Here is a 60,948-nt window from a genome sequence, read left to right on the forward strand (position 1 = left end):
CACTAATCACTGGGATTACAGGTGTGTGCCACCACACCCAGCTCTTTTTGCCTTTCTGAGAGCACAGGCATAAGCATCCCCCCCCCCTTACACAGGGCGGGGGGGTCCCTAACTGCACCCGCAGCAAGCCTGGGCCTCTAACAAAGCTCTCCCTGGAGACCCACTGCAAAGGGGTGTCAGTCTGGGGCCATCTCCACCTGGCTGGGACCTTCAGGGGCAAGGCCTTATCTGAGTTGCTGCCCAGCTCACAGCAGGAGATCTGCTTGGAGGAGGGGCAGCAGGTGCAGACTACCCAGCCCCAGACCCTGGAAACCCAACCCCAGGGCACATGGCCAGTCAGGATGGAAAATCCCACCCAAGGGCCACTGCACACACACCATGGAAACATTCTATTCAGGACCTAACACTCTGGGAGGCCCACACACAAGGTAGTGACTGGTCCGCACCGGTCTCTAGTCAGTCACTGACCCCCAGAATCCAGACAGACACGGTCCAAAGCCTGTCCCCACTCCCTTCACAGTAAGAGATTTGCCCCCTGCAGTGCAGGTTCCCACATGCAGCTGTTGAGCACCCTGATCAGATTGCATGCCCCCACCCACCCTCAGCCCCACACAAGGGCTTGGGTTCTTGGTCTAAGTTAATCTATAACTTGGTCAGGCCCCAGTGAAGCAGCAACACCAGGCCACGTGAGGGGGGCTAGCCACTACAACTCGCAGGCGGGCGCCAGGCGACACGCACCCTTGGAGGCTGCTCAGGACAAGGGGCGAGAGGGAGACAGAATCTAGGGCAAACAGAACTTGGATCCACAGAAAGGAAGGGGTGCGAGACAGGTGCAGCGGCGGGCGCAGCGGCACTGCGTCCCATCCCAACTCCAGTGGTGACCAGATCCCCATACCAGGTTCCCGCAGTAGGTGGGGGCACCTAGCTCAGAAGACGCTCGCGGGCGCACGCACTCTGGGCGGGGGGGTGGAGGCACCGAAGCGCGGACCCTTACTCCCCTACCCAGCGCACCAGCTCCCCCCCCCAGGCCAGTGCACAACGCCCTCCCGCTCACCTGGCTGCGGCCCGACAGCGAGAAGGTGGCGTGGCTGGCGAAGCGCGCGGAGCCCAGGCGGGGCGCGCGCTCGGGAGCCCCGGCCGCCGGCGGGGGGCTGGGCGTGCCAGGCGCGGACCCCAGCCCGGTGGCCAAGCCCAGCGCCTTCACCTGGCGCGTCAGGCGCTCGAGCTGCGTCTGCAGCCGCTGGTTGTCGCGCTGCAGCTCGGCCACGGTGCGCGCCAGGGGACCCGCCAGGCGCAGCGCCTCGGCCACCCGCCGCTCCACGCCGCGCTGCAGCCCCTGCATGTCCTCGTGCAGCGCGCGCACCGCGCCCTCCAGCGCCGCCTCGTAGCGGCCCAGCGCCTCGCGCACGCCGCGCGCCTCCTCGGCGTCGGGGGCCGGCTCCATGCTGAGCGGGGCGCGGGCCTCGGAGCGTCCGCCGCCCGCCGGGACCCGAGCTCTCGGCGGTCGGGCTGCAGCGCCGGGGCGGGGCGGGGCGGGGCGGGGCGGGGCGGGGCGAGTGAGCTGCGGACCCCGGGGGCGGGGCTCCAGAGTTGGGCCCGCCTCTCCCAGGGAAGACAAGCCTAGGGGGACCCGCCGAGTTCGAGCCCCGGTCGACCCCCGAGGAGCGGCTTTCGGCCTGGGGGAAGGGGCTGCGGACCGACGGGGGGAAAGCCCCGCCCTCGGGTGAAAATAACTCTGAGAACACCGCGGAGTACGCATTCCCTCGGGGCACTCACACGCAGGGTTTGGTTCCCCTGCGGGGTGGGAACTCCCCACTGCTCAGAAGTCCGAAAGCAGCAGCAGGGTCCCAGAACTGACGTCCCTCCAACCCATGTCCAGCGCCACGTGGTTCTCACCGCACACACTTACCTGTGGGACCTTCGCCTGGAGTTCCTTGCACCTGGTATAAGCCCTCCGGGAGGAGCGAGACCCCTCTGCTCTCTCCGCCCTCGTCCTCCAGCGCTGTGCAGCAAGATCCTGGCACCCTTCTCAGCCTGTCCTCAGTACAGGCTCCGTCTCACCAAGGGCCACTGTTACTGGATCCAGGAGACGCTTGAGGGTAGAGAGGGAGAAAAGGGTGTACTTAGGGTGGGATTTCCACATCCTGCCCCGGCAGCTTTGGGACTAATCTCCACCTCCCCACAAAAGCAGCCAGGCACTGGCCTCTACCCACTGGCCAGGGCTCCTGCATCTATTCCCTCCGTCCATTGCTCCTTTCACTCCTGATCCCAGACATCCCCTCTTTCAGCCCTCTCCAAACACACACACACACACACACACACACACACACACACACACACCCCACCACCACCACCACCACCACCACCACCACCAGAAAACGGAAGTGTGGAAACAATTGTCACTTTAGGATGATGTAAAACTGGCTTAAAATAAAAGTGAGAACCTCTCATCCTTTATGCAAAAAGACTTTTCTAATTAGCCTTCTCTTCTCCAGACCTGGCCAGCCTGAAGGAGGCCAGGAGGCTGGGCAGGCACAGCCAGGTGACCCACAGGAAAGAGAGGGCTAAAAGGCTTGTTTCTGTAGGACTGTTCAGTTCCCATGGAAGTTTGGAGCCTGCAGACCCTCCTAGACAGGCATTCTCTGCCCCAAAGGAACTGGATCAGCCTAACAGATGCTAACTGCTGATCCCCCACCCCCACACACAGTGGGGACAGGAAGGAACACTGGGTTACCTAATCCAAGGAGCCTTCCAGCAATTATTTCATGAGAAAGTCAAGTGCCAAAAGACGTACATGATACATGTGTGTGAGAGAGTGTGTGTGCTCCAAGTAGCCAGCTGGACAGGGGGAGCCAAACTGCTCCCCGCATTCTTTCTCCAAGTGGAATCCTTGATAGAGAGCTTGAGAGACGCTGCTACAGCAGCTCTTACTCCAGATAACTCAGAGCCCCTTCAGGCCTGAGCATGGGAGCCAAAGCCCAATCTCTTCCTTTGCAGGACCCCAGGAGGGAGGGGAAGTCCTGGGAGGAAGAGCTGAGACCCGTTAGTCCTTGGGCCAAAGATGCTGTGCACCTGAGTATGTGCCCGGACTGTCAGCACGGGCAAGGGAGCAATGGCTGAGCAGGGCTCCGGCCTTCTCTTCCATCCTCCAGAAGGCCAGCAGAACTCTGGGATGGGAACCCCAATAGGGAGGATGTGCCAGATTGTAAATATCTGCCCAGGATCTAGCAACACTCTCTAGCACCCGGTGAAGTATCCTGGGCCACTGCGAGAATCTGGAGGAGGAGTTAGCTTCTAGGGGCTGAAGTATGGACTCTGTTGCCGGCAGAGGTCAGGCTCAGTGTGAGTCCTGGGAGGGCAGATGGTATAAGATTCAAACAATTCCCCTGGCTCCTTTTCCTCTGCACACAGGCCACTGAGTCAGGAGCTGGAAATGAGCCTAGGAGGGAAGGAGGATGAGGAAAGGGAGCAGGAGTGGGAGGGAGAAAAGGCCACCAGGGATTGTGGGGTGAGAAAGGAGTGGGACCACGGTTCTGCACTGCGCCACCCACCTGCTGGCTCTGAGAGGGATGGGGACCGCTGAGCTCTGCTCTCAGGCCCTGGGACTCCTCTAAGCCCCTCCCTGTGGCCCTCCTTATTCCCCTCCAACTCAGCTCCTGCCCTGTATCCGCTGCGAGGGAGGTAAGGGCTGCTAAACCTGGCTGAACTCCCTCACATTCACCAGCCCTGATGTCAGCAAGCAGAGGCCGACCTCCCACCCGCCCGGTGCTGGAGGCTCTGCCTGCCCCTCCAGCTCCATATCTATCGCTGGCTGGCTCTGACCCCAACCGCTGCCTGTGGCCATGCCCCCGCCCCCACTCCAACCCGCCCCAGCTCTGCTAGGCTTGAAGCAGGGTGTGGACAAGCCTTCCCAAGTCCCCCCGCCAGTCACCCCACAAAATCAAATCTTCATCAGGCCCAAGCCACAAAGTTAGGGGAAGTTGGAGCCACAATCTGACATGAAGAAATGAGGCACTGAGAGGGAGGGCCAAGGCTCAAGGCCACTCAGTAAGGGATGCAAAGCCAGGGTTGGAACCCAGGGCTCTACCTCCAGATCTAAGGCACTTCTTTTTCCTTGGCCCCAGCTCACCACTCAGGGCAACAGTGAGATTTCCCCATTTCAGAGCAGTTTCTCTCTGCACCCCAGGTTGGCTGGAGGCTCAGCTCCCCTGGAGCTGCCCCTCAGAGGGCTCTGCCTGCAAGCCTGATACCACTCCTCCACCATCTGCAATCCCAGGCCCACGGGCACTAGGCACATATTCACACGTGGATGCACACATTGGATTCCATCTGCAGAGAGAGAGAGGCTGTCCACAGCTGTCCCACAGCTGCTGTGCAATTGGCTTAAGTAAGCGTTCTGTAAGCATTGGGCTACTGACTGTCCTTGGAGAGCCAGTGGGACCAACAGGACTGTGGGACAGGTGGACGATGGGGATGAGAGAAGAGAGACAAGAATGCTCCCCAATTCTTCCTTGAGGATACGGGGGTACCATTCACTACATGGAGTCACACTTCAGGAATGGAGGAGCTGTGGGGACTCATGGGCCAGTCTCCACGGTCACATTGGCATTTGCACGGGTTCAGGGCAGTTACTGATATTCAGGGCGTTCCCTCCAAGCCCTGCTGCTGCTGCAGCAGGAAGGGAAGGACTCAGATTGGAAGGTCACAGGCCAGGTTAGACCCACTATCTGTCAGGCCCTGATTGGCCCTGCCATGCCTCCATGAGGCCTCAGCTTGCTGGGGCAGATAGCTGGGGCTGGCAGTCTGGCCCATTATATACCAGAAAGATAAATGCAATCACTCTGTCTGCTCCTCGGCATCTGCAGCTGCTGGTGCCCAAAGGGAGCACACTAATGAGGCCCAGAGGCTTACACTGCAGGGCTGAACCCCCTGCCCCTGGCCGACATACCACTCCCACTCTCTCCCAAACCCTGACCTCCAGCTTCTGCCCCTGGAAACTTGCCTTGTTGTGAGAGCCACGGGGCGGGGACCCCGGGCTTACATTTATCTTTTCCTGCCAGGTTGCTGGGCTCAGGATCCAAGAGGAATGCGATAAGAAAGGAGGTAGATGTGGAGACTGCAGGGGCAGAGGCCCCAGGGTGGCCTCAGCTGAGCCCCCAGGTCTCATCTCTAGCCAGGACTCAGAGCGGTGCCCAGGAGAGGGGCTCGTGGGTCTCCATCCCCTTCCCCACAGCTCTGCCTGCCTAACGTGGAGCCGCAGTGGCTGGTTCTGGAGCCCTCGGGGCCCTGGGAAGTTGAGATGAGACTCCTGTCTCCAACCCTTCCACCAAACTTCTCCTTAAATTCGATCCTCCTTGCCAGTGGACCCTCTGCCAGACACGTACATATTTGTTGTTGTTGTTACTGAGGATTGAACCTGTGGGCATTGTACTGCCGAGCTACACTTCCCAGCCTTTATTTTTTATTTTGAAACAGGTGCTCACTAAATTGCTGAGGCTGGCCTTGAACCTGCAATCCTCCTGTCTCAGCATCCCAAGTACTGAAATTACAGGCGTGTACTACCATGCCTAGCCTGAGGAGGGAATTTTAATGCATGTGTTTATAGCAGTGAATGTGTGTTTATATACACACGTATGTAGGTATGCCTGCAGTACATAGATCAATGTAAACATCAGGCTGTAGCCTATGTGTGATGTATGCATACATATGTTTTCACGTGTACCAGCAAGCAGGAGTTTAGATGTCCATATCTGGCCCCATTTCTGGCTGACTCCAGGTAAACCTAGAAGTGCCTCTAGACAGCACAGATTCTCAGTTCTGTGGAGCCTGCTCTGCAGAGACTCCTGCACATGGGAGGAGGTAACAGAGAGCAGAGCTTCCTGCCCTCCTGGACCAACTTTGTGGGCTTTCTTGACCCTGGTGGAGGAAAACTTTCCCACTGGCCTCTGCTGAGGCCCAGGCTGCCCAGAGAACAGACACCACCCATTCCTGCATGGAGCAGCTGGACATCCTGGTCCTTGCCTCAGAGGCAGGGGCTGCAGAGGGTGTGGGCAGGGAGAGCAGCTTCCAGTGCACATACGGCTGTTGGGTTCACATTGTCCTTTTCCAGGATCCTCTGAAGCCCCGGCCCCCTGGCCTGGCAAGGCCTCTGTACTGACTCGCGCCAGGTCCCCAACCACACCCTCAGAACTGCAGAGCCAGGAGGGGAGACTGAGGCACAGAAAGAGCAAACACTTGTCCAAGCCTCAGGCATGCAAGGATGGGGCCAGCACCCTGCCTTTGTTTGTCCTTGGCTTCTGGGGCTGGGGATAGCTCTAGGAGAGGAGAGGCCCAGCCTGGGAGCCCCACAGCTCACATCAGGACCCTTGAGCCTTCAGAAACCTGCCCAGAGATGGGCAGAAGGAAGATCAGTACTTTTATTTACTTACTTACTTACCTACTTATTGTAGGTATTAGGGATTGAACCTAGGGTCATTTTATCTCTTATTTGAAACAGTGTCACAGTAAGTTGCTGAGATTGGCCTGGAACCTGTGGTAGTCCTAACTCAACCTCCCAAGTCCTGGGATTACAAGCGTGTACCACCACACCCAGCAGTTCCTCTCATATAGTAACAGTTTCTGAACACGTGTGCTTTCTGCCCTGACCAGCCTGGGAGACCCTGAGACCCAAGGGGCAAGCCATCTTTGTTTGAGGGTAGACCTGGGCCTCAAACGCTGGACTCTTCTTCCCTTCTCTGCCTCTTCCCAGCCCCTCCACAGTGCATCACCAAGTCACCCAGAGTCCTGGTCCCTCCAGCCCTGCCTGGGCCTACCTCTCCTCCCCCTCCCAGAGAAGAGCCCAGAGAGGGATTATTTATAGGGCTTTGCTCAGTGGCCTCCAGGACAAGCTGAGCCAGTGCTCCAGGGCTACAGCTCAGCAGGCCTTCCCCAGGGGCCTCAAGGATGACAGTGTCCGCTTTCAGCCCAGCAAAAGGCTGTGTCAGTCAGAGGAGGGGAGGCCAGGCCAGGGCAGGGGCCCTCCGGAGCCCTTTGCAGCCATCGACAAGCTAGACTCTTCAGAAGCATTTTGGAGGCTAATGGGGCCAAGGGGCCTGGAGAGGAGGTCTCAAGGGACACTGGCTTCTTCTTAGGAAGGAGCTAGGTCCCCTCCCCTCACCTACCGGCTTCTCTGTTACCAGGAAAATACCTTGGGATGGGCCGGGCGTGGTGGCTTGTAATCCCAGCATTCTGGAGGCTGAGACCTGAGGATTGCGGTTCGCAGACAGCCTCAGCTACTTAGTGAGGCCCTCTGCAACTCAGTGAGACCCAGTTTCAAAATAAAGAATAAAAAATAGGGCAGGGCATGTAGCTCGGAGGTCGAATGCCCCTAGGTTCCATCCCCAAACCCGCAAAAAAAAGCAAAAAAAAAAAAAAACCTTGGGATACCAATCAAGGCCCTTCCTGGGCGTACCCCTCCACACCCCCAGCTGTCCTGCTTGGGGGCTGACATCCAGCAGGCGCAAAGCTCTGCCACACTTCTGTGAGTGTGCCCACCCTGGTCCTCTCACCTAAGCATCCCTTCCACTTGCCAGGCTGTCTGAGGAATGCCCGCCCCATTCCCCAGGATGCAGAGGGCAGCTTCAGCACCACCTCCCGGGAAAAGAGTTCCCCGTGGAGACAAAGCCCTCCCACCTCTACAAAGCCCACCTCCCTCCTCCAGGACGGGCCTGAGGTCCTGCTCAGGTGTGGTGGTCCCTCCCTTCAGGGCAGGGCTTCTTGGCCCCTTGTCCTCTTCCCATTGCCCAGCTTTCCCCACCCCCACCAGCCAATGCTTTTGGGTGAATGAATGAGGGGAAAGGGCGCTGAATGAATGAATGAATGAATGAATGAATAAATGAACGAACGAACGAACAGTGGGTGAGTGACAGACAGCAAAGGGGCTTAGACCTCCTTCTGTGTCCCCTGGCCCCAAGTAATCGCTTGCTGTCCTAGTGGGTGGGAAGGCAGTAGGGGCAGCCCAGGCCACGTCTCAGTGACACCGCTGGGCCCTGGGCAGCAGCCAGATGGGTCACTCTCATTTTTTCCAGATCAAAGTTCCCCTGGGGAGCAGCGTGGAACCTGACACTGACACCAAAGGGTGGGGCTAGCTGCCCCGTGCAGGGGGAAGGAAGGCAGAGGCTGGACACTTGCTCCCTGCTCCAGGGAGACTACCAGCCCAGGGCAGGGGAGGGAGGGCCGGACACAGATATTCACACTTACTCCAGTCCCCACCCTTTGCTGAAGAGCCACACGGTGGGTGGGGGAGTCCTGGGCTCTAAGCCATTCCTGTACCAGCCTCCGCCAGTGCCCCCACCCCCAGGGGGCCCCCTTGCTTCTGTGCCAGCTCTGACTCGCCTGGCCCCTCTCCCAGAGCCCCACTCTCACCTGCCCTGGTGCCTCGCTCTGCCCCCGTCTGCTTCTGTCCTCACCCCTTTCTCTCAGGGCTGTCTACATTTCTATACTGCTCTGTGTTTTTTCTTGCCCCTGGTCCTTGTGCCTCTCGTGTGTGTGTGTGTGTGTGTGTGTGTGTGTGTGTGTGTGTGTGTCCATCTCTGCATCTCTCTGAGCTTGAAGAATAAGAGTGGAGTGGTGCCAGGCGTGGTGGTGCATGCTTGTAATTCCAGTATTTGGAAGGCTGAGACTGGAGGATCGCAGTTCATGGCCAGCCTCAGCTACTTAGTGAGGCCCTCTGCAGCTAAGTGAGTCAGTCTCTCTCTCTCTCTCTCTCTCTCTCTCTCTCTCTCTCTCTCTCTCTCTCTCTCATACTAGGGATTGAACCCAGAGGCATTCTACCTCCAAGGTATACCCCCAGCCCTTTTTATCTTTTTCTTTGAAACTGTATTCCTAGATTGCTGAAGCTGGTCTTGAATTTGTGATCCTCCTATCTTAGCCTCCCAATCACTGGTATTACTGGCACGTGCCACCATCCTTGGCTGAGACCCTGTTTCAAAATAAAATAAAGCCTGTTTCAAAAATAAAATTGGGGTCGGGTGTGGTGGCTTGTAATCCCAAGCATTTGGGAGGCTGAGACAGGAGGATCGCGGTTCTCAGACAGACTCAGCTACTTAGGCCCTCTGCAACTCAGTGAAAGCCTGTTTCAAAATAAAGAATAAAAAATAGGGCAGGAGGTGTAGCTTGGAGGTTGAATGCCCCTGGGTTCCATCCCCAAACCTAAAAAAATATATATATAATGAAATTGGGGTGGGGGAGTAGTTCAGAGGTAGACTGCCCCTAGGTTCAATCCCCAGCACCAAAAAAAAAAAAGGAAATATGAGAATATTATCTTCTCCAGTTCATGTTTGTAAGTCCCTTAAAAAGTCGGTATGCCTGGCACTAGTGGTTTTATATACACTAGTTTCCTCTTATCCATAGTTTTGCTTTTCAAGGTTTCTGGTACCCACTGTCAACAAGAAGGATAGGGCCCAGCACCATGGCCCAAACCTGCAGTCCCAGTACTTGGGAGGCTCAGACAGGAGGAGCACAGGTTGAAAGGCAGCCTCTGCAGCTTAGTGAGAGCCTTAGCAACTTGGTGAGACCCTGTTTTGAAATTAAAAAAAAAAAAAATAGGGCTGGAGGTATAGCTCAGAAGTAGAATTCCCCTGTCAACTCCTAGTACCACACAAAAAAAAGAAAGAAAGAAAAAGAAAAAAAAAGACCATATTCACATAAATTGTATGATAGTTTATTATAATTCAATTTTATTATTATTGTTCATTTCTCTTTTTTTTTTTTTTTTTTTTTTGCAGTACTGGGAGTGGAACCCAGGGGCTTTCTACCTCCGGGCTATACTCCCAGACCTATTTATATTTTATTTGGAAACAGGGTCTCACTAAGTTGCTGAGAGCCTCACTCAGTAGGTGAGGCTAGCTTTGAACCTGTGGGATCCTCCTGTCTCAGCCTCCTAAGCACGGGGATTACAAGCGTGCGCCACCACGCCCGGCTTATTCTTTCTTTTGAAACAGGGTCTCACTGAGTTGCAAAGAGCCTCACTAAGTACCTGAAGCTGTCCCCGAACCATGATCCTCCTGTCTCCATTGTTCATCTCTTATTGTGTCTAATTTATAAATTAATCTACATTGGCCAGGTATGATAGTTCATGCCTGTAATCCCAGTACTTGAGAGGCTGAGACAGAAAGATCGCAGGTTCGAGGACAGCCTCAGCAACACGATTCACAGCAACATAGTGAGACCCCGTTTCAAAATAAAAAATAAAAAGGGTTGGGGTATAACTTGGAGGTGGAAGTCCTTGGGTTCTATCCCCAGTACCACAAAAGTAAATAAATAAGCTTTTTCATAGATATGTATATAGAGAGAAAGCACAGTATATATAGAGTTCAATAGCATTCATACTTTGGGGCATCACCTGGGCGTCAATGGAACATGTCTCCTCAGATACAGAGGACTACTGTATACATACAGAAATTAGGGCTGGTGCAGCCCAGTGACAGAGACTTGCCTGGCATACATGACTGGGCTGGATATCCAGTAACCTCTCTCCCCACACACAACAGTAAAACAAGAGGTTATTTTTACCTCGATCCTGTCGCCCCAGGCTGGCTGGTCCCTGGTCCCCAACATGTTCAAACAGAACATGATATGAGTCATTGTGATGTAAGCGGAGGGTGACATCAAATTCTGGATATGTGCATGTCCACCTATCTGCCCACGGGAGAGAATTTACGGAGCAGAGGTGATGTCACATGTAGAGAAGTTACTTTGTTTCTGCTTTTGTTTCTGCTAAAAGATATTAGGAACCATCTCTTTCTACTCCAAATACATAGAGATTCTTAAAAATTAACCATCACAGCCATGCATGGTGGCTCACTCCTGCAATCCCAGTACTTGTAAGACTGAGACAGAAGAATTATAAGTTTTCGGACAAGCTCAGAAAATAGTGAGAATCTCATCAACCTAGTAAAGTCCTGTTTCAAAATTAAAAAAAAAAAAAAAATAGGCCTGGGGTGTAGCTTGGAAGTAGAATGCCTTTGGGTTCAATCCCCAGTACTATGCACACAAAAATGAATCATCACACAGCCAGCACGGTGGCACACCTAGTACTTGGGAGGCTGAGACAGAAGGATTGCAGGTTCAAAGCCAGCCTCAGCTTAGTGAGACTCTCAGCAATCTAGTGAGCTTATGTTTCAAACTTTAAAATAGGGCCGGGCGTGGTGGCGCACGCTTGTAATCCCCGCGCTTGGGAGGCGGAGATAGGAGGATCACGCAGGTTCGAAGCCAGCAGTGCTGGCATAAGAGACCCTGTTTCAAAATTAAAATTAAAATAAAAAAAAATAGGTCTGGGAGTGTAGTCCACCAGTACCACCAAAAATAAATAAATAAATAAAATAGGGGTGGTGGCATAGTTCAGAGGTCAATTGCCCCTGCGTTCAACCCCAGCACCACACACACACACACACACACACACACACACACACACATCATCATCATCATCATCATCATCATCATCATCATCACAAAATGCCATCAATAACAAGAGAGGCCAGAGGACAGTGGTGCACACCTGTGATCCCAGCTACTCAGGAAGCTAAGGCAGAAGGATTCCAAGTTCAAGACTAGTCCAGGCAGCTTAGCAAAACCCTGTCTCAAAATAAAAAGTAGGTAAAGTCTGGGAATATAGTTCAGTGGTAGAGCACCCCTGGGTTCAATATCAGTATTGTAAAATAAATAAGCAAAGTTTTAAATAAGATAAAAATAACTTTCTGTGCTGGTGTTTGAAACTAGGAAGATTCTACCTCCAAGCTATACACCCAGCCCTTTTTATTTTTATTTTATTTATTTGCTTATTTGTTGTGGTGCTGGGGATTGAACCCAGGGGCCGTTCTACCTCTGAGCTACATCCTCAACCCTATTTTATTTTTTATTTTGAAACAGTGTCTTGCTAATTTTCTGAGAACCTCACTAAGTGCTGATGTTGGCCTTGAACTTGTGATCATCCTGTCTTTGCCAGTCAAGTATTAGGATTACAGACATGCCCGTCAATTTATTTTTATCTTGAAATAGAATCTCTCTTAGTTGCTGAGGCTGGCCCTGAACCTGAGATCTTCCTGTCTCACCCTCCCAAGTATTGGGATTACAGATGTGCACCACCATTCCTGGCTAAGATAAAAATAATTTAAAAGGCTGAGTATTTAGCTGAATGGTAGAATACCCCCAGGATAAACTTCCAGTACTATAAATGAATAAAGAACAAGAGGGACATTTTTTTGTAGACAAAAAGTAGAGACTTCTTCTTAAAAGAAAGGGGACAGGGGCCATCAGGGAAGAAAAGGTACTGAGAGGCAGTCGGCAAAGCCAGGAAGAGAGCAGGCTGCACTTGCAGGGTGCAGGCCGCGGTGTGGTGGCTAAGCAGGCTGGCCTGTGTCTGGCTGGCACTGAGACCAGTGCTGCCAGCTGATGAATGTTAACCACAGCAGCTAGGTCTACCCTTCAGGGTCACAGCAAAAACCAAACCACATGCCTGTGGTTGAGCCTTCAGCAGAGCCACCAACCACACAGGGGCTGTCCTAGAGATATGTCAATCACATAAAGTGGTAACCGGAGTAGACACTTCTGAGAAAATCCTTGTCTGGATCCCAGTCCAATATGACCAAGCCGATGCCATAGCAGATGGCCTTGAGTTTTATGGAGTCTCCAGATAACCTCAAAACCAAGAATCTTGGAGCACTGAGGAAGATTAGCACCATGAAAGCAAACAAACTCAGCAAACAGAAAAACTCTTATCTGATAAATCAAAGTTTTAGGGCAATTTGGAAAACACGTTAATGACATTTTATATGTAAAGTGATAGCGATCATGAAACAAGAAAAGGAATTAATGAAATAAGAACAGGCCAAATTGTGTTAGAAATCTGGGGAAATAAAGTTACAGTAAAAAGTAAAAGCTCAGTCTGAGATAGGAGGATTGCAGTTCAAAGACAGCCTCAGCTATTTAGTGAAGCCCTTTGTAACTCACTGAGACCCTGTTTCAAAATAAGGAATAAAAAAATAGGGCTGGAGGTATAGCTCAGAGATAGAATGCCCCTGGGTTCCATCCCCAGTAACACACACACACACACACACACACACACACACACACACACACACAAGTAAAACCTCAAGCTGTGCATGGTGACGCAGGCCTATAATCCCAGTACTTGGAAGGGTGAGAAACAAGGATTGCAGGCCAGCCTAGGCAATTTACAGAGACCCTGTCTCAAAATAAAACATAAAAAGGGCTGGCTGTGGTGGCACACACTTGTAATCCCAGCATTTGGGAGGCTGAGACAGAAGGGTCATAGTTTGTAGCCAGCTGCCGATAGTTTGTATAGAGCTGCCGATGTAGCTAGGAAGTAGAATTCCCCTGGGTTTTATCCCTAGTACTGCAAAAAATAAAAATAAAGTAAAAATTTTTTAAATAAAAAGGGCTGGGGATGTAGCTCAGTGTTAGGACATCCCTGGGTTCAGTTTTTCAGTACCACAAAAATTAAAAACAAAAATAAATGAGAAATGAAAATAAGACCTTAAAGGAAGAAGATATCTAGATATCAGGCCAAAAATAGTTGGAAAGAGAAACAAGCAGATGGAATTTTTTTTTTCCCAGTACTGGGGTCATAGCAAAACCAAACCACATGCTCCAGAGGCATTCCAGCTCCAAGCTACACCCCCAGCCCTATTTTATTCTTTATTTTGAAACAGGGTCTCACTAAGTTGCAGAACACCTCACTAAGTAGCTGAGGCTGGCTGGGAACCTGTGATCCTCCTGTCTCAGCCTCCCAGTACTGGGATTACAAGCATGTGCCACCACGCCCAGCTGGAGCTGGAATTGCTTTTGTTTGTTTGTTTTGCAGTACTGTGGATGGAACCCAGGGGCATTCTACCTTCGAGCTACATCCCCAGCCGTATTTTTTATTCTTTTTTTCTTTTTTTTTTTTTTTTTTGGGGTGGTGGTGGTACTGGGGTTCCTGGAAGCCCTTCTACCTCCAGGCTACACTCCCAGGCCTATTTATATATTTTTATTTGGAAACAGGGTCTCTTAAGCCAGCACGGCTGGCTTCGAACCTACAAGCTTGCACCACCACGCCCGGCCATATGTTTTATTCTTTATTTTGAGACAGGGTCTCACTGAGTTGCAAAGGGCCTCGCTAAGTAGCTGAGGCTGTCCGCGAACCTGGATCCTCCTGTTTCAGCCTCCCAAATGTTGGATTACAAGCGTGCACCACCATGCCCGGCCTTTTTTATTCTTTATTTTGAAACAGGGTCTCACTGAATTGCAAAGGGCCCAAGTAGCTGAGGCTGTCCGCAAACCGCAATAACTCCTGTCTCAGCCTCCCAAATGCTGGGATTACAAGCATGCACTACCACTCTTGGCTGGAACTGGAAATTTGAATTGAGGAAATATCTAGGAAATATCTAGGAACTCACACTGGATAATCAAGAGATGGGAAATATGAAAAAATAGGTACAATGAAAATGGAAATCAATCTACTTAAAATAGAAACAATGACTAAAGACTTTTCAGAAATAAAAATAAATAAATTATTGTATTGGAAAAAATTTTCACCAGGAGGGGGAAAGAGGGAATTCCCTAATGCACACAATGTACATTCACAAACATATCAAAGTCAATCACTAAGCCTAACATGAGAAGGATGGAGTGGGGAGGGATTGGGCAGGGAATGGGGTAGGAACTGGTTAAGGGATAAATGAGTGGTGTGCGAATGTATGTATGACTACAATGCACCAATTAAAATTTTTAAAAACGTGCGTGGTGGCGCATAGCACAGGTTCAAAGCCAGCCTCAGCTACTTAGGCTCTCAGCAACTTAGTGAGACCCTGTTTCCAAATAAAGCATAAAACATGTCGGGAGTGTAGCCCAGTGGTAGAAAAGCCCCTGGGTTCCACCTCCAGTACCACAAAAAAAAAAAAAGAAAAGTAATATCAACAATGAATTCTCTCAGTGATTAACTATGCATTTTGAATGATCTGTATTTATCTTTATTTCATTCCTTCAATTTGTTTGATGGAAATACATCCCTGGCAATTTGTAATAGTTAAGATACTATGCTATACTGATTCATTCTTACAACCATGAAGAGAAGAATATATCATACATTCTTAAAAGTAATTGTTTTTTAACTGCTGCATTTTTATGATAGCTTTTTTGGCTGATTTGCTAATATTTTAGGTCTTCTAAAAATATACAAGTATATAGTGGGGTCACTATTTCATGGTAATACTATAATTTAAAAAACCCTCAAAACCTGATCTGGTATCAGTATGACATTTATTATCACAGCAACAGGTAAATAATTAAAATTAATATTTTAGCAGCATTAATTAAAAGTCAGTTTCACTATTACTAAATTGTCATTTAATCTGTTTCTCCTTGCCTAACTTCTGAAGTTCATATACACATGCACATATCTGCAGCAAAGATACGGCAACTAGATGAAATATTTATAATGACTTCTTATGAGTTCCTAATACAAAGTCATGATATAAAATTTTTCAAAAGACAACTGAGTCCTTTAAGTCTATGAACTCCAGAAAGTAGGAGCTTACATACTGTTTTGAACACATCCCAGTCATCTTAAGAAAGTGATCTGCTTTTAAGTCATTGTGGGTCTCAATTCAACAATACCATGTTTCAGCTTTTTCAACTGGTCACTGAAATGTGCATTAGTTTACTATACAGTAATAAAATATCTGATCTGTTTGTATCATTTGGGAATTCCTATTTACTTTTCTTGATGTTTTTCAAAAGTGGGTAGCTTACTCACTCAGAACAAAATACTTGAAAACACAGGAGATGAAGGAAGTAATGTTACAAAATTGGGGTTTATAAATACAGATAATTAGCCTGGAGTGGTGGCGCAGGCTTGTAATCCTAGTACTTGTGAGGTGAAGACAAGAGGATCGCGGTTTGCAGACAGCCTTAACTATTTAGTGAGGTTCTTTGCAATTCAGTGAAACCCTGTTGTTGTTGTTGTTGTTGTTGTTGTTGTTGTTGTTTTGGTGGTACTCGGGTTCCTGGAAGCCCTTCTATCTCTGGGCTACACTCCCAGACCTATTTTTACATTTTTATTTTGGAAACAGAGTCTCCTAAGCCAGCGCATGGCTGGCTTCGAACCTGCGCGATTCTCCTGTCTCTGCCTCCCAAGCGCAGGGATTACAAGCGTGCACCACCACGCCCGGCTAGTGAAACCGTTTAAAAAAAGAATAAAAAGCCGGGGGTGTAGCTCGAAGGTAGAATGCCCCTGGGTACTGCAAAAATAAATAAATAAATAAATAAATAAATAAGAACATCAAAGATTAAGAAAAAAGAAAATTACAGACCAATAGCATTGATAAACATAGATGCAAAAACATAGATGCTAAACTTTTGTGTGTGTGTTGTGTGTGTGTGTGTGTGTGTGTGTGTGTGTGTGTGTGTGTATGTGTGGTACTGAGGGTAGAGCCCAGAGGCTTTCTACCTCCGGTCTATACTCCCAGACCTATTTTATACTTTATTTGGAAACAGGGTCTAAGTTGCTGAGAACCTCACTAAGTAACTGAGGCTGACTTCGAACCTGTGCGATCCTCCTGTCTCGGCCTCCCAAGCATGGGGATTACAAGCGTGCAACACTATGCCCGGCCTGATGCTAAACTTCTAAACCAGAAAATTGTACACAATGACCAAGTTCGTTTCATTCCAGAAAAGCAAGGCTGGTTCAACATATGCAAATCAATACATGTTATTCACCACATAAATAGAACTGAGAACAAAAATTACAATCATATCAATAGATGCTGAAAAAGCATTTGACAAAATTCAACATTCGCTGGGCATGGTGGCGCACCCTTGTAATCCCCGGGCTTGTGAGGCAGAGACAGGAGGATCGCGCAGGTTTGAAGCCAGCCATGCTCGCTTAAGAGACCCTGTTTCCAAATTAAAAAATATAAAATAGGTCTGGGGCTGTAGCCCAGAGGTAGAAGGGCTTCCAGGAACCCCAGTACCTCCAAAAAATAAAATAAAATTCAACACTCATTTATGTTAAAAGCACTGCAGAAAATTGGAATAGGCCACGCCAGCGCCATCTTGCCTCACAGCATCAGGCTCTAGAGAGGAAATTACAAGGAGCTGAAGTAAGCAGCTGTGGATCATTTGGGTGTAATTCAGCAGTTTTTTCAGTGCAAAGAACGTCTAAAACTTCCAGTGGCCAAACTCATCACACCCTCCAGGGATTCAGAACAGAGCTCAAAACCAAAAGAGAAATGCACCAGCCTCATGGCCGAGGGCGTAGCAGCAGCTCCATATTGACAGAGGCAGTGAGTTCACCATGCCCCTGACAGCTCCAGACCAGCACAAACCAAAAACGTAAGTGAAATTGTAGCCTCTAAAGGAGAAATCCCAACACCGCACCACCAGGGATTTGTGCAGCTTTGATAATCTCCCTGGGTCTGAGATTTAGCAGTCCAAACCAGTGAAGGAGTAGTGGTGGCAGAGATACAACACCCTAGTTGCAGCTCCCCATGGGAAAATGCCCAACCCAGCACCCCCACAGTCTCCCTCAGCCTCGATTAACTCCCTGGGTCTGAGACTTTGCAATACAACCCAGTAAAGGAGTAGTGGTGGCTGAGATTACCACAAACTCCAGAGATCCAGAGCACCATAAGTGAAGTTGTGGTGACCCGGAGAAGAACCAAGAGAAGGCACAAACTTCTGAAATTGTGGGAAAGAGGAACAACAATGGATCAATGAATGCCCACAACCCCACAATATCAGAACCCAATAACACAGAAATGCAGAGATCTCCAGAAGATTAAATCAGGAATATAACAGTAGAAATAATACAAGACCTTCAAAAAGAATTTAGAGAGAGTCTAAAAGAAATAAAGGATGCAATCATTGAAGTAAAGGCATCAATTCAAACTATAAACAATCGATTAGACCACATGGAGAAAAGAATCTCGCTCCTAGAAGATGATCAATCCAAAAACGACTGCATAATTTATAACTTAGAAAAAAACTAGACAGCAAGTATCTGACATTGAAGAAATATGGGCCCATTTTAAGAGAGCTAACCTAAGAATAATCGGAACAGAGGAGGGAAAAGAAGGTGAAAGCAAAGGGATCTACAATCTCTTCAAAGAAGTAATAGCAGAAGATTTTCCAAACATAGAGCAAGAGGTCGATACACAGGTCCAGGAAACTTATAGAACTCCCTTTAGACAAGATCAGAGAAAAGGTTCCCCATGCCACATAATTGTCAAAATGACCAATGTAGAAGCCAAGCAGAGAATCTTAAAGGCAACAAAAACAAAAGGCCAAGTGATATTCAGAGGCAAACCAATTAGAATCACTCCACACTTCCCAAACCAAGTCACGAAAGCCAGAAGTTCTTGGAAAAACATATTCCACACTCTGAAAGAAAACAACTTCCAGCCAAAAATGTTCTACCCAGCAAAACTATCTATCAAATTAGATGGAGAAATAAGAAGCTTTCATGACAAACAGAAACTGAAGGAATTTATGTCTTCAAAACCAGCACTAGAGAAAATACTCAAAGAGAGTAACTACAAAGAAGAAATAGGTAATACACGCCAGAACCAAAGAAACAAGATTTTCCATCCAGCAGACAACTAAGCAAACAAGACTAAGCAGTGTTTCAAACAGAAATAAAATCTTAACATGTTAGGAATTTTAAAAAATCTCTCAATAATCACACTGAATGTAAACAGCCTCAATTCCCCAATAAAAAGACATAAAGTGGCAAAATTGATTAAAAACCAGAATCCATCCATCTGCTGCTTCCAAGAAACATACCTTACAAGTAAAGATAGGAACTCAAGGTAAAAGGCTGGAGCAAGGTAATCCATGCTAATGGAACTCGAAGACAAGCAGGAGTAGCAACTATGATATCAGACAAGTTAGACTTCAAACCCAAACTTATTAGAAGAGACAAAGAAGGTCATATTTTACTGGTAAAAGAAACAATCCAGCAAGAGGAAATAACAATAATCAACATCTATGTCCCAAACATAGGTGCAGCTACTTTCATAAAACAACTCCTAGTCGGATATGATGGCACATGCTTGTAATCTTAGCATTCGGGAGGCTGAGACGGGAGGATCGCGGTTCAGGGACAGCCTCAGCTACTTAGTGAGGCCCTCTACAACTCAGTGAGACCCAGTTTAAAAATAAAGATTAAAAAAATAAGGCAAGGGGTGTAGCTCTGAGGTTGAATGCCCCTGGGTTCCATCCCCAGACCTGAAAAATAAATAAATAAATAAATAAATAAATAAATAAATAAATAAATAAATAAAACTCTTTGTGACATTAATTCATACATATATCCCAATATAATAATACTGGGAGACTTCAACCCATCTCTCACACCATAGACCGATCTTCCAGACAAAAGGTCAGTAAAGATGCCTCAGAACGAAAGAACCCCATTAATCAAATGGACCTGTTGAGCACATATAGAATATTTCACCCAACTACAGTGGAATGTACATTTTTCTCAGCTTCTCACTGAACCTTCTCCAAAATAGATCACATCCTGGGACACAAAATGAGCACCAGCAAATTAAAAAAAAATGTTACATACTTCCCTGTGCCGTTTCAGACCATAATGGAATGAAACTAGAAATCAACTGTAAGACGACCCAGAGAAACAACATAAACATGTGGAGACTGAACACCACACTTCTGAATGAAGAATGGGTCATAGAAGAAAGAGGTGAAATCAAGAAATTTTTGGAAACAAACGAAAATAAACATGCATCATATTAAAACCTCTGGGACACATTGAAGGCAGTATTAAGAGGAAAATTTATAGCCCTGAGTGCTCACATAAGAAAAACAGAAAATCTTCAAACAAATAACCTGACAACACACCTCAAAGCCCTTGAAAAAAAGGAACAAATTAACCCCAATGCCAGTACAATTCAGGAAATTATTAAAATGAGAGCAGAAATTAACGAGGTAGAGAATAAAAAAACAATACTGTGGTGGCGCACGCTTGTAATCCCAGCATTTGGGAGGCTGAGACTGGAGGATTGTGGTTCATGAACAGCTTCAGCTACTTAGTGAGGCCCTCGCAACTTAGTGAGACCCTGTTTCAAAATAAAGAATAAAAAATAGGGCTGGGGGTATATCTCGGAGGTCAAATGCCCCTGGGTTCCATCCCCAGACCTGAAAAATAAAATCAACAAAACCAAAAGCTGGTTTCTTGAAAACATTAACAAGATAGATAAACCACTAGCCAACTTAACTAAAAAAATAAAAAGAGAGAATCAACCCAAATAATTAAGATAAGAGATGAAAAAGGAGACATTACTACTGACCGTATAGAAATCCAGAGAATTATCAGAAACTACTTTGGACTATACTCCAACACTGACAACTTTCTCGATAAATATAACCTTCCTAAACTAAGTCAAGAAGATATAGAAAATTTAAACTAACCAATAGCAATTGAAGAGATTGAAACAGCAATAAAAATTTTACCATCAAAGAAAAGCCCAGGACCAGATGCTTTTCCAAGTGATTTCTAAAAAATCGTTTTAGAAGAGCTATACTCAAACTATTTCATGAAAGAGAAAAAAAAAAGGACTCTCCGAAATACATTCTATGTTGCCAACATCACACTAATACCAAAGCCAAATAAAGACAGTTCAAGGAAGGAAAATTACAGGCCTATCTCTGATGAACTTGGATGCAAAACTATTAAACAAAATACTAGCAACACACATTCAAAACCACATAAAGAAAATCATACACCATGACCAGGGATGCAAGGCTGGTTCAACATACAAAAATCAATCCATGTAATTCATCATATAAACAGAATCAAAGACAAAAATTACATGATCATTTCAATAGATGCTGAAAAAGCATTTGATAAAATTCAACATCCATTTATGAGAAGAACACTGGAGAGAATTGGAATAGAAGGAACATATCTTGACATCATAAAGGCAATCTACAATAAGCCCACTGCCAACATCATATTAAATGGGGAAAAAATTCAAGAATTTTCCCTAAACACAGGAACAAGACAAGGATGTCCATTATCACCACTTCTCTTCAATATAGTACTAGAGACTCTAGCCAGAGCAAAGCAATAAGGGGGAAAAAAAGGAAATCAGAGGAGTACAAATAGGAAAAGAAGAACTCAAACTTTCACTATTTGCAGATGACATGATACTATATTTAGAAAACCCAATAAACTCCACCAAAAGGCTCATAGAGCTGATCAAAAAATTCAGCAAAGTGTCTGGATACAAAATCAATCTTAAAAAATCAGAAGCTTTTCTATACACCAACCATAAATCCACTGAAAAAGAAATTCAGAAAACACTTCCACTCAGAATCTCCCACCAAAAAAAAAAAAAATACTTAGGAATAAACTTAACCAAGGAGGTAAAAGATCTCTACAAAGAAAACAATAAAACATTGAAAAAAGAAATTGAAGAAGATCTTAGAAGATGGAATGATCTTCCATGTTCATGGATAAGCAGAATAAATATCATTAAAATGGCCATCCTTCCAAAAGTGATCTACAGATTTAATGCAATGCCCATTAAACTACCAAGATCATTCCTCACAAACATAGAAAAATCAGTCCTTTGCCAGGCTTGGTGGCGCACACTTGTAATCCCCGCGCTTGGGAGGCTGAGACAGGAGGATTGCACAGGTTCGAAGCCAGCCTCAGCTACTTAGTGAGGCTTTCAGCAACTTAGTGAGACCCTGTTTCCAAATAAAATATAAAAAAGGTCTGGGAGTATATCCCGGAGGTAGAAAGCCTCTGGGTTCCACCCCCAGTACCACCAAAAAAAAAAAAAAAGAAAAAAGAAAAATCAGTCCTTAAATTTATTTGGAATAACAAAAAGCCCAGAATAGCCAAAGTAGTTCTCAGCAACAAAAAACATTCAGGAGGAATCACAATACCTGACTTTAAACTATACTACAAAGCCATTATAATAAAAAAGCATGGTACTGGCACAAAAACAGATACATAGACCAATGGAGCAGAATAGAAGACCCAGAAACAAGTCCAGACACTTTCAGCCAATTGATTTTTGACAAAGGGGCCAAAAACATACACTGGAAAAAAGATAGCCTCTTCAACAAATGGTGTTGGCAAAACTGGTTAACCATATGCAGAAAATTAGAAATTAATCCCACTTTCTCACCCTGCAAAAGAGTCAATTCAAGATGGATCAAAGACTTGGAAATTAAACCCAAGACCTTGAAGCTCCTTGAAGAGGGCATAGGTCCAACACTGCAACACATAGGCACAGATAAACACTTTCTCAACAAGATCTCAAAGGCACAGCAAATTAAAAAGCAAATCAATACGTGGGATTGCATGAAACTGAAGAGCTTCAGCAAAGGAAACTGTCAAGAACCGTAATTGAGAGCCAACAGGATGGGAGAAGATTTTTGCCACCTACCCCTCCAATAGAGGACTAATATCTAGAATATACAGAGAACTCAAGAAACTCAACACTCAAAAAACAAATAATCCAATAAAAAATGGGCAAGCGAACTAAATAGACACTTCACAAAAGAAGAAATTCAAATGGCCAATAAATGCATGAAAAAATGCTCAACATCATTGGCAATCAGAGAGATGCAAATCAAAACTACCCTGAGATTTCACCGAACTCCAACTAGAATGGCAATAATTCAAAACACAAACAACAACAAATGCTGGCGAGGATGTGGAGAAATGGGAACTCTAAAACATTGTTGGTGGGATTGCAAATTAGTGCAACCACTTTGGAAAACAGTATGGAGAATTCTCAAAAGAATGGGAACAAATCTACCATTTGATCCAGCAATACCACTTCTGGGTATCTACCCAAAAGAAAGTAAACCAAACTACCAAATGAATGCATGTGTATCTATGTTCAGAGCTTCACAATTCACCATAGCCAAAGTGTGGAACCAGCCAATATGTCCATCAACAGATGAATGGATTACAAAACTGTGGGATATGTACACAATGGAATTTTTCTCAGCCATAAAAAAAACACAATTACATCATTTTCAGGGAAATGGATGGAACTGGAGGACATTATGCTAAGTGAGATTAGTCAGTTACAAAAAATAAGAAATAGGATGCTTTCCCTAATATGTGAAAGCTAAGGAGAAATGGGTCATAGGAGGAACTCTAGATGAAAAAGGAAATCCTATAGAGGAGCAAACAAGACAGTCTAAATGAAGGGATGGGAGGGGGAAAGAAGGAAATTCTCTAAAGCACACAATGTACTTAAACATATCGAAGTCAACCACTAAGCCAAGCAAGGGAAGGAGGGATGGGGAGGGAATGGGTTGGGAATTGGATAGGGGCTAAATGGGCAATGTATACATGTATGTCCACACAAGTGTTTTACCTCATTATGATGTATGAATATAATGAACCAATAAAAAATTTAAAAAAATAAAATTGGAATAGAAGAAATGTATCTTAACATCATTAAGGCAATATACAATAAACTCAAAGCCAACATCACATTGAATGGGGAAAAACTGCAAGAATTCCCTCTAAAATCAGAAACAAGACAAAGATGCCCACTATCACCACTCCTATATAGTCTTTGAGACTCTTGCCAGAGCAATATGACAAAGAGGAGGATATCAAAGGAATTCAAATAGGAAAAGAAGAATTAAAACTATCTTTGTTTGCAGACTACATGATCCTATATCTAGAAGACCCAAAAAATTCAAACATAAGAAGGGGTCAATTCCTAGTACTGAAAATAAATAAATAAATAAATAAATAAATAACAATAATGAGCCAGGCATATTGGTGCACCCTTGTGATCCCAGTACTTGTGAGGCTAGAGACAGGAGGATCAAGATTTGATGTCAGCCTCAGCAATTTAGCAACTCTGTTTCAAATATATATATATATATATTTATATATATAAGTATTTATATATAATATAATATATAAGTATATATGAATATATATAATATATATAATATATTGTATCATATATAAATATATACCATATACATCATATATAATATCATATATAAATATATCATATATGATATATCATATATAAATATATATAATATATATTTTTATCATATATATATGAAAATATAAAAGGGCTGGGTATGCTGGTACATGCTTGTAATTCCAGTAGTTGGGAGAGTGAGACAGGAGGATCTCAGGTACAGCTCCAGCAACTTAACGAGGCCCTGTTTCAACATAAAGAGTAAAATAGGGCTGGGCTAGTAGCTCAGAAGTAGAATAGAGCCGGGCGTGGTGGCTTGTAATCCCAGCATTTGGGAGGCTGAGACTGGAGGATCACGGTTCACGGACAGCCTCAGCTACTTAGTGAGGCCCTCTGCAACTCAGTGAGACCCGGTTTCAAAATAAAGAATAAAAAATAGGGCAGGGGGTGTAGCTTGGAGGTTGAATGCCCCTGGGTTTCATCCCCAGACCCGCAAAAAAAAAAAAAAAAAAAAAAAAAAAGAAGTAGAATAGCCCTGGGTTCAATCCCTAGTACCAATCAATCAATAAGCAAATAAACTGGTTAAACATATTGGCCAAGCTAAATACCTATGGGCTGCGGTCATTCATTTTAGGTTTAGCTGCTGGTACTAAAACTGCAGTGTAGGAGTTGAGAGGGCAGAAAATGGAGGGCAGCCAAGGGCTCGTGTGTTGGATGCTGGTGTCCTGACTCACATTGTCTTGGCTTCACTCTCATTTCAGCCAAAGCTACAGCCAGTGTTCCTGGAGAGCTCACAACAGGCTCTTGCCTTAGGTGAGTTTCACTTTCTGCTCCAAGATTTATGAAGTTAATGCCTCCAGAGGCAGCCCTCCGCCAAGGGGGATAGGAACTGGGATAAACGTTTCTGTCACTAGTCGTTCAGGTGGACTATGCTAGGACGTCTATATGCAAGGCCTGCTGTGGTGGTGCATGACTGTAATCCCAGTACTTGAGAGGCTAAGACAGGAGGATCACAGGCTCAAGGCCAGCATGTGGCAACTTAGAAAGAAGACCCTATTTCACAATAAAAAGGGGTGGGAGTAACTCAGAGGTAAGCACTCCTGGGTTCACATACCCAGTGAAGGAAGAAGAGGGGGCAGAGAGGAGGAGGACTTCTATGTGCTCTTCAGAAGGTGCCGTGGAACTGAGCCAAGATGGCCCACACGGAGACCTCGCTGACACATGCCTGCTGGCTTTCTTGCCATCCCTCACTCTCCTGTTCTCTTAGCTTCCTCCCGTTACTCACCAGGTAAATTTTCTGTATGCAAGACCTTACTCAGTTCTTATGGGTTTTGTTTTTTTGTTTTACTGAGATATCATTTACATCCATTAAATGAATTTTGTGAATGTAAATTGAGTAGTATACCCACAAAATTTTGCAACCATCATCTTGGAAGCAAAGTCTGAGTATACAGTTCACTGGGGTTAAGCATATTCACATTCTTGTACAACTGACTTCCAGAGCTTTGTTAAATATACTTTTATCATAGCCTGGCGGGGTGGCGCACGCTTGTAATCCCAGGCTTGGGAGGCTGAGACAGGAGGATCGCACGGGTTCGAAGCCAGCCTCAGCTACTTAGTGAGGCTCTCAGCAACTTAGTGAGACCCTGTTTCCAAATAAAGTATAAAATAGGTCTGGGAGCATAGCCTGGAGGTAGAAAGCCTCTGGGTTCCATCCCCAGTACCACAAAAAAAAATTGTATATATAAAATGATGTTCACGGCACCAGGGACATGCATGCACACAGCACTCGGTGAGCTTCCCCGCCCCTCCCCCAGCTTCCTCTCTACTCCCTCCCCTTCCCTGTACATTTCAAAATTAGTCACTATAATCCAAATTAACAGTACAAATAAGGATCATAGATTACAGCTGGGCATGGTGGTGTACACTTGTAATCCCGGTACTTGAGAAACTGAGACAGGAGGATGGCAGGTTTGAGGACAGCCTCAGCAAAGTAGTGAGGTCCTCAGCAACCTAGTGAGACCTTGTTTTAAATAAAATAGGGAGCCGGGCATGGTGGTGCATGCTTGTAATCCCAGCATTTGGGAGGCTGAGACAGGAGGATCATGGTTCACGGACAGCCTCAGCTACTAAGTAAGGCCCTCCACAACTCAGTGAGATCCTGTTTCAAAATAAAGAATAAAAATTGGGCAGGGGGTGTAGCTCAGAGGTCAAATGCCTCTGGGTTCCATCCCCAGACCTGCAAAAAATTAATTAATTAATTAATTTAATTAAAATAAAATAAAATAGGGCTGGGGGTGTAGCTCAGAGGTAGAATGCCCTGAAATCAATCTCTACAAATAAATAAATAAATAAATAAATAAATAAATAAATAAATAAATAAATGGCTAGGTGTGTAGTTCAGTGGTAGAACACCACTGGGTTCAATCTTTGGTTCTGCAAAAAGAGAGAGGAAAGAAAGAAAGAAGAAAGAAGAAAGAAAGAAAGAAAGAAAGAAAGAAAGAAAGAAAGAGGAAGAAAGAGGGAGGGATAGATAGATGTGTTTCTCCTGAGATCAAGAAAAAATACCAGGATATCTTGTCTCACTTTTATTTTTTTTGTTGGGAATTCAGCCCAACAGCGGCGGGGCTTGACAAGATGATGAGTACCGACGGCCCGATCACCACATGGAGCCAGGAGATATGTCAAGCAAGATCTCATTTATCTCTCTCCAAACAATCATATATATAGCACCAAGCCACGAGGGGAATTCCCATGAGAAATAGCCTAGCCTATCCGGGATAAAGATCACTATCACGTAGTTTACAGCCAATCCCAGGCCAGTACACGAGCCATTCATGTGTGCAGAAAGCTCCTTTAAAGGTAGAAAGGGAAAAACCGCTCAGTCTCCCCACCCATAATGAATGGGGAAACCACACCTTCCTAGCTTCCTCCAGGCGCCATCTTTAGCCCATTTTCTGCTGAATCACTTTACTTAAAGTTTTGCCTTAGGCTGCAGGCCGCTCAGGCCAAGGGAGGCTGCATCTCCTTAGGCGCTGTATGGACACACCCCATCATTTTTTTTATTTTTTTATTTTTGTTAAATAAATTTTTATTGGTGCATTATAGTCATACATCTTAATGGGATAAAAAAAAAAACTTGTGGAAACATACACACACACATCAACCAATCAGCCCCTACCCAAACCCTAACCCTTCCCTCCCCCTCCCTCCTTCCCATGCTTGGTTTCCTGATTAACTTTGATATGCTTGTTTGTTTGTTTGTTTGTTTGTTCTTCCATATGTGGTCAAGTTATTTTTGACAAGGTTTCCAAGAACATTTGGTGAAGGAAATAATAATCTTTTCACTAAATATTGTTGAAAAATAATAACTACATGAAAAATAATAAAATTGGGACCTTACCTAACATCATATACAAATATTAACTCAAAATAGATAAAAGACCTAAATGTAAATCTTAAGACTATAAACTATTAGAAGAAAACCAGGGTCACAACATTGAAACTGGCGGTGATTTCTTGGATATGATTTCAAAGGCACAGGCAACAAAAGAATAAACAAAATTCATAAAAATAGGAAAATATTGTACATCCAAAGACAATGTAAACAGAATTAAAAGTTACTGATAGAATGGGATAAAATATTTCTAAATGCTATATCTGAAGGTATATTAATATTCCAAATAGAAATCCTAAAAATTAGCAACAATAAAAGCAAACAATATAATTTAGAAATAGGTAAAAGACTAGCCGGGCGTGGTGGCACACGCTTGTAATCCCTGTGCTTGGGAGGCTGAGACAGGAGGATCACACAGGTTCGAAGCCAGCCTCAGCTACTTAGCAAGGCTCTCAGCAACTTAGTGAGACCCTGTTTCCAAATAAAATATAAAAAATAAGTCTGGGAGTATAGCCCGGAAGTAGAAAGCCTCTGGGTTCCACCCCCAGTATCACCAAAAAAAAAAAAAAAAAGAAAAGAAATAGGTAAAAGACTAAAATAGATAATGAATCTCCAAAGATTTTTATATGACCAATAAACACATGAATAACACTCATCATTATCATAATATAACTAATCATTAAGGAAATACAAATAAAAACTATAGTGAAATACTACTTCACATTTGTTAGGATGGCTACGTAACATGAATTACCTTGCTCCAGCCCTTTACCTTGAGATTGTTACTATCTTTACTTGTAAAGTGTTTCTTGTAAGCAGCAGATGGATGGATTCTGGTTTTTAATCCATTTTGCCACTTTATGTCTTTTTATTGGGGAATTGAGGCTGTTTACATTCAGTGTGATTATTGAGAGATAACTTTTTATTTCTAACATGTTAAGATTTTATTTCTGTCTGAGATACTGTTTATTCTTCTTTGCTCAGTTGTCTGCTGGATGGAAAATCTTGTTTCTCTGGTTCTGGTGTGTATTACCTATTTCTTCTTTGTAGTTAATCTCTGAGTATTTTTTCTAGCGCTGGTTTTGAAGACATAAATTCCTTCAGTTTCTGTTTGTCATGGAAGCTTCTTATTTCCCCATCAAATTTGATAGTTTTACTAGGTAGGACATTTTTGGCTGGAAGTTGTTTTCTTTCAGAGTGTGGAATATGTTTTTCCAAGACCTTCTGGCTTTCGTGACTTGGTTTGGGAAGTGTGGAGTGATTTTAATACGTTTGCCTCTGAATGTCACTTGGCTTTCTGTTTTTGTTGCCTTTAAGATTCTCTGCTTTAGCTGGGCGTGGTGGCGCACTCTTGTAATCCCCACGCTTGGGAGGCGGAGACAGGAGGATAGTGCAGGTTTGAAGCCAGCCACACTGGCTTAAAGAGAACCTGTTTCCAAAAATAAAAAAGTATAAAATAGGTCTGGGAGTGTAGCCCAGAGGTAGAAGGGCTTCCAGGAACGCCAGTACCACCAAAAAAAAAAAAAAAAAGATTCTCTGCTTGGCTTCTACATTGGTCATTTTGACAATTATGTGGCATGGGGAACCTTTTCTCTGATCTTGTCTAAAGGGAGTTCTATAAGTTTCCTGGACCTGTGTATCGACCTCTTGCTCTATGTTTGGAAAATCTTCTGCTATTACTTCTTTGAAGAGATTGTTGATCCCTTTGCTTTCACCTTCTTTTCCCTCCTCTATTCCGATTATTCTTAGGTTAGCTCTCTTAAAATGGGCCCATATTTCTTCAATGTCAGATACTTGCTGTCTAGTTTTTTTCTAAGTTATAAATTATGCAGTCGTTTTTGGAGTGATCATCTTCTAGGAGCGAGATTCTATTCTCCATGTGGTCTAATCAATTGTTTATAGTTTGAATTGATGGCTTTACTTCAGTGATTGCATCCTTTATTTCTTTTAGATCTCTCTAAATTCTTTTTGAAAGTTCTGTATTATTTCTACAGTTATATTCCTGAGTTGATCATCTGGAGATGTTTGAATTTCTGTGTTATCAGTTTCTGATATTATGGGGTTGTGGGCATTCATTGCTCTATTGTTGTTCCTCTTTCCCACAATTTCAGAAGTTTGTGCCTTCTCTGGGTTCTTCCCCAGGTCACCACAACTTCACTTAGGGTGCTCTGGATCTCAAGTCTGTGGTAATCTCAGCTGCCACTACTCCTTTACTCGGTTGTATAATAAACTCTCAGACCCAGGGAGTTAACCGAGGCTGCGTGAGACCTTGGGGGTGCCAAGCTGGGCATTTTCCCACAGGGAGCTGTGACTAGGGTGTGATATCTTTGCCACCACTACTCCTTCATTGGGTTGGACTGCAAAATATCAGACCCAGGGAGATTATCAAAGCTGTGCAAGTCCCTGGGGGTGCAGTGCTGGGATTTCTCCTGTAGGTGCCGCAGTTTCACTTACAGTTATTGTGCGTGCTGATCTGGAGCTGTCGTGGGCATGGTGAACTCACTGCCACTGCTGGCAATATGGCGCCGCTGCCATGCCCTCGGCCGTGAGGCTGGCGTATTTCTTTTTTGGTTTTGAGCTCCATTCTGAGTCCCTGGAAGGCATGATGAGCTTGGCCACTGGGAATTTTAGACATTCTTTGCACTGAAAGAACTGCTGAATTACACCCGAATGACCCACAGCTGCTCACTTCAGCTCCTTGTTTACCTTTCTTCTCTGGGGCCTGGTGCTGTGAGGCAAGATGGCGCCAGCGCAGCTCTGCCCCTGCATTGCAGGCTGGTTTCTTTTCTGATCTCTGGTTGTTCTTCTAGTCTTCTTTTTCTCTGTCCCTTGTGTTTACATTTTTTATTTCTCTGCTGATAGTGTTTTCTGGCTATGAAAAGCACTGATTTTGTGGCAATAGAGATTGAGTGTTAGCAGGTCTCATAAACACTGGTTTTCTTGGTCGCCATCTTCCCAGAAGTCTCTTGTCTCACTTTTATACTCAAATTTATACAGTAGGCCTTAGCCAGTGCAATAAGGCAATTTAAAAAAAAAGCATACAGATTAGATAAGAATTAAAACTATTTACAAAACACAATTATCTATGTAAAAAAATCTACCAGAAAAATTCCTAGAACTAATAAATGAATTTAGTAAGGTCTCATGATACAATTATCAAAGTCAATAATCCAAAATCTATTATATTTCTTTTTATTTTATATAGATCATTTCAAAGAATCAGCTTTTGGATTCATTTCTGGTTTTGTTAACTTTTTTTTTTAAGGTACTGGGGATGGAACCCAGAGGCATTCTACCTCTGAACTGCACCCCCACCCCTATTTTTTATTTTTTATTTTGAAACAGGGTCTCACTGAGGCTGTTCTCGAACCACGATCCTCCTGTCTCAGCCTCCCAAATGCTGAGATTATAAGTGTGTGCCACTACACCCAGCCTTGTTAACTTAATTTTTTAATGGGTGAAAGATTTAGACACTTCAGCAAAGAAGATATATAAATAGTAATATGCAAATAAAATGATGTTTGACATCATTAGACATTAGAAAAATGCAAATTAAAGCCACAGTGAGCTACCACTACACATACATAAGCACATACATGTGGCTAAATATCATAAAAACTGAAATGTTTCCAAGAATGTGGAGCAGTGTCAGTGTCCATATATTGTTAAAGGAAATTCAAAGTGGTACAGCTGTTTTGGAAAACAGTTTGATAGTTTCTTATTAGCCACACACTTCGATATGACCCAGAAGTCTCTCTCTTAGATTATATTAGAAAGGAATGAAAACATATGTCCACACAAAGTCTACTACACACATTTTTATAATGTCTATATTCACAATAGTAAAAGCTTGGAAACAACCCAATCTCCATCAGTGTGGGAATAGATAAACTGTGGTATGTGGAGACAGTGAACATGACTCAGCAATGAGAAGAAACTGCTGATACCTGCAGCGACACACGTACTTCTCAAGGCTGTGTGCTAAGTGAGGGAAGGCAGACCAGGACGAGGACACGCCCTGCAGCCCACTTACAACATGGACAGCCTCAAAACGTGGCTGTGTTGCTAGAGACAAACATACAGAGGTAGAAATAAAATCAGTGATTACCAAGGGCTGGAGGTAACAGGTTGCAGCAGAGGGACACAGGAAACTAGACAGATGCTAGAAATAGGTATAACACTTGGTGAATTTAGCCGGGAGCGGTGGTGCACGCTTGGAATCCCAGCATTTGGGAGGATGAGACCAGAGGATCACGGTTTGCGGACAGTCTCAGCTACCTAGTGAGGCCCTCTGCAACTCAGTGAGACCCTGTCTCAAAATAAAGAACAAAAAATAGGGCAGGGGTGTAGCTCAGAGGTAGAATGCCCCTGGGTTCCATCCCCAGACCCATTAAAAAAAAACAAAAAACACTTAACCTGATGAATTTTTCTTTTTGTAAAAAAAAAAAAAAAAAAAAAAAAAAGCTGGGCATGGTGGCACATACTTGTAATCCCAACATTTAGGAGGCTGAGACAGGAGGATTGTGGTTTTTGGACAGCCTCAGTTACTTAGTGAGGCCCTTTGCAACTCAGTGAGACTCTTTCAAAATAAAAATAAAAATAAAAATAGTAAAGCTCGGAGGTAGAATGCTCCTGGGTTCAATCCCTAGTACTGAAAAATAAAATGTGTGTGAAACTAGAAATTGAACGTAAGGGCATATATCATTATACCTTCAAGCTACACCCCATCCTATTTATTATTATTATTATTATTATTATTATTAATTGAAGCAGAGTCTTACTAAATTGCAGAGGATCTCACTAAATTTCTAAAGCTGGACTCAAACCTGTTATCCTCCTGTAAAGAGAAGACCCCAGGGCAGCACATGAGCAAGGAGAAAGAGAGGACATTGAGAATTTAATTACATTCATACTCTCCATCTCTCCGTCTGTCTGTCTGTCTGTCTGTCTGTCTGTCTGTCTGTCTCTCTCTCTCTCTCTCTCTCTCTCTCTCACACACACACACACACACACACACACACACACACACACAAGCACACATGCACACGTTTTACCATTGCATGCATACCATCATGCATACCATCCCAGTACCTGAGATGCTGAGATAGGAAGATCACAGGTTCTAGGACAGTCTCAGCAGGTAGTGAGACTCTCATCAACCTAGTGAGACTCTATTTTCAAATAAAAATGAAATAGGGCTGGAGGTGTAGCTCAGAGGTACAATGTCCCCGGATTCAATCCCCAGTGCCACAAAAAAATACAAAATATTCAAATACCTATTGGCTAATAGTAGTTTTGTTAATAAAGTGAAGAGAGTTGGCAGATTGGAAACGTGTCCCTGAAATCTATTGGGAGGAAATGATGTGATTTTTGCTTCTTGGAGCCTGCAGCAGTATTTAAAACCTGCTCACGAGCGCCATCTGGAGGCAAGAAATGGCTTTAGCAGCAAGGAATTAAAGCCTGATCAGCTAGCGAGCCTAGCAGAGGAGACTGTATCAAAGAAACCTGGTCTTGAAGTTTACAGAAGTGTCTCTCTAGAGGAAGAGCCCAGGGAGCTGCGCCAGCTCACACAGTAGCAAACCAAGATCTTTACTGTCCACCTCCTTCCCCTCCCGCTCTTTGCTCTTCAACAATGGAGAAACCAAAATCCACCAAGCCAGGGGAAAACCCTGGCTTCCTGAGGAGGGAGGCCCCAGGGCAGCACAGGAGCAAGGAGAAAGAGAGGACATTGAGACTTTAGGTACATTCATATCCCCCTCCCCCCCCCCTCTCTCTCTCACACACACACACACACACACACACACACACACACACACACACACACATATTTTACCATTGCATGCTGCCTACCAAATAGACTAAGATGGTGCAAAGAAGAATTTTTAATTTAATTTATTTTTTATTTTTTATTTTTTGGTGGTACTGGGGGTGGAACCCAGAGGCTTCCTACCTCCGGCCTATACTCCAAGATCCATTTTATATTTTATTTGGAAACTCACTAAGTAGCTGAGAGCCTCACTCAGTAGCTGAGGCTGGCTTCGAACCTGTGCGATCCTCCTGTCTCAGCCTTCCAAGCGCGGGGATTACAAGCGTGCGCCACCACGCCCGGCTGAGATTTTAATTTTACATGATCTCTTAGTTCTTGGGTGATTTGTTGTTGTTGTTGTTTTAGTTTTGTGGATTTGTGTATGTGTTGGTTTGGAGGGTTGGTTTTTTGCTTATATTCTTTTTTTTTTTTTTTTCAGTACTGGGGATGGAATCCATGGACAATCTACCTCCGAGCTAGACACCCAGCCCTATTTTTTATTATTTCTTTTGAAACAAGGTCTCACTGAGTTGCAGGGGTACCTGAAGCTAGTTGTGAACCTGCGATCCTCCTGTCTCAGCCTCCCAAGTACTGGAATTACAAGTATGTGTCCTTCTCCATGCCCCAGACCTCTTTTTCTTTTTTCTTTTTCTGTTTTTCTTTCTTTCTTTTTTTCTTTTTGTTGTTGTTTTGTTTTGTTTTTGCAGTACTGGGGGTGGAACCCAGGGATATTCTACCTCCAAGCTACATCCCCAGCTGTATTTTTTATTCTTTATTTTGAAACAGGATCTCACTGAGTTGCAAAAGGACTCACTAAGCAACTGAGGCTGTCCTTGAACCATGATCCTCTTGTCTCAGCCTCCCAAATGCTGGGATTATAAAGCGTGCACCACTATACCCAACTCTCTTTTGCTTTTTTTATACAACCACTTAAGCCAGGTGTGGTGGCACATGCTTGTAATCTCAATACTTGAGAGGCTGAGACAGGAGGATCGCAGATTCTAGGCCAGCCTCAGCTACTTAGTGAGGCCCTCCGCAACTTAATGAGACTCTGTTTCAAAATAAAAATAGGACCAGGGGTGTATCTTAGAGGTGGAATGCTCTGGGTTAAGTCCTCAGTAATACACACACACACACACACACACACACACACACACACACACAAACACACACACACAGCATATGAAATTCACCATTTTAACCATTTTAGCTACACAACTCAGTGATATCAAACATACTCACACTGTTGTACATCCATCCATCTCCAGAACCTTTTCATCCTCCCCAACTGAATCCCCAAATCCACTCAGCGGTAAGTCCAGGAGCCCCTGCGCCATGAGCCCCAGCGACCATTCCCCTCCATCTCCAAGAATTTGACCACATTATACTTTTTTTAAATTTCAGTGATCTTCAGGTCTCAGCCTCCCGAATGCTGGGATTACAAGCGTGCGCCACCATGCCCGGCTAAAATGATATTTTTATAACTTGAAGGGACCCAAGCTAGGCGTGGTGGCATATGCCTGTAATTCCAGTAGTTGGGAGGCTGAGACAGGAAGATCGCAGTTTCAAGGTAAGCCTCAGCAATTTATCAAGGCTCTCAGAAACTTAATGAAACCCTGCTTTTTTTTTTTTTTTGTGGTACTGGGGGTGGAACCCAGAAGCTTTCTACCTCCGGGCTATACTCCCAGACCTTTTTTATATTTTATTTGGAAACAGGGTCTCGCTAAGTTGCTGAGAGCCTCACTAAGTAGCTGAGGCTGGCTTCGAACCTGTGCGATCCTCCTGTCTCAGCCTCCCAAGCGCGGGGATTATAAGCGTGTGCCACCACGCCCGGCTAACCCTGCTTTTTTAAAATAAAATAAAAATAAGATATGGCTGGGAGTGTAGCTCAGAGATAGAATGCCTTGGATTCAATTCCCAGCACCACACACAAACACAAAAGTGACCCAAGGTGTGTGTATATCTGTGTGTGTGTGTGTGTGTGTGTGTGTGTGTGTGTGTGTGTGTGTAAATTGTACCAAGAGTACTCTCCTGCTGAACCCAAGATCTCATCTACATACTGAAGTCACAGTGCTCAGACCCAGGGGCCTGGAGCCAATGAGCCAGCTGGCTGGGCTGGGTCACATATTCGGCCCTTCACTCCACCAGGCGGCAGGTTGAGGACGGATGGATGTACTCCCTGCTCTTGAGTGGGAGACAGAGGACACTACTCGCCTCTGTCATATAAATGGGCTAAAGAGAACCTCCGGGCCTTGGTTGCTATGTCCTCTACATCTTCACAACAAAACCATTAGCTCAAAAGCCCACTGGATCCAAACTTAAACGTTTATACCTAATTGCTTTTTATATAGTCCAACTCAACACTTGTTCGGCCACTTTGAGTGTAGCCACTCTACCAGCACCTGTCAAATAGACATTTGGTTAGAATGCTAAACCCTGGTGCCATAAGAGCCCCAGTCGCTCTGCCCAGGCCCACCCCCAAAGAGTCCTTGGACCTAGATACACCCTCTTCCTCCAGACATGCAAATCCCCTTTCTGATCCCTCCCCCCCGGGGAGTTCCCTTTCTCTCTCCCCTTCCTAGGTGGTGTGTGTGCAGCCAGTATCGCTAGAAGTCCCCTGCTATGAAGGACTTCCCCTCTTAGGCAACCCTGTGCGAGTGAACACCCAAATCAAGCTCGTTGTGCACGACCGCCACCTGGTGGTCATTCCCTGCACCGCCCAAATCCTAGATTTCTCACCAGGACTCCACACAATAGAGGAATTCCCCATTCAAAAAACCTAGATGCTGCCTGGCGTGGTGGCGCACGCTTGTAATCCCAGCATTCGGGAGGCCGAGACCTGAAGATCGCGGTTCGCGGACAGCCTCAGCTATTTAGTAAGGCCCCTTGCAACTCAGTGAGACCCGGTTTCAAAATAAAGAATAAAAAATAGAGTGTAGCTCAGAGGTATTCCATCCCCAGACCCGAGAAAAACAAAAAACCCTAGATGCTCTTAGGGAGGAGTATAGAGAGTAGGGACACAAAAACCTGGTGAACATTCACAAATAAGACTCTTAAGACTCTTAAACCAGGCACAGAAGCACACGGGAGTACTGTAATCCCAGTACTTGGGAGGCTAAGACAGGAGGATCTCAGGTTTGAGGACAGGCTCAGCAAATTAGCAAGGAACCTCTGCAACTTAGTGAGATCCTGTTTCCAAATAAAATAGGTCTGGGGATATAGCTCAGAGGTAGAATGCCCTGGCTCCAGTACCACAAAAAAGGGTTAAATAAATAATAACTATAATAATAATAACAAGACTCTCAGCACAAAGAAAAGAAGGGCTGGTGCCCAAAGACAACTGGAACACTTTGTTGTTTCTGTTTTGTTTGTTTTTTTTGTACTGGAGATTGAGCCTGAGGCATTCTACTTCCAAGCTACATCTCTAGCCCTTTTTAATATTTTATTCGATATTGGAGATTGAACCCAGGAGCATTCTATCTCTGAGCTACATCCCCATTCCTATTTTATTTTTATTTGGAAATAGGATCTCACTAGGTTGATGAGAGTCTCACTACTTGCTGAGGCTGTCCTAGAACCTGTGACCCTCCTGTCTCAGCCTCTTTATTTTGAAATGGGGTTTCACTAAGTTGCTGAGAGCCTCACTAAATTGCTGAGGTTAGTCTTGAACCTGTGACCCTCCTGTCTCAGCCTGCCAGCACTGGGATTACAGGCATGCACCACCAGGCCTGGCTTGGAACACATTTGATAAAAAGTAAAAGCAATAAGTAAGGGACTAGATGCTCTCAGGAAGATGACACCATCGGCACGTCAGGGTTTGTAACTTTTGCTTTGGAAATATTAAGAAAAGAAGGTAGGCGCTATGGTGCATGCCTTTAATCCCAGCTACTCAGAAGGTTGCCTGTTTGGATGCAAGTTCAGAGACCAGCCCTCACAATTTAGCAAGACCCTGTCTCAAAATAAAAAATAAAAGCCGGTCCGGGCGTGGTGGCGCACGCTTGTAATCCCAGCACTTGGGAGGCTGAGACAGGAGGATCACACAGGTTCGAAGCCAGCCTCAGCTACTTAGTGAGGCTCTCAGCAACTTAGTGAGACCCTGTTTCCAAATAAAATAGAAAATAGGTCTAAGAGTGTAGCCCAGAGGTAGAAAGCCCCTGGGCTCCACTCCCAGTACCACACACACACACACACACAAAATACATATATATATACATATATATATATACATACATATATATATATGCCGGGCGCTGTGGCGCGTGCTTGTAATCCCTGCGCTTGGGAGGCAAAGACAGGAGGATCCCACAGGTTCGAAGCCAGCTGCGCTGGTGTAAGAGACCCTGTTTCAAAAATATAAAGTAGGTCTGGGAGGGTAGCCCAGAGGTAGAAGGGCTTCCAGGAACCCCAGTACCACCAAAAAATAAAAAAATTAAAATTAAAAATTAAAAATATAAAAGTCAGGGGCTATAGATCAGTGGTAGAGGGCTTGCCTAGCATGTATTGGTTCAAATCCCAGTACTGAAAAAAAAAAAAAAAAAAAGAAAGAAAATTTGAAAAGTAATACCCAAAGTGATGACTGCTTACTAGAATCAGACCTCCTTCATTCGAAGTCCAGGTCTGAAAAATACTTCCTGGGTGGCAGCAAGGCCAGGCCACTCAAATAAATGCCCTCTTGCCCCCCTTTTTTTCCTTCAGTACTGGGAACTGAACTGACGGGCATTCTATATCTGAACTACACCTTCAGCCCCATGTTTATTTTTTACTTGGAAACAGGGTCTCCCTAAGTTGCTAAAGACCTTGCTAAATTGCTGAGGCTAGCTTTGAACCTGTGACCCTCCTATTTTAGCCTCCCAAATACTGGGATTATAGGTGTGTGCTACCACACCCAGGCTGACTTTGAACCTGCGATCCTCCTGTCTCAGCCTCCCAAGTACGGGGATACGCCCAACTTAAATATTATTCTTTTTACTAAACAAACTTTTTTTGACAGAAAGAAACAAGGGCGAGGGCGAGGCTTCCGGAAGCTTCAGTTCCCCCCTCCTGTCACTCCTGACTTCTGATGGCAGACTAGTTTGGCCTGGTTTTGTACTTTGTGTCAATGAAGCCTACAGTGCACACTCACGCATGGTGGGCTGTTCATGATAGCTGATCTTTGTGATTTTTATTGCACATAATTGTGGATGGCTCATTCTCACAGCTGCTGCACATCCTACTCACTGACTTACCGCCATTCATTCTGCCCTTAATGGAGGTTTGGACAGTTTCCAAGGTGGGGCTCTTACAATAGCACTGTTTGCCTTGGAACTGGGAGACTGGAAACAGAGCTTCCAGGCAGCGGCTCCCCACTGACGTCTGTGGCGCCACCTGCTGGGAAAAGCCTCAGGGTTTACCTTCACCCAAGTTGCTCCACAGACCTCAGAGCAGCAGAGACTGAGCCTGGCCCTACCTGGAGCCACACCCCTACCAGGGGACCATGCCCCGTGTGGCACCCTCTCTGTCATGCACAGAGTCACCACCCAGGTCACATGTAACTGTAAGCTAATTCAAGTCCACAGTCCCTAGAGTCCTAGGCCGGCACAGGGGCTGCTCCCCCAAGGGAGGGACTGTAGGGTGGCCCCGCCAGGCCCCTGGCTGCAGGGCTAGGCTCTTCCTCCACCTCTGAACTGTGGCTAACAGGCAGCACACTGGGAACCTGTCATAAGCGCCCCGTGTCCTACTGGGACAGGCACAGCGCAGCCTCTGTGGCTCTGCCCTGCCCAGACCTGTTCTAGGTTCCACCACCACCCCTCCCTAAGGCCACCGCACCTTCCACCAGTCTGGCTGGGCAGGGCCTCTGAGTCTCCCTGGGAGGAGGGCTGGGCAGCACTGGGCCATGGAAGCCATGGCAGAGCCGGTGCTGTACCATAAATTGCAGATCTGGGAGCCAAGCATGGAGTCAGAGGAGGAAGAAGAGGAGACTTCAGAGCCGCTGGTCCCCTGCCCTAGGGGGCCCCAGGCTGCCCCTGGGTGAGTCAGGGCAGGGTCTGGCTCCCCATTTCAGACTGGAGGCTGGAGGCTGGAGGCTGGCAAGTCCTTCTCTCCGAGTCCCTAAAGGGAGGGGATTCAGGCAACCCTGTTCTTGGCTCAGCTTCTGGGACTTTCTAGATGAATGGGGGAGGGGGCCCTGGGCTGCAGCCCCAGACTCAGCTGAGCCAATCAAAGGTCTGTGCATCTGAAAGGATATTTGTAGCAAGCCTGGCCTGTCCAGGGCGCGGCTCTTTCCCAGGTTCCCAGGCCCCGTCCCCGGTGAGGAGGCACCTACTGGACAGGCGTGGGCTGGCTGCACCTGGCCAGAATAGCTCTTCAGCCTTTTCTTCCGGGCCTCCAGGTCTCCCTTCAGATAGGCTGGGCCTGCCTCTCGACCTGCGACCCGAGTGGGGCTGTTTCCCCAGCTCTTTCCACCTTCCCGCTGGGAAGCCCTCCTTGCCTTGGCAGACCTGTACGCTTGCAATAGCAAACCCTTTTGGGAAACCTTCGCTGGGTTCTCTCAGGGATTCCCCGCCCATCCCAGCTCAGGACACTCCTAACTGCAGGAAGGCTGGCGGTCTGCCCGGAGCCTGGGCCCGGCTGCTGGCAGCCCTGCTGCTGCTGGCTATTAGCTGCTCCCTGGCTGTGAGGCACCTCGCAGGCAGGGCCGGCTCCACCGGAAGTGTGGGCTCCACAGCGCCTCCAGCTGGTGGACACTCCCATCGCGCCGGCGTTTACCACCACAGCGCCCTCATCAGCCCGGCAGGTCAGTGCTGGGGAGGGGAGGGGAGGCCGGGGTCACTGCTCTCAGGCCCCTCCCTGTGACCGTCCCTTCCTTGTCGCAGCCACATGCTCCAACCTGGGGCGAGAGCTGCTTACCACCGGGGGCAACGTCGTGGACGCCGGAGTGGGAGCCGCTCTGTGCCTGGCAGTGCTACATCCTCATGCCACGGGGTTAGGTGAGTGAGCCACGCCCCGATGGCAACCCCAACCCGGGGCCTGCTCAGCGACCTCCAGACTAGCTACTGAACAGGACGGGCCTTGAGCTCAAGTCTGCTCAACTTTTTTTTTTTTTTTTTTTTTTCCTTCGGTACTGGGTATGGAACCAAGAAGCATTGTACCTCCGAGCTACATACTCAGCCCTATATTTTAGTCTTTTTTATTTTTTTAAATAGGGGCTCACTGAATTGCGGAGGGCCTGGCTAAATAGCTGAGGCTGTCCACGAACCGCGATCCTCCGGTCTCCGCCTCCTGAATGCTGGGATTACAAGCGTGCGACACCACGCCCGGCTAAGTCTGTTCAGTCTTGACCCCAGGTATACCATCTACGCACCCAGCTGTTCTGGGACAGTGGGATAGTTTGTGGAGAGAGCAAGGAAGACACCCAGTGACGGGATAGGAGATGGAGGGTTTAATGAGAAATGCTTATGGGGAGGACCAGTGGTGAAGGGTAGACAGGCCATCTTCCTTTTTTTCTTTTTTTTTTTCTTTTTTTTTTACTGGGGTTGAACTCGGGAGCATTCTACCTCTGAGCTATACCCCTAGTCTTTAATTATTTTTATTTTTGATACTAGGTCTGCTCAGTTGCTGAGGCTGGCCTCAGACCTGTGATTCTCCTGTCTCAGCCTCCCACTGTTCTCCTTTTCTGAAAGGATGATAAGCCAGGCTTGGCCCTAGGCTCCACGATCTCTACCTCAGCCACATCAGTGACCTTCACCCAGGCTCTGAGAGCCCCTGCCCCAGTCCCCGGCCCCTGGGTGACCCTTCTGTCTTCCCCAGGTGCTACATTCTGGGGCCTCTTCCACAACAGCTCTTCAGGAAGCTGCACTGCACTGACGCCAGGCCCGGCCTGGCCTCTGGGCCCCGGGCTGGGGCTGCCCACCGCTCTGCCTGCCCTGCACTTGCTACACGCCCGCTTCGGCCACCTGCCCTGGCCACGTCTGCTGGTGGCTCCCACCAAACTGGCTCAGGAAGGTTTTGTGGTGGATGCACCCCTGGCAAGGGCTCTGGCAGCCCAAGGCGCAAAGGGCCTCTGTCCACTGTTCTGCCATGCTGATGGGACTCCCCTGGGCCTTGGGGCCCGAGCCACCAACCCCAGACTGGCAGCTGTGTTCCGCAGGGCAGCACTGGCCACCACCCCACGCCTTGCTGGAGAGGCATTGTTGAGTCTGCTGGGCAGAGACCTGGGGCTGGAGGAACCCTCCACAGGGCCTGCACCCACCCTGGAGCCAGCTTTGCAGCTTTCCATGCCCCAGGGTGTCCTGTTCACCACCCCCGGCCCCTCGGCCGGCCCAGAGCTGCTGGCACTGCTGAAGGCAGCCATACACTCCAGACAGCCCAGCCCTGACCCCTGCCCTTCCCTCCCGCAAGCTGTCAGAACCCCCGTGAGCAGCATCCTGGCCACCGTGGACAGCAGTGGCTCTATGCTCCTGCTCGTGTCCTCTCTCAACAGCTCCTTTGGGTCTGGACATGTGTCCCCAAGCACTGGGGTGCTGCTCAGCAACCTGGTGGCCAGCTCTGCAACCAGTGCCTGGGCCTGCCCCCTCATTCTCCGCTCCAGTCTGGATGACACAGAGGCCGATGTAATGGGGCTGGTGGCCTCAGGAACCCCGAATATGGCTGGAGCCATGACTCACGCTTTGCTCAGCCATCTCTCGGGGCCCCCATCCCAGATGCAGCACCAGCACCAAGCTCAGCGAGGACCAACAGAGAGCCCCAGTACTTGCAGCCAAGGGACCCTATTGCAGGTCGCAGCCCATGCAGAGCACGCTCATGTCTCCAGTGTCCCCAGTGGCTGCTGCCCCTTCCAGGGGTTCTAGGCAGGGCAGACACTGGTAGGGGCAGAGTTACCACTGCAAACCTGAGGACAGGGGCAGAGCAGACCTGCCAGTGACAGAGAGCAGAGAGAGCATCTGCGGGTGCTCTCTACTAGCTCAATTATCTGGACTCAAGGCCTGGTATCCAGGGCCCACTCAACCATACAATGCCAAGCAGAGGCTCTAGGCTCCAAGGGCGGGATGGGTAGTGCCCTGGGGGCATCTCTTATTCTCCCTTCCAGCCATTCTCTGCTGATCTCTCTCACCTAGGCTAGAAACGAGGGAACAAATAAAGATTTCCTGGGTGTTACATGCCTTTCTTCCTTGTTGGTTAATTTCCTATAGCCTTTTTTTTTTTTGGTGGTGGTGGTGGTAGTGGTACTGGAGATTAAACTCAGGAGTGTTCTACCTCCAAACTACACTAGAGCCTCATTTTACTTTTTATTTTGAAACAGGGTCTTACTAATTTACCGAGAGCCTTGTTATTGTTAAGGCTGGCCTGGAACCTGCAATCCTCCCATCTCAGCCTCCCAAATACTAGGATTACAGGTGTGTGCCATCATGCCTGGCTGCTACCAGCCTGATTTCAGAGCATCCCCCATGGGCAGCACAGATGACCAACATCCAGAAAGGGTGTCTTGCAATTTCACCCTGCTCTGCCCTCATTTCCCTTTTGGGGCACCATAAGTGTAAAGTAAACCTCGTGTGTGTGTGTGTGTGTGTGTGTGTGTGTGTGTGTGTGTGTGTGTGTGTGTGTTAAACCAGGGATTGAATCCAGGGGTACCCTACCACTGAGCTATACCCCCAGCTTTTTTATTTCAAAAATAGTATCTCACTAAATTACTGCGTGCTGCGTCTCAACCTGGAATTCTCCTGTCTCAGCCTCCCAAGTGCTGGGATTACGGGCAATCGCAATGCCTGGCTTCTAAATTCACTTTCTAGAACAGACAACAGAGATAGAAAGGGAGTAGGAGGGTGAGTAGGAGGTGTCCCATGGCCTGAGGACCAGGGCTGGAGCTGCATGTGTAGGATTTAAAGCCCAAGGTTGGCCTTGACCTCCCCTCCACGCTGAGGTCTCTCCAAATAGCTCCTAAACCAGGCAGTGGGCCAGCCAGCAGCAGTTCTCCTGCCATGGTAAAAGGTGTCTCTGATTTAGCAGACCTCTGGGTCCCACTATCTTCACCTCCTCCTCAAAGAAAACTCTTCTTCAGGTCTGTAATGGTACCACAATCTCCCCAATTATTTTAGCCTCAAACCTGGCATCCCTCTCTCCTCTCTCCCCGGACACCTAGTTCATCATTCCCTACCACTGACCGGCTACGATTCTGCCAAGTCCGGCCCGTTCTCATCACCATGGTGCAATAATCCAACAGCCTCTGGTCTTCCAGTTTCTACCTTTGCCCCGTAATCCATCCCCCACCCCAGCAGCCAGATAATCCTGATGTAACCCCCAGTTCCACACAAAAAGTAAATAAATAAATAAATAACTGTAAACATGATGTAAAATGCACCAGTGACCTCCCAGCACAATCAGAATCAAAACCTGATCCTAGGCTGGGCGTGGTGGTGCACGCTTGTAATCCCAGCGCTTGGGAGGTGGAGACAGGAGGATCACACAGGTTCGAAGCCAGCTCTGGCTTAAGAGACCCTGTTTAAAAAAAAAAAAAAAAAAAAAAAAAAAAAACCTGATCCTGGCTGAGATCACTACATGTGCTGGCTTCTTTAACAATACACCCTCCACCACCACCCCCAGGCTTATCCCCTCCCCTCTCTGGGGCCCTGGTAGCTGTTGTGCCCTAGTCCTGGGCTTTTTTTTTTTTTTTTTTTTTTGTGGGTCTGGGGATGGAGCCGAGAGGTATTCAACCTCCAAACTACACCCCCTGCCTTTTATTATTATTTTTTATTTATTTATTTTTTTTTTTTTGGTGGTACTGGAGTTCCTGGAAGCCCTTCTACCTCCGGGCTACACTCCCAGACCTATTTTTACATTTTTTTATTTGGAAACAGGGTCTCCTAAGCCAGTGCACATGGCTGGCTTCGAACCTGCGCGATCCTCCTGTCTCTGCTTCCCAAGTGCGGAGATTACAAGCGTGCGCCACCACGCCCGGCTTATTATTTCTTTTGAAACAAGGTCTCACTGAGTTGCTGAGGGCCTCACTTCGTAGCTGAGGCTGTCTGCGAACCGAGATCCTCCGGTCTCAGCCTCACGAATGCTGGGATTACAAGCGTTTGCCACCACACCTGGCTAGGCCTGGGCTTTTGACCCCTCTTAGATCTTTGCCCTAAGGGAGAGTGGGTCCTTCTTGTTATTCAGCTCTCAGCCCACAGGTCAACTTCAGAACCCTCAAGTCAGTATTGTAGAATTTTCTTTGGAATTAGCAAAAAAAAAAATTTTTTTTTTTCTGTTCTGGGGATGGAACCCAGAGACATTTGACCTCTGAGCTATATCCCCTGCCCAATGTTTTTATTCTTTATTTTGAAACAGGGTCTCACTGAGTTGTGAAGGGCCTAAGTAGCTGAGGTTGTCCGCGAACCGCAATCCTTCAATCTCAGCCTCCCGAATGCTGGGATTACAAGCATGCGCCACCACACCCAGCTAAATTTTTTTTTTTTTTTTTTTTGGCAGTACTGGGGATAGAACCCAGGGACATTTACCTCTGAGCTACACCCCCCAGCTCTATGTTTTATTCTTTATTTTGATACAGGTAATTGCAGAGGGCCTCACTAAGTAGCTGAGGCTAGCTGGGAACCTGTGATCCTCCTGTCTCAGCCTCCCAAGTACTGAGATTACAAACGTGTGCCACTGCGCCCAGTGGAATTAGTAAGATTTTTAAGAGGTGATTTATTCATCCATTTCAAATTTTATTCTTTTTCTTCTTTGTACTAGGAGTTGAACCCAGGGGCATTCTACCTCTGAGATACACTCTTCTGCCTTTTTATTTTATATATTTGTTTTCGTAGTGCTGAGGACTGAGCCCTGGGCTCAGTCAGGCATTCTATCTCTAAGGTAAAAAATAGGGCTCAGCCCTATTTTTTATTTTTTGTTCAGGTGTGTGCCACCACTCCGGGCGGCCCTGCGTTTCTTCTTCATTTTTCTCACCATTATTAACTTTTTTAAAGCACTTGGCTACTTGTTCATCAGCCATCTCCTTTCACTAGAAAGGAAGGTCATGGAAGCCGTGGCTTTGTTCCCACCGTCTGCCTCAGCACAGAGCCCAGCACTGAACGGGAACTCCATAATTGTTGACAACATCAATCATTGTCCAATTAATGCTCGGAATGCAGGAAAGCGATGGATGCTCTGGGACCAGGTGGCCGAGGTGTGTTGGAACGCAGGGCTAGCTCGCGCCGGGTTTCCCACTCAGAGGGAGGGCGGGACCGCGGGCCTCCCGGCCCCGCCCACGGCCCCGCCCCGGAGTCGGCCACGCCCCCAGCGGGCCCGACCAGGGCGCGTGCGCGGGCCCTGACCCGGAAGCTGCTGCCTTCGCAGCCCACGTGTTCCGGGAAGTATGGCGGAGATCAAGACTCCTGAGAGCGCTGAGCCTAAGTCTCGGGCAGGGGCGACGCAGGGCGACCGCCATGGCCTGCTGGAGCACAGCCGCGAGTTCTTGGACTTCTTCTGGGACATTGGGAAGCCGGAGCAGGAGACGCGGCTTGAGGCCACCGAGAAGCTGCTGGAGTACCTGCGCGCGAGGCCGGGGGTAAGGAGGCAGGCCTGGGCCAGGGCGCCGCGGAGGTCTCTGCAGAGCAGCAGTGCGGGACCCGAGTTTGAGGCGGGGAGCGTGGTGGCCACTCTGGATGCCAACAGGGTGAGGGCGGGCCCCTTTGAAACTGTTCGCCCTGAGGGATGCTGTCGGTTCCGCAGGGATCGGAGATGAAGTATGCCCTGAAGCGCCTGATCATTGGGCTCGGAGTGGGAAGAGAAGCCGCTCGGCCTTGCTACAGCCTGGCTCTGGCACAGGTGAGGGGTGCTCCTGGACCAAGTGGTGAGGCCGGCGTCCCAGCTTCAGGGGAGGGGACCGTGTGCGTGAGAAGTGCGTGTGCGGAAGGCCCGGCAAATGGGATGGGAATTTGGGCAGGCTTTCGGTTTTCTTTTTGAGCTGGGGTCTGACTGCGTTGCCCAGGTTGGACAGAACTCCCTCATCTCCACCTCTTGAGTACCTAGGAGCAAGTTTACTTTTTGATACATGGCTTGACAGGTTACTGGGGAAAGTGAGCTTTCCTTGGAGGAGGGGTGCAAAGAGCTTATTTGATAACAAGGCACTCTGAGAAACTTGTACACAAAGATCAGTAATGCTTCAGCCATTAGGATCAACCGAAAGGGGGCTCTGAGCTGGCTATGAGAATAGGGTGGGTGGCCAGGGAATCACACCTGAGCAATCTAGGGGCATAGGTGGTTCCTGCTGAAGAGGTTGAGGTCCGATGACTGGAGGCTGGGCCATCCCTTGAGCCTGTCATCTTTTTTCTGCCATTACTCCTGGCAGCTGTTACAGTCCTTTGAAGACATCCCTTTGTGCAGCATCCTGCAGCAGATACAAGAAAAATATGAGCTGCATAAGGTGAAGAAGGTGAGCGTGGCCCGGGGGAGATGCACTGCCTGGGGTTGGGAGGGAAGCACTTGGGCCCTTCTCACCTGGGCCTGGCATCATCTCCTTCCAGGCAACCTTGAGAAACGCTCTCTTTGCAAAGCTATTTGGGGTGCTAGCCCTCTTCCAGTCAGGCCGGCTGGTGAAGGTAAGAGCTTTGGGGGTACAGGGTGCCTGTGAACTGTCTTGGGGAGGGAAGTGAGGACAGTAGAATGCTTTGCTCATACTCTGCCTTCTGTGGGTACCAGGACCAGGAGGCCCTGATGAAGTCAGTGAAGCTGCTGCAAACCCTGGCCCATCACTACAACCACTTACAGGGGCAGCCCCTCAAGGTCCTGGTGGACATCCTATGTGAGGTACGGGCTTACCGGCTGGGATCCAGATCACACCGCCTGCTATGAAAACGTTGACAAGACTCCAGTTAGTGCATGAAAGCGCTCTAGAGCAGCTTTTTCCTATAGAATTATAAGAGCGCACACTTGGAAAGTTTTCAATAATTTCATTGAAAAGGTAAAAGAAGCTGGAAGCCAGGCATGGTAGCATATACTTGTAATCCCAGTACTTGGGAGGCTGAGACAGGAGGATTACAGGTTTGTGGCCAGCCTCAGCTACTTAGTGAGGCCCTTTGCAACTTAGTGAGACCCTGTTTCAAAATAAAGAATAAAAAATAGACCTGGGAGCCAGGCGTGGTGGCGCACGCTTGTAATCCCAGCATTTGGAAGGCTGAGACTAGAGGATCATGGTTCGTGAACAGCCTCAGCTACTTCACAACTCAGTGAGACCCTGTTTCAAAATAAAGAATAAAAAATTGGGCAGGGGTTGTAGCTCGGAGGTTAAATGCCTCTGGGTTCCAGCCCCAGACCCGCAAAAAAATAGACCTGGGGATGTAGCTTGGAGGTAGAATGCCCCTGGGTTCAATAATCCACAAGAAAGAGAGAGAGAGAAAGGAAAGAAAGAGAAATAGGTCTAGTTTGTTAACTATCTCCCCCCAATTCCCAATGCTGGAAATTGAACCCAGGGTACCACTTCAGCCTTTTTTTTTTTTTTTTTTTTGAAACAGGATCTCACTAAGTTGCTGAGACTGGCCTTGAAACTGATTCTTCCATCTTGGTCTCCCAAGTACTGGGATTAAAGGCATGCAAGACCATGCTCAGTCACCTTTTTTTTTTTTTTTTTTTTTTTTTTTTTCAGATGGAAATGCTAGGATTACAAACAAGCTTGCACCACCACACACCACACCTGGCTGACTAGCTAACATTTTCTTAATGGAGGATATCTAAAATACTATCTTTTTTTTTTTGGTGGTGGTACTGGGGTTCCTGGAAGCCCTTCTACCTCCCGGCTACACTCCCAGACCTATTTTATATTTTTATTTGGAAACAGGGTCTCTTAAGCCAGCAAGGGTGGCTCCGAACCAGCGCGATCCTCCTGTCTCCACCTCCCAAGCGCGGGGATTACAAGCGTGCGCCACCACGCCCAGCTAAAATACTATCATTTAAGCATGCAATCAATGTAAAGATTTGTCTAGATAGTTTGCATTCCTTTTGTCAATATTGTCTCTGAAGTTAAGTGTACATTTCATACTTAGGCAGATCTCCCTTCAGGTTAGACATAGTGCTTTGTAGCCTTGTATGGCTAGTGGTCTCCCTGCTGGGCAGCACAAGTCTCAGAAAGTAGCTGACAGGTGACAAGTATATTAAAGGTTTGTCTTTGTTACTCTGGTCCAGACTGGCCCCTTGTGGGTCTCTACTGCCCTACATAGGACACTGATGTAGATTAATACCTAGAATCATTTGCCACTGAAGAAAAGGCCAGGCGGCTGGGATGTCTGAGCCTGGGCTTTACACACAATCTTGGCCTGAAAGCCAGAAGGACCTGAATTCAAATTTTAGCTTTTCACTTATGGCTCTTTACATAGGTTCATTCTCTAAATCCAAAAAAAGGAATGACTTAAAGGATAGCCACAGACCAATTAGTGTCAGTGGGGTGCTTGTTTAAAAACCCAGCTTCCTAGGAATTTGAGGGTTTTTAGCAAATGCTTCTGGTCATTCTGCTACCTAGCAAGGTGGGTGGGGCTGTCCCACCTTGGGTTGACACTAAGCCAGAGAGCAGGGCCCAGAGGGCTCACCCCACAGGGGAGAAGCTAAAGATGCCGATGGCGAGCTGCCCTCGCTTAACCTGTTGCTCCACCACCAGGTCCCAGAGGCCATGTTCCAGGAGATTTTGCCAAAGGTCCTTACAGCTGACATGAATGTAGTCCTCAGCTCCCCTCAGTACTTGGAGCTCTTCCTCTTGGCCCAACGCAAAGTGCCCAAAAAGCTCGAGAAGCTCACGGGACCGGTTGACCTGTTCTCAGCTGAGAACATTCCCAGGTGTGGGAAGTGGGTGGATGGGCTCTCCCTGGGGGTGCCTGCATCTTCGTCTGCCAGGTGGTGTTCGCTGAGTCTCCTCTGTCCTCTACAGACTGGTGACCGTGCTGAAGATGGCGGCCACCTCTGTGAAGAAGGAGCACAAGCTACCTGATGTGGCCTTGGACCTGCTCCACCTGGCACTTAAGGAAGACAAGTTCCTACTGTTCTGGAAGGAAGTTGTGGAGCAAGGGGTGCTGAAGAAGCATTCGTGGCCGGCCAGGTGTGTAGCATCATCTCTGATCCTGCACCCCTGTCCTAAGGTCCTCCCCAGGTTCCAGGGCTTCTGACCAGGCTCTGTCTCGTGCCCCCTCAGCTACCTGTGTTTCCGCCTGCTGGGCAAAGCCCTGTCCCTGCTCTCCAAGGAACAGCTGCAGATGGTGATGCGTGGAGACTTGATCCGCCACTTCGGGGAGCACATGGTCACTGCTAAGGTGGGAGTCCACTGTGCTGATGAGCGCTGACTGCAAAGGGCCAGGGAGCTGGGTGTCCCTGCCCTCTGAAGGGACTTTGGGCAAGGTTAGGCCCTCTGTCTTCTCCCCAGAGACCCCTCACAAGCAGGTACAGCCAGCAGTCTCACAATGATGACAGTGGTCCTTGCCCCAATGTGTTGAGTAGCATCATATCTGGTACCCAGCAAATGTTGCTGGCTTTACCACTCTCCCCAGCCTATTTCAGCCGGGGCCCTGCAGAGGGTTGGTATGAAAATTTAACAAGTGCTATAAGAAAACATGGAGCACAGGGCTTGGCACACAGGAAGCACATGGGACCTGGTGGGTTTTGAGTCCCAGGTTGGCACAGATAGGAACCAGCATAACCGGTCCAAGTCAGTGTGGACCCTTAAGCACCACCCTGCATCAAGCCAGCAAAACAGCCTGTGACACAGAAGAGGCGACCTGAGGCTGGAGGTGCAGAGGTCATATGTGAGAGGCCTTGGCACCAGACAGAAGTGGTGGAATGACAGGGCCTGGTTTAACCTGCGGAAGAAGAGGCTGGCGGGGGCCCTGGGTCCCTGGAGGATGCCAGCCCATCCCTGATTCTTGCAGCTCCCGAGCCAGTTCAAGTTTGCCCCGGAGATGAGTGAGTACGTGGGCACCTTCCTGGAAGGCTGCCAGGATGATCCCGAACGGCAGCTGACCATGCTAGTGGCCTTCTCCTCCATCACCAACCAAGGCCTCCCTGTCATGCCTACTTTTTGGCGGGTCACGCAGTTCCTGAGTCCTGACGCCCTGCGGGGCTATGTGTCCTGGCTGCGGGACATGTTTCTCCAGCCGGACTTGGACTCGTTGGTTGACTTCAGTACCGCCAAACAGAAGAAAACCCAGGATGCTTCACTTAACATGTGAGTGGGCCCCAAATGCCAGGGGAGCAGCCAGGACTTGAGAGTTTTCCTCCCAAAGCCCTGGACTATCCCTCCCATTGTGCTGGGGCTCCAAGCCGCAGAAGTCGGGGGGACCTCAGCTATTGAAGATGGCCTTAGCCTTTCCACACTGGTGTTCAGGGAGGGAAGATTTCAGATTCCTGTCAAGATGGGGCAAAGGATCTGGGTGTGGTGGTGCACACTGTAATCCTAGTGGCTCAGGAGGATCAAAAGTTTGAGGCTAGCCTAGCACGACCCTATCTCAAAAACTAAAAAGGGATGGATGGAGATGTAGTGATAGAACACTGGGTTTTATCCCTAATACCAAAAAAAAAAAAAAGAATAGGACAGAAGAGTACCTTGTTTTTTATCATTGCTGACAACTTCCTGATCTCTGTTCCTGCGCCCCCAGGCCTGAGCGAGCTGTGTTCCGGCTGCGAAAGTGGATCATCCACCGCCTGGTCAGCACTGTGGACCAGTTGCACGTGGAGAAGGAGGAGGCCTCCATTGAGCAGGTGGCCAGGTGTGAGGTCTTCTTGTGCCCTAGCTCCCCAGGGCTGGTGTGGCCAAGCCTAGGCCCCTGGCTTAGCCCTGGCTTGAGTACCCTGGAGCTGCCTTCGGGTTGTCAGTGGGAAGCTGAAACACTGGGACTTGGGAACTCTTCAGGAACAGCAAGGGCGGGACCACAGGGGTTTAAAAGGCTTGTGTGTAAAGGACGCATGACACTGTCCTCACGGAGCCTGGTGCTGGGCCTGCCCTCCACAGTCAGCCTTGTCCTATTGGGCCCCAGTGAGCTATACTTAGAGTAGAGCAGCTCCTCCGTCCTGGCTCTACACCTCCTATGGTGCCACCCAGCAAGGGAGCCTGGCTGGCGATGGCACCCACTGAGGCAACCCGGACACCCTCCACAGGTTTTGTTTGTTTCACGCATTCTTTAAAACAAAAAAGGCCACCGGCCAGATTCCAGAGACCAGGCAGCAGTTCTCCTTCCCCATGGATGACCGGACCCGCGATTTCGTCGTCAATGCCTTCTTCAGGTGGGCCTTGGGCAGCTGGTGAGTCTGGGGTGGGGAGGAAGCGTGAGGACACTTGCTCCTTCCGACTCTTAAGCTGAGAGCAACAGTTCTAGTAGCTCCAGAGGCCAGGAGTTGAGCCACGGTGTAGGCGCGGAGAGGGGACAGTGTTGGTTAGTACTGTACTGTGACCTCACTGCACCCCTCACCCAGCCTGCTGCAGAACCTCAGCATGAGGCTCAAGCAGGCACCAGACCAGGCCCACGGTGGGCGGTCTTGGATCTACCGCCTGGTGCAGTTGGCAGACATGCTATTGAACCACAACCGCAACGTCGCCACCGTGACGCCCTTCACAGCTCGGCAACGCCAGGCCTGGGACCAGTAAGGGCATGGGATTTCCAGGGGTGGGCGGACACTCGGTCTGGCTGGCAGCAGCACCCTGCAAACGTGCCTATCTTACCCCAGGATGTTGGAGACTCTGAAGGAACTAGAGGCCCGGTCTTCGGAGGCCAAGGCTACTGCCTTCCAGCATCTGTTGCTCCTTGTGGGCCTCTACCTCTTCAAGGTATGATAGTCTGGAAGGGAGGGGCTTAGGACGTACTTGGGTATGGCAAGCCCCCTACTGAGAAGTTCAGGGCAGCTGAGGTGGCCAGGGAAGATTCAGGAAGTCAGGATTCCTAAGCTGACCCTGTCCTGCATGGAATTATACCCAGAGAAAATCACTCTGTCCACGTAGCAGGCTCCAGCCAGTATCTGGAGCTTTCTCTATTCTTTTCGTCATCTCCAGCTTTGAAGCAGGCACTGCCCCTTGCCATACAGCAAGTGGCCGGTATTCACACCATCCCACAGAACCTCTCTGGTTGCTTGCTGACCAGAGGCCACAGACATGAAGGAAGGAGAAAGTATGCTTCCTGAGGGAGGCAGGCCTACTGGGGCGTGCCATTTGGTGATCAGTTTGAAATGGGGTCTAGGGCTGGGCGTGTTGGTGTACGCTTGTAATCCCCACGCTTGGGAGATGGAGATAGGAGGATCACGCAGGTTCGAAGCCAGCCTTGCTGTCTTAAGAGACCCTGTTTCCAAATAAAAATATAAAATAGGTCTGGGAGTGTAGCCCAGAGGTAGAAGGGTTCCATCCCCAGTACCACCAAAAAAATGGTGGGGGTGCCTAGGTGTTTGTATTTAACTCTTATCCACAAGAAACAGTAGTCACGGCTGAGGTTAGTCGTCTTCCTCTCTGGACACACAGCACAGGTTCTTGCCCCATCATGTCACCTTGTCACACTGGGTCACAGTCTGTAACACGTGCTTTCTAATATGGATCCTTCAGAACCTTGGCATCTCCCTTTCTGTTTGGAAGAGAAGCTTTGAGCATGCCAGCAACATTTTTGACTCTTGTGCTTTCTTGACCCAGAACCTCTCTGGGTAGCTGAGACTCTTAACTGGGCTGCTCCAGGGCTCAGTGACCTATGCAGAAGGGTCCTTCCTCTGCTCCTTCTGGCTTTTTGGCTGTGGATTTTGTTTCTTATACTTGGTAGCCGGTCTTTGATAGTGGCGTAGCCTACCCGGGACCCTGGGATCTCTGAGCTTGACTCACAGGAAAGGTGCAACCTAGGGGACAGACTCCCAAGTACTGGGATTACAAGCTTGCACCATTACACCTGGCCATACACACACAAATTTTTGGTGCTAGGATACTCTTTATCACTAAGCTGTAGCCCAGCCCTTTTAATTCTTTTTGGTACTATGGATTGAACCCAGAGACATTCTACCTCTGAGCTACACCCACAGCCCTGTTTTATTTTTTTATTTTGAAATGGGGTCTCACTAAGTTGCTGAGGCTGGTCTCAAACCTGAGATCCTTATGTCCTGGCCTCCCAAGTACTGAGATTATAGGTGTGGACCAACACACCTGAATCCTTTTTAATTCTTTGGGATAGGATCTCACTAAGTTGTCCAGGGTGACCTCTTCTGCCTCAGGGTCCCATATAGCTAGGATTAAAAATATGTATTACTATGCTGGCTTAATTTGAGAGTCTGTGAGAGAGAGAGTGTGTGAACCAGGGGCATTTTATCTCTGAGCTATATCCACACCTCCTTATGCATTTATTTATTTTTGTGGTGATGGGGATGGAACCCAGGGGTATTCTACCTCCAAGCTACACCCCCAGCCCTATTTTTTACTCTTTATTTTTTTTTTAATTGTTTTTTGTTTGTTTGTGGTGGTATTGGGGGTAGAACCCAGCTGCTTTTCTACTTCCGGGCTTTACTCCCAGACCTATTTTATACTTTATTTGGAAACAGGGCTTCACTAAGTTGCTGAGAGCCTCACAAAGTAGCTGAGGCTGGCTTCGAACCTGTGCAATCCTCCTGTCTCAGCCTCCCAAGCACAAGGATTACAAGCATACGCCACCATGCCCGGCCTTATTTATGTTTTGAAACAGGGTCTCACTAGGTTGCTGAATCTTGCTACATTGATGAGGTTGGTCTTGAACCTGAGATCTTCCTTTCTCAGCCTCCCAAGTACTGAGTTACAGGCATGCCCCACCACACCAGCTTAACTAAAATAATTTTAACTGATGATTTTCAAATCTGTCTCTAATGCTGAATCAGATGTGAGGGAAATAGTCTAGAATTTTGCAATGTTGTCTCCTCTTAACCCTGACTATCCCAGTCAGGCTCTGCCTCTCTGGGTGTCACTGGGGAGGTTTGGCTCTATGTCCCGGAGGTCTTTCAGGTTTTCCTGTGATAATATCCAAGTAATAAAAAGGTCATTAGTTCCTGGGTTGCCCCCAAGTCTTCATTCTGGATGAAAGGAGGCCCAGATGTTTGAGGCCTCTCTGGTGCCAGCTGTTCCCATGAGACTGCAAGGTTGGGAGCAAGGCTGGCCCCTAATTTCTGCTCTACCCTGCCCTTAGTCCCCCACAGAGAGCTGTGATCTTCTCAGTGACATCCAGACCTGCATCAAGAAGAGCATGGGGGAGAAGACCCGCCGTTCCCGGGCCAAAGCCATCAGTGGGTCCTTGTCCCTGGGGCAGAGTGGGGAGGGTGTGTCCTTGGGCAACACAGGGGCCCTGGCTACTGTTTATCCTTCTTCCCCCATCACAGACTCCCAGGAGCCGCCGTGGGTGGAGGTGATGGTGGAAATCCTGTTGGCCTTGCTGGCCCAGCCCAGCCACCTGATGCGCCAGGTGGCCCGGAGCGTGTTTGCCCAGATCTGCTCCCACCTGACCCCACGTGCCCTGCAGCTAATCCTGGACGTGAGTTGGGGCTTTGGGAAATGAATTCTGGGATGGGGCTCACTGAGCACCACGCTGTGCTGGGGGTGCTGAGTCATCCTCGGGCCCTCCTAAGCCCTGCAGTCAAGGCAGGCAAGGTCCTACTCAACTGTTGGTCTGCCAGCCTGTCCTGGCATCCTGAGGGCTCTCAGAGAGACAGTGGTACCCACTTTGTTCCCTGAAATGGGAGGCTTTGGCCAGGGCTGGGGGCTGGGACAATAAGTGGTCAGCGGCCTGGGAATCCTCCCCAGGTGCTGAACCCAGAGACGAACCAGGACGAGGACGACAACGTGGTGGTTACTGATGATTCCGATTCCGAGGAGAGGCAACTGAAGGGAGCAGAGGTGCTTTCCAGCGGAGGGCAGGGCCGGGTGGACAGCCATGGGAGACACGTGGTAGTGGAGAGGTGTGACCCCTTTCCCCCACAGGACAATAAAAACTCAGAGAGCGAGGAAGAGAGTGAAGAGGAGGAGAGTGAGGAGGAGGAACGCGATGGGGATGTGGACCCTGGCTTCCGCCAGCAGCTGATGGCAGTGCTGCAGGCTGGGAAGGCACTGGTGAGCTGGCCCTGGGGAGGAGGCGTGCGTGTGTGCCTCTCAAGGCCAGGCTCATGGCTGGGCCTCTGTCCCTCAGGGTGGAGTGGACAGTGAGGAGGATGAGGAGGAGCTGGGGGATGAAGCCATGATGGCGCTGGACCAGAACCTTGCCAGCCTCTTCGCTGAGCAGAAACTGCGCATCCAGGCCCGGAGAGATGAGAAGAACAAGCTGCAGAAGGAGAAGGCTCTCCGGCGGGACTTCCAGATCCGGGTGCGTGTGTCCGCCCTCCCCTGTCTGCACCTGCTCCTGCATGCGCTGACCCCACCCTACCCTGGCCTCAGGTGCTGGATCTGGTCGAGGTGCTGGTGACCAAGCAGCCCGAGAACCCCCTCATCCCGGGGCTGCTGGAGCCACTGCTCAGCATCATTCGGCGCACCATGCGCAGCGGCGGCGGTAGCAAGCAGGAGCAGGACCTTCTGCAGAAGACGGCCCGCATATTCATGTAAGCAGGGCAGCACCTGGCCCCAGAGCCAGACCTGCAGGGTTGTCCAGATAGAGAACAAAAGCAGGATTTGATCCCAGGCCCGCTGACTCTGAGGCTCGCTGCTCTGCCCCAGGTCCACACGCTACTCTGACTCACACGCGGTCTTTAGTGCATCCCCCTTCTGATACTCACTGCTGGCTACACCCCAGAGCTAAGGTCCCAGGGGCCCCAGTCCCATCTCTGCCTGCGGGGTCACTGTAGTTGGGAAATCAGTCCTGTGTGAGTGTGGCGGGACAGGGGATTGAGAGACTGCAGTAAGCAGTGGCGGCAACGTCCAAGCCGGCATGAGCAAGTGATGACGGGGCAGGGCCAGTCACAGATGCCTGCAGCTGGAGAGGAAGGCCATAGTGAGAAGGGCCCCCTGGGTGGTGGCAAGGCCATGGGCATTTTCAGTAGGAGCATGGGCCAGGGGAGGGTCTGTGTTGGAGATGTGGAAGGGGCTGTACCCAAGGCCAGGAGGCAGGTTCAGTAGCATCTAGAGAAAGAATAGACTCTTGGCGGTTATAGACCTACAGTTAAGGATTCAGAGTCCTGGGGGGGAGTGAAGGCCTAGGGGCCTGGCATACCAGGTACACAGCAGGGAGGCCACATCCCATGAGCAGGTACAGACAGGAGATGTGGAGCAGGTCAGGGGGGTTTGGGACATGGAACCGCCCAGCCCAGGGAACTTTTCTACGGCCTCTGAGCAAATCTGAGGGACCTGGGTCAAGTCCCTGTTCCCTAGGTCCCTTTCCTTGCCTGTGAAATGGGACTTAGAGAGTTGGCTCTGCTTGGTAGAGAGCAGGGAGACATGACGTGACCAGGTCTGCCCCTCACATCCCGCAGGCAAGACCTGTGCCGGGCACGGCACTACTGCCACAGCCTGGGCGACCAAGCGGAGGCTCTGCACGCCCAGGTGGAGCGGCTGGTGCAGCGGGCCAGCCACCAGGCAGACTCCTCCTTGGCCCTCTACTACTTCAGTGCCTCCCTCTACCTGCTTCGCATCTTGAAGGGTAACACTGCTAAGAAGTGTGAGCAGAAGAGTCAGAGAGCCGGTGCTGGCTCCAAGCCCCAGGACCTACAGGTGAGTGTGGCCTGGCCTTGGGGACTATGGGAGTAGCCCCAGGCTCAGCCCCAAAAGCCAGGTGGCATCCCATCAGCATTTCACAGCTGGGGGTTTGAGGCCAGGACTTGGCTTTCTGAAAGCAGCCCGCTCACTTCAGCTTTCACCTGGTGCAGGCTGCCAGCTGCTTGGACCTGAGCCTCGTGACCCCCGTGTACTCAGCGGCGCTGAGCTCTTTCCTGACCAAGCGGAACAGTCCACTCACCATTCCCATGTTCCTCAGCCTCTTCTCCCGGCACCCAGTGAGTGTGGGGCCAGCCCTGCCCGCTGAGAGCCCCAGCCAGCCCAGCCACTGCTTCATGGCTCTTGTCCCCTCTCCAGGTGATCTGCAAGAGCCTGCTCCCCATCCTGATCCAGCACATGTCTGGCCCAGAGCGACTCCACCAGCAGGTAAAGGCCTTCCCAGGTTCCAGCCTGGAGCATGTGCACTTTACCTGCTTTGCCCTCTGACTGGGTGTTGTGAGGTCCAGGAAGCCTGCCCTACTGATCTTGGCTGTGGTTCCTGCTCCCTGGCAAGCAGGGCAGCTAAGCCCTCCAGCTCCCTAAGAATTCCTCCTCAGGCCCACACAAGACGCCGCCTCTGGCAGTGTCTACTTGGTACCTGGGCTGGGGGGAGGTGACAGTAAGCTAGTAGGAGGGCCAGATGCTGTCCCAACCTATAAAAGAAGGGACCGGAGTGAGCCAGGCAGTGGTGCAGTACTTGGGAGGTTGATATAGGAGGATCGCAGGTTTAAGGCTGGTGCGGGGTAAGTTAAGGAGATCCTGTTTCAAAAATAAAAAGGGATGAGCCAGGATTGGTGGCACACACTTGTAATCCCAGCATTTGGGAGGCTGAGATGGGAGGATCACAGTTCACGGACAGCCTCAGTTACTTAGGCCTTTTGCAACTCAGTAGGACCTTGTTTCAAAATAAAGAATAAAAAATAGGGCTGGGATGTAGCTCAGAGGAGGAATGCCCAGTGCCACAAAAATAAAAATAAAAAGGGCTAGGGGTGTAGTTCAGTGGTAGAATGCCTTAGGTTCAGCCCCCAGTACCATACACACAAAAAGGGAGAGGAGTGGGTGACTGCAGGCTCCTCCCATGTGCCTAGAGCTGTGTGGCCCCTGTCGGTGTCCAGCAGGTCCTGGGCCTTGGCCCCACGTGCCAAAGCTCTCGTGACCACATTCTCTTTGCCACAGGCTCAGGCCATCCTGCTTCTTCAGAAGACTCTGGCCATGCAGGAGCTGAGACTGTGTTGTGAGGAACCTGAGTGGGTGCAGCTGATTGGCCAGGTCCTGGCAAAGGTTACCAAGGTAATAGGCCCAGAGCTCCCTCCTCCCAACCCATCAGGACCTGTTCTTTGGAAACCTGAGCCTCCTGAGTGGGGTTTGGGGTTGTCCCAGAAGATATTTCCTCCCTCTGGGCTTTGGTGTCTGGGTGGGAAATGGCAGAAAGGCCTGGGCAGCTTTCTGGAGTGCCTCAGGCTGGCCACCCCCTCCTTAGAACCTGCACACCCTGGGAGAGGCCCAGAGCAAACCAGAGCACCAGAAGGAGCTGTCTTCCTTGGAGCTGCTCAACTGTGTCCTCAGGACAGTCACTCAGAGGGTAAGGCGGCTGCCATGAGCTGGGCCCCAGGCGGGAACAGGCCTCATGCCGAGGTCCCAGCAGCAGACTTCCTGGTATATGCAGGGCTCCATGCAAGAGGGAATTCAGCAGGCAGGGCCAGGAGCTAGGCAAGGAATCCAGGCTGTCTCTAGTTAGGTGATTGTAGAACCATTATGTGGATGGATTTGACTGACTTGGGAAGGCAGGTGCTACATCTCCCCGGCAGGAGAAAAGGTTGTGTTATGGGGGGGGGGGGGCCCATATGAGCTGAATTTCGGGGCAAAGAGGGAGGGAGGTCACAGGAGGGTGAGAGATGCCGGTGGGCCAAAATGAGGAAGGAGACTAGGTCTCCAGGCCTGGAGCAGGAGAGCGAGGGTGCCTGCAGTGTGCGGTGCTCACCAGCTGTGGGTGAAGGGCCAGGAGGCAGCTGGCCAGAGGAAGGTTTGGGAGTCTTTAGGCTTAGTTGCTGGTGGAAGGGCAAGCTTGGGTTTCAGCCAGCACTGAAGGGAGGAGGCGGGTTTGGGCCAGACCTGAGTGGTGCTGAGGAGGGAAAACCAGGGTCTTGGAAGCCAGCAGGGTCCAGAAATGACCTGTTGTGTGCATAGCCAGGAGAAAGGAATGGGGAGGAGGGGTTGTCCTTGTAAGTAGCAGGCAGTGCCCTGCAGGAGAGAAGACCCAGTGGGAGATGAGGAAACAGAGGGCAAGCCTCTGGCCAGAGGAAGAGGAGCGGGCTCCTCAGAAAAGAGACTGGGTTTTTTGCAGTACTGAGGATGGAACCCAGAGGCATTCTTTTTTTTTTTTTTTTTTTTTTTTTTTTTTTTTTTTTTTTTAATTTGGTGGTACTGGGGGTGGAATCCAGCGGCTTTTCTACCTCCAGGCTATACTCCCAGACCTATTTTATACTTTATTTGGAAACAGGGTCTCACTAAGTTGCTGAGAGTCTCACTAAATATAGCTGAGGCTGGCTTTGAACCTATGCCTCCTGTCTCAGCCTTCCAAGCACTGGGGCTAGTTGTGTTTTTTATTCTTTGTTTTGAAACAGGGTGGCTGAGGCTAGCCACAAACCTGCGATCCTCCTGTCTCAGCCTCCCAAGTACTGGGATTACGAGCATGTGCCTCATTTCTGAGTGGGGACCCGGGAGTGGCCCTGCCTCCCATCAACACCACCCTCCTTCTTCTGCAGAAGCTGACCCTGGACCTGACCGTGCTCCTGGGCACACTGCAGGGTGTGCAGCAGCGCCTGCAGCAAGGGGAGTGCTCAGCAGGCCCCAGCCGCCTCCACGACCTCTACTGGCAGGCCATGAAGATGCTGGGAGTCGAGTAGGTTATAAGAGCAGGACCCACACTGGGAGGGGCTGGAAGACCCTCCTGCCAGCACTGTACTTGCTGTAGTGTGCGTGCCTGGTGCCGGGCTCTGAGAATAGAGTTCTGCAAAAGGAGGCTGCTGCCCTCGCACTTTATTAACCTTGCCCACTCCCTCCTAGGCGCCCCAAGTTGGAGAAGAAAAATGCCAAGGAAGTCACCAATGCTACCCAGAGCCCTATTAGCATGAAGCGGAAGAAAAAGGGATTCTTACCAGAGACCAAGAAGCGTAAGAAACGCAAGGCAGAAAGTGCCGCGCCTGCAGCCACTGGTGGAGACCAGCCCCCCAGCACAGGCAAGAAGAGGAAGCGGGCAAAGTCCAAGAGTCCAGCCCCAGACACCCTGGCCAAGACCCCAGGACTTGAGAAGAAGAGCAAGACCCTGCCGCAGGTCAATGGAGCCCCTCCCGTGACCCCCACCGAGCCCACAGACAAAAAGCAGCAGAAGGCTCTTCCCAAGAAGGGGGTCTTGGGCAAATCCCCACGGTCTGCCCTGCCCAGGAAAAAGGCAAGGCTGTCTTTGATCAGCAGGAGCCCCAGCCTGTTCCGGAGTGGTGCCAAGAAAAAGAAAGTGCTGCGCAGAAAGGGAAGAACGCCCTGAGCAGCTCCTGGCCCCTGCCTCCGCCACTCTGAGACCCCTAGTTTTCACTTTTTTTTTTTTCTTCAGTACTGGGGATGGAGCCCAGGGGCATTTTGCCTCTGAGAGACCCCCTCAGCCCTATTTTTTTATTCTTTATTTTGAAACAGGGTCTCACTGAGTTGCAAAGGGCCTCTTACTAAGTAGCTGAGGCTGTCTGTGAACCACAATCCTCCTGTCTCAGCCTCCCAAATGCTTGGATTACAAGTGTGCACCACCATGCCTGTCTCCCCTGTGATTTTTTTTTTTTTTTTTTTTTTTTTTTTTTTTTTTTTTTTTTTTTTGGTGGTACTGGGGTTCCTGGAAGCCCTTCTACCTCCAGGCTACACTCCCAGACCTATGTTTTATATTTTTATTTGGAAACGGTCTCTTAATCCAGCATGGCTGGCTTCGAACCTGAGCGATCCTCCTGTTTCTGCCTCACCAAGCGTGGGGATTACAAGTGTGCGCCACACCACACCCGGCTCCCCTGTGATTTTAATACACAAGCTGCAGTCTGGCAGGAGCTCCTGTCTGGGCTCTGGGTCTGTTGCTGGCGAT

At 48.5% G+C, this 60,948-nt stretch overlaps 3 protein-coding genes across 5 annotated transcripts in view; 2 read left to right on the forward strand and 1 right to left on the reverse strand.

Moving 5' to 3' along the window:
* Nucleotides 1–1,444, reverse strand: part of SMTNL2 (smoothelin like 2) — a gene marked incomplete at its 5' end in the record, with an annotated part of 21,001 nt that extends 19,557 nt beyond the window's left edge. For both annotated transcript variants that reach the window (XM_080713463.1, XM_080713462.1), the window contains one exon: nt 1,055–1,444. In XM_080713463.1, coding sequence (XP_080569589.1) covers nt 1,055–1,444 — 390 coding nt within the window. The remainder of the gene's footprint in view (nt 1–1,054) is intronic.
* A 37,606-nt stretch (nt 1,445–39,050) lies between these two features.
* GGT6 (gamma-glutamyltransferase 6) lies at nt 39,051–42,003 on the forward strand (the record flags this gene model as incomplete). 2 transcript variants are annotated; one of them, XM_080712675.1, is made up of 4 exons in its annotated part: nt 39,051–39,184; nt 39,751–39,950; nt 40,030–40,143; nt 40,964–42,003. In XM_080712675.1, the coding sequence occupies 4 exons, from the start codon at nt 39,051–39,053 to the stop codon at nt 42,001–42,003; spliced, it is 1,488 nt and encodes a 495-aa protein (XP_080568801.1). The 2 variants fall into 2 exon arrangements, with proteins under 2 accessions (XP_080568801.1, XP_080568802.1); XM_080712676.1 differs by lacking the exon at nt 40,030–40,143.
* A 3,506-nt stretch (nt 42,004–45,509) lies between these two features.
* Nucleotides 45,510–60,372, forward strand: MYBBP1A (MYB binding protein 1a; the record flags this gene model as incomplete). The annotated part of the gene is made up of 25 exons (XM_080713973.1): nt 45,510–45,701; nt 45,866–45,961; nt 46,485–46,568; nt 46,660–46,734; nt 46,835–46,942; nt 48,783–48,958; nt 49,050–49,217; nt 49,311–49,428; nt 50,041–50,336; nt 50,767–50,877; nt 51,266–51,391; nt 51,581–51,748; nt 51,833–51,932; nt 54,283–54,379; nt 54,473–54,624; nt 54,894–55,199; nt 55,276–55,449; nt 55,521–55,681; nt 56,549–56,792; nt 56,912–57,067; nt 57,147–57,215; nt 58,011–58,118; nt 58,309–58,410; nt 59,594–59,730; nt 59,895–60,372. 25 exons carry the CDS (start codon nt 45,510–45,512, stop codon nt 60,370–60,372), a joined length of 4,002 nt encoding a protein of 1,333 aa, XP_080570099.1.
* Between the last annotated feature and the right edge of the window lie 576 nt (nt 60,373–60,948).

The sequence above is a fragment of the Muscardinus avellanarius genome, assembly GCF_963383645.1.
Source record: "Muscardinus avellanarius genome assembly, chromosome: 16".
Lineage (NCBI taxonomy): Eukaryota > Metazoa > Chordata > Mammalia > Rodentia > Gliridae > Muscardinus > Muscardinus avellanarius.